The sequence below is a fragment of the Varroa destructor genome, unplaced genomic scaffold, assembly GCF_002443255.2.
Source record: "Varroa destructor unplaced genomic scaffold, Vdes_3.0 BEIS01000007.1, whole genome shotgun sequence".
Lineage (NCBI taxonomy): Eukaryota > Metazoa > Arthropoda > Arachnida > Mesostigmata > Varroidae > Varroa > Varroa destructor.
In genome coordinates, this window is record NW_019211460.1 from 13,148,363 (window position 1) to 13,220,451 (window position 72,089).

General features: G+C 41.4%; 1 protein-coding gene and 2 long non-coding RNA genes across 6 annotated transcripts in view; 1 reads left to right on the top strand and 2 right to left on the bottom strand.

Annotated features, from left to right (window-relative positions):
- The first annotated feature begins 7,720 nt into the window (after positions 1-7,720).
- Positions 7,721-33,075, top strand: LOC111254755 (uncharacterized). 2 transcript variants are annotated; one of them, XR_002675167.2, is made up of 4 exons: positions 7,721-10,174; positions 26,273-27,104; positions 30,692-30,794; positions 32,245-33,075. It is a non-coding gene; the product is annotated as an uncharacterized LOC111254755 (long non-coding RNA). The 2 variants fall into 2 exon arrangements; XR_002675168.2 differs by lacking the exon at positions 7,721-10,174 and having other exon boundaries at positions 26,726-27,441.
- Positions 33,076-37,499: 4,424 nt separating this feature from the next.
- LOC111254147 (uncharacterized) lies at positions 37,500-48,390 on the bottom strand. 2 transcript variants are annotated; one of them, XR_015317322.1, is made up of 6 exons: positions 47,969-48,390; positions 46,449-47,686; positions 45,296-45,518; positions 41,899-44,213; positions 39,568-41,549; positions 37,500-37,710 (listed from the first exon to the last, which is right to left on the bottom strand). It is a non-coding gene; the product is annotated as an uncharacterized LOC111254147 (long non-coding RNA). The 2 variants fall into 2 exon arrangements; XR_002674946.2 differs by lacking the exon at positions 39,568-41,549 and having other exon boundaries at positions 46,449-48,384.
- Positions 48,391-60,398: 12,008 nt separating this feature from the next.
- The window catches only part of LOC111254023 (zeta-sarcoglycan-like), an 18,804-nt gene continuing 7,113 nt past the window's right edge, over positions 60,399-72,089 (bottom strand). Inside the window, exons 2-7 of one of the 2 annotated variants that reach the window (XM_022814448.2) lie at positions 66,608-66,806; positions 63,960-64,919; positions 62,901-63,190; positions 62,038-62,161; positions 61,604-61,709; positions 60,399-61,049 (exon numbers count right to left, since the gene is read on the bottom strand). In XM_022814448.2, coding sequence (XP_022670183.1) covers positions 60,847-61,049; positions 61,604-61,709; positions 62,038-62,161; positions 62,901-63,190; positions 63,960-64,343 — 1,107 coding nt within the window. In that variant the 5' untranslated portion in view covers positions 64,344-64,919; positions 66,608-66,806 and the 3' untranslated portion in view covers positions 60,399-60,846. Of the gene's footprint in view, positions 61,050-61,603; positions 61,726-62,037; positions 62,162-62,900; positions 63,191-63,959; positions 64,920-66,607; positions 66,807-72,089 lie in introns of those variants that run through there. The other variant, XM_086974881.1, reaches the window with a different exon arrangement.

Below are 72,089 nucleotides of genomic sequence, written 5' to 3' on the forward strand. Positions count from 1 at the left end.
TAGTAACATCGTACATTTATCGATCCATTGTAGGTAGACTATGGCAAGCCTGGATAAAGTGAATATTAGAACAAAAACGGCGCCGGTAACTTAAGAATAATAACTAATTCAGTTTGCTCATTTTCTCGACGTGTAACGATAGAATGTTTGGCAACAAAGGATATTTCGTGTTTTATTAGCTATTTAGTTAATTCTAGGCAGCTTTTACTGTGTGGACATACAAAACGTCAGCGAGATGACCGTGGAATATTTAATTATCACTATGATCTCGTTTGAAGTTTGTTGTGATCAAAGACAATCAAGATCAGCGTATAAATATTTTGTTGGTATGGGACCATAGACACTGTAGAAAGATCGTTGTTAGCAAATCTGCATAAAAGTCCATGGAAAATTGATATCACTCGTATGAACTGGCGGTTTGTCCTGCAGGCGCACATAAAATAAGCCGCAGCTTAATACGATTTACATATGGAGGGTTATAAAAACCTGCAGACTTTTACTAACATCGTTAACTCAATAGATTAAGCTCAAAATATGGATTAGTAAAACGATGTAAACTAAAGTCGTTTGACGATCAGAACAGCCTATTCCTACAGTTTCATTTAATACGTCAATGGTTTTGCTACCTTGATTACGTCGCGGTTAGTTAGCTCGTGTTGAGCAAAATGTAATGAACTCTAAACCTCTATTTGCAAAATAAGCATTTAAAATATGATCGTATAATTAGGATTAAGGTCCGTTTTAGCTCAGTGAATATTTAAGAAGACGACGTAAGAATAACAAGCTGTTTAGTCGCCGTAGGTGCCCCCCATCAAACGAAACCCTATTTAAGCCAGTATTACATAACGTCTTCCACAATTCTATCAAACCGTAAAAGTTAATTATTACTATCAGCTTCCAGCCAAAAATGTTAATTACCCGACATATCTTAGTAGTAGGCAGGGATTAGCTTTCCATCTTTCATGTGTGAATTTTCCACGAAGAGCTTTGAAAATAGTAGTACGAACTCGAAACACAATGTACATACATAGCAAGGGATGTGCCCAGACATGTTGGCTAGCCACAGCTTACCCATTATATTAGTTTCCGTCGCTAGGTCCTGCAATTTGGAGAGCCCCTTCCCCCGGCCGAACGGCTGCCATCCTCAGAACAACTCTCGTCTAGTCAAATCTACTCATGTAACAGCGGCTGAGGTAGTGAGAATGTGTTATTACTAGTCATCCTCGTTGTCGCAGTATCAGTGCTAACTCGTAGTGTACAGCAGAGTTCTAATTTCTCAGCAGGCGGCTCGTACAGCTCGTTCGAGGTCTAAGCCCGTCAGCGGCCGTAACCCAGCGGTAACGAAGAGAGCGCCAGAGGGAAACGCCGAAGGGAAGCTGCCACAGCAAGGGAGATCGAAACGAAGGGGGAACAACAAACTTTAAACCCTTCTTCCTGCTCCCCATGTCGTTTCTCGTCGTCAAACCTACGACCCTCTCACCGTTAAACCTTTTCATGATCAACGTCGTAGTCAGCTCTATCATCATAAGCATCATCATCATGAGCAGTGCGTAAGCGTCTTCTTTTCGCCGCCTTCGGTCGCAGTTCGGTCGGACGAGGAACGGACGAATGGAGACCCCGAAATAAACCCGTGCCCCTCAAATCCTTGAGTGTGCCCGTATTTGCTTCCCTTTAAAACGCATTTCCGCTCCATATGACAGTTACCCTGAGTTCCCCAAAAGTTCCTTATTTTCATCCCTTCCTCCTTTTTCGCTACCCCTTCTTCTACCCCTCTTTTAAGGTTCTTCTAACTCTACTACCACGGCTATTTCTATTGCCCATACTACTTATCCCCGTTTGGCTGCTGCCCATCATATCGCTGACATATCGTCTCTCGCTCTCTCACTTTCTCTTACCCCACGCTGCTCACCCCAGTCACTCCAGCCAGCCTCCGCGATAGGCTCCTAAGCCTGCACCTTACGACTCCATACTTGACTACCCATCACTGAGTTCGTATTTGCTTCGCCTATTCGTCTGTGCTCCTAGTCCTCAACTACCTTGTCTCCTTCTAGGCCTAGGCTTCCAGCGCCTATCCTTACTGACACCGTAGTTTAGACCTATCTGAACACGCTAGCTGTCCAAAACTCATCCCCACCACTCAGTTCCGTTTACCCCTTTACCTCATCGCTTCCTCATCATCTGCGTCTCTAGGAAGGACGACAGGGGCAAAGCGGCAAAAAAGGGGTGACGGTGGGAACGAGAAAGAACGACATTCGCTTGTGGGACCCATTTTGCTATGGACGCGCACCCTCCGATGGGTGTCTCGCACTCCGATCCATCATCTGGTTCACTCGCATGTATGAAACGGACGCGAAAGTTGGGAGATCCAGAGGGGATACCAAGACATACTCGTATCATTACGGGAGTAGAGAATAACACTGAAAGGATCGAGCGCACTTACATCATGTGAGCCACAGAGACCGACATAGGCACTCATCGATCGCACAGAGACACGGCGCGGCTCTGAAAAAAATCACGTCTTGCAATTACTATTCTTTTAAGCTCTATCAATGTAAAAGTAAAGGTACTTTCTTTTTTATTTCTGCTTTGGTTCACTGTCTCGCTCGACCTGCCACTGCTAACGCAGGGTATTATACTTCCGCAAAGTCCTCTCTCCAGTTCGGGATTCGCCTACCTCATCAGAACCGCTGTTTTTAGCCGTCAGCCAAGCCGAGGCGTGAAGGGGTGGCTTGCACATCCTTTATCCTCGCTATCAACCAGTTCCCCCCGTCCTGACTGTCGGTTGTCCACTGCCGTTGATTTTATTATGGTACAGATGCTTGCCGTGGGTATAGTCACCTCGGGATGCATCGATCACTTCGAGGTAAATATCATATTATAATATACAATGATGGCAGACGTTCGTAGCAAAGACGGCAGTATCGTTAGGAGCGCCTTATTCGACCGTCTTACGCGGTAGCCTAACCATTAACTAATATAGTGAAGTCGATACAGCCAGAAGTGCGTCCCACCGGATCTGTGCAGTGTTCATATTCGTAAATGGCCAGCGATCTTTGGCCGATTCATATCTACATAGTAAAAGCATTTGAATATTTGCCAACTGGATTAAGATCACAGGTATGGCTGCACGAATATTGAAGTCTACTCATCTTCAGCTTCTTCAGAGCGCGTAACGTTGTTCACGTAAAAAGTGCATTTAGACGCACGTTCTACCACAGAGACGATTTAAGTGCTACAAATATCTAGAAATATTCAGTTTGACATATCGTAATAATGGTCTAGGAATACATTAGAGGGAAATATGAATGAATGGCTTCAGCGAGAGCCAGATCATTTGCTAATGATTAGCAGAATCAATATTTGGGACACTCTAGATGGTAGCAGATCTTCGAAGCACCGTGCTCGTGATGGGTATGCGTATTCCGTCTCGAAAAGAATTACTGGATAGGTTTTTTTGACTGAAGACCCTTTTAGATGTGTGTGCTGGTCCACAGATGCACTAGAGGTCTATCCACAGAATGAATCGGAAACCTAGATGACAGAGCTTTTGGTATGTACATACATTTAGTTACTCTGATACGCTCGTTTCAACGCGAGCACAGGGCGTCAAGCATCTTCGATCGGTCCTGTCGCAAAAAAGGCCTCCACACGTTACGATGCTTGTTGGCGCAAGTCCTTCGTAAGTTAGTTGGCTAATATTCGATTCACCGAGTCAGCTAGGTAGGAGTAATTTTAGCTGATTCAACCCGATCTAGCGTAGAGCTACCTTCGTCTACTTCTAAGCTAAATTCAGATTTTCTGGCGAATATCAGAGGCAAGGTTCCAACAGTGTCTGACTTTCCATTTAATTGTGATGTCTTTTGGTGAATCGAGCTCGATTGCGCTATCATGACACATATTACTATCGACACGCACCAGCATCAATTACGGCTCGAGGCAAATATGCACTATATAAAGTCCAATTCGTGTTGTCTATACAAGATTGTACAAGCCGTCATATACCGCACGCCGCGCCTGACAAACATTATCATCTACAAGGTCGCTCTAATTATTTTGATGATCCGAACCTCTTCGATGTTGTGGAAACTGTGGGTACGTAGCGGCATATTGCAAATAACTCCTATCAAAATGGCGGCCACAGAACAAACTGGCCTAGTAGCGTACATTATCAGATCGATCCTTGGAAGCTTTGGGGCGCTGAACAGCTAACGGGCACACAATGAAATTTCAGTTAGAACTTCTTTATACTTTATTACCAAGTGTCGCTTCCAGTTCAAATTCAAAAGTGAAAAAAAATCCTTTCTATGTACGTTTCTCCTATAGTCATAATTAAAAAAAGATCGAAAATGTTTTCCCTCTGCGAATGACAAAGCCGTATCTGGCCTTCTTCTTTTCATACAATAATACTAATAGTGATATTTGTACGGTAATTACGTCGTCATAAATAGAGACCTAATGACTATTTTCTCGGATTTAGATTGAGTCGTATATATTAGTATGCATTAAACGGCGTACACGTACATGTGAAGAACCGAAAAACGACGTCATATCAGTAGGCAGTCGGACCTTAATGAACGGTTCATGCTTTAATAATATCCCCGCATGTTTCTTTTATACCCTGTGTTTTTATATTTTCCAAATGGTAACATCGTAATTTTGCAGTCGTTTGAGATGCACGATGTTCTATTGGCTTTATCGTAAAAGCATGAGTTAACCTCTTCTGCTTTAGCACATCTATTCAATGTATAGTAAAATAGGCAATGTTGCCATTGTAACTTGAGGTAGCGGTTGGTAAACTTCATACGTCCATTTGATACGGGCCCATACAGTTGCAGCGTTAAATTAATGAAGAAAAATCTTTATTTTTTTTGGAGGCCAAAGTTTTTGGCGAGGGCATGCTAAGATAAAACGATTACGACGAAGTCACCGAGTTTCTGGTTTCATTTTAAACTTCAGCGGCGGTAAGCGTTTCGAAATTCGAGCAGCCTTCGTCGAAAGGCTAGACTAATTGAACTATATATTAAAAGTAGATGAAAACTTCCTAAGCAATTAGCACTCGCTGGCGAATCGGGTTGGAAGCACAAGCTAAGATTTCATCGTAGCCTAGTGATAGGACGGAATCGATTTATATTCTTCTAAATCGTCATAGTTGCACAGAGTTGATATGAAGCTGGACTTTTGTTTTTTGCTAGAAGCTCTACTGTTTACATTATACAAACATAAAACGTTCTTATTATAGCATTATAATAACGGGCCTTCTAAAGGTTCTGAAAAAAGATCCCGGGTCGTGTTAAGAAATGCCGGGATCGTACAAGGTCGAAAGAATCTGTTTTTTTTTTAAAGAACATATGTTTCAAAGCACACGCAGAGTTATTAATGTGGGACTCACTTTCAGCTACAGTTAAGTTTCAAGTACGACTTCTTTTTGTCACTAAATCGTATTGACCCGTTCTGGTGTTACTTCGAGCTATCTGGTGCTGGTACGCTCATAAGCACCAATGCAAACAGAACCTGTCCCATAATGGCGTGGTAATCGTGTGTTTGCCCACCAAAAGTAGGGACATGTGAGGTGGTCTAGGTTTCGAACGGAATATGGGAACCGGCCGTTTGAAACGATGCTGAACGGTAGTAGCACAATATGTAAAATTACAAACTTAATTAAACAAAGATACGCTGAGCCTATCTTAACTTCACCAATGGCGTTATGGGACGATACAATAGCGGCAAAATTTCCGGCAGCAGCAGATGTACAAGCAAAACAACGATAGTCACATGGGATATTCCGTCGCATCTGTGTGTTTACAATTCTTGTGATACGTATTTCTGTCTGTAAATTGATTTGGGCGTTACATAAGCGTTTCTATTACGTTTGTTTTAGCTAAATGTTTTAGGTTCTAGTGATTAGCAGTTTCCAAAATTAGTAATATAATCTTACTTCAGCGGCTTGGCAGGACGTTGTATAAGGTAGGCCCAGGTATATACGCTAAGGTAGGTCCAGACAGGTCAGCTCAGTTCACCTCATTAGCTTAATAGCTTCGAGTTGAGCAAGAAAAACTGGAACTTAAACAGCTCGTTGAGGTAAGACCGCGGAGATAAAATGACAACAATTTCGCCACTTTCTATAGAGGAGTTCTGCTTGCGGAAGTCGTTGTTTCTAGCTTTTTTCTTGCTCAAAAAAAGTCTCGTAGCGATGTAGCTCTTATGTATACAATTAGAGGTATATAGTACATGGACAAAAGTAGTGAATTCGATGCGTATACAGCAAAAGTGACATTTAATTATATCTTATATATAGTTAATGGTTTACCATTCCTTTCTATGTTTGGAAGATGGTGTAGCTTACCTGTGGCTAATTTAAACATTGTCATCCGACTAGACGGTTTCAACATCATTTTCACATAGTCATTTACAAAAAACAAACTTTGACAGCTTGTTGTTGCGATCATTTGAAACGTGATTGAACATAAACGTCGAAGATGAATAACAGTGAAGATCGTACGTTGTAAAACTACGGTAGATTACCGAGGATAAGAAGAGGTCGTATAAGGTGTAACTGATGAAACTCTATAAATTGGCCGATGACGTTAAGAAGATATTGTTGAGGGCGTTAGTTTTTCGGTTGCACGCACGTAGGGCATTCGCTTTAGAAAAACATTGCTTCTACGTCATTCGTCACTGGAGGTGCTATTGCTCAGAGTGTTCTTGTGCAGGAGCCTCGAAGTTAATATGTTAAGTTCGGTCGTAATTTTTTATTTGGACATTTGTAGGGGAGAAAGCGAGGAACTATTTTCGATTACGGCTTACTTGAATCAGTTAACGTTCCCTAGACAATTTTGTGGTTTGAATGCGTGCTTGACACCTAATTATCCAAACACACTCAGATTCAACAAAAGATAATTTCTTGCCCATTGACAATTTACATTATTATTATGTCTCTGCCCCACTGATGCACCCTTCTAGCTAAATCTATTCTATCTTTCACACAGTACGACTGTACAGGCTGTGCGACATAAGTGCTTCACTCTTGCGTTGCGGCGGCAGCAGCACCTATGTTCGATAAAGAAGTTCTAGGTTCATGATCAATTACCAGCCGCTAACCGGCATTGCCGTGCGTAGACAAACATAAGCCATGACTGCGTTGTTCTACCACTCAGAAATCCATTGGAAGCATGCAAAGTATGCCTCCTCTGGAGCCATTCGTTCATCCAGTGAAGGCAGAGCGTGACCAAAACAATTGCGCTCGTTCAAGGAAGCTGTCCATCTCTTTTCACAGATGATCTCTCTGTGGAGAGACGAAGCACAAAACGAATAGGCGAGTGAGATAAACGCCAACAAATTTGTTCCTTATTGGCCGTTCGTGCGTTTCGGGACGACGCGCTTCCCAGTAATTGTTTGAGTAAATGACTTGTTTTGTAACTAATCTAAATTTATTCTTCCATTATAAGTTCTATCTGAACTTTCAAATGATCATCTAGCAATCGGCTCCAGGCCACTTCTAGTCCTTTCTTAACACGTGTAAGTAACATCAGACATTAGCTCCATCTAACAGAATATTCATACTAGTGAAGCAGACGCTGTGCCATATCTGTTACAGAACGGCCACCTGAGCCGTGTTTTGTCATCTATTTTACTGACGCATGAGACCTTCATAAATGGTTCTAGTACATGTGGAAAAGTCTGTATGTACTATAATATAACTATAACAATTATTCTAGTTTAAATCGAATCTAGGTTTACTTTCTTCTGTAGTATCTCTCAACGCTACAACACCACTTACTAGAGAAAGGCACCTCTAGTGGATTCCGAGTATTGCTGTTTTTTTAACCTAACTACTGCATAAGACTGTCCGCATTGTAAATTCATTCCCAAAGCGGAGCTCTGAGCTAGATAAACATGATTTTTTATCGTTAACCTTTTCCATCTTTCGTTGACTATGTGCCCCTCGTTTCATCAACAGAATGCGTATTTCTATGAACGTCAAACGCTGCGGCTGTCATTTGAGCAGAATTTAAATTTGTGCGCGTTTCGTCAGTTCTGACACCGGGTAAGATATCTGCTAGACCGTTACAATCAGCTTTATTTTCCGTCAGCGCTAGAGAGGCAATCGGGTGTCTCGCAAAACAGCTACCCCATGTTGTCTTACTGCTGTCACTTTTACTTGGGGTGCTTATCTCTGTCTGTCTGTTTGTAGTCAGTTTTGAGGGTTCCTCCTGTTTTTGCGCAAAGGCGTGAAAGAAAGGAACGACTAGAGTCCCTCCTATTTTCCATAACTTAATCGACGCTTTCCATGGCGTCAACGTCGTTGCTTGTTTTTCGACAAATATTGAGCCCAATCCGTCCTAGCCGTTCGCTGACGGCAAAGGATTTTGGTGTCACCCAAAGCATAGCTGGGTTCCACACGGCCCTAGCTCTTCAGATTTGCCGTGGCTCGCAGACACTCGCGGCACTCCGCGGTGCTGGCTAGCTAACGGAAGCAATTCTCAAACCTTGCCTGCCGTACCCATTTCCCCCGTATCCCCGCCGACAGCCCTGAAGCTCTTTGACCATCCTAACCCTCCTTACTCTGAAAGCCCTCAAGACTTTCTTGACTTTCATTTTACTGGCTCTCTCACTTTTGTCACCCGTTCTCGCCCTCATCTTAGCCGCTGCCTGTCCCCTCTCCGCCTTGCCTTCATCCAGCAACCCTTCAAAGATAAAGAGAGCTTTAAGGTGAGAGTACGTAGAAAAGGCAACGTGATGCATTCAACAAAAAAGACCGACTCACATAGCAAGGCAATGTGAGTGATAGCTGCGACAAGGAGGAAGTTACTACTGAGCCTCAAAACTGAAACGACCTTCTTGCGTCAGTAACCGCCGGCCCCGCTTCAGGGACCACTACCGATAGTGGTGGTTATGCGCTAGGTCCACTGACCCCAGCTAGTTCCCTTGACAGTGGTTTGCCTCCTTCGTGAGTAGGGAGTCCCATTTCGCCCTCAACTTCTCCCTAACCCTCTTTTTCTCCTCTTACTTGGGGTTGCCGCGCTAATCATCAGCAGTCTCATCATTCTTTCACTCTGTTCCTTCGTTCTGCTGGGCAAGAGCCCTTCGTTTCGTTTTGCAAAAGCCGACGTGAAGCAAGCAAACGGGCGGGCCGATGAGCTTTGCCGATCCCTCGCTTTCATTGCTTTCGTGCTGTTTCTCTCTTCGGTGCCCTTCTAACTTTCTAGTGAACCGTGGTTTGGATTTGCAAAAGTAAGGAGCCCTATATAACTCCGCATGTGCGTTAGGATGATTAATTCTTGCAGTCCTGACGGAGCAAATGCTGCCGACAAGCTTCTCTGCAGCAGCTTATCAGGGGGCCATCCTTTCTTTCTGCCGATTCCGTGTGATTCGGTGTGGGCGCCTGTGATCTGTGGTTTGCCCATATATGTACGACGGAAGACACACGCTGAGGACCTGCTTCCGTTTGCTAAGAAGTCCGTTGTCACTAGAGTTCGTCGAGTCCCAATGGAATTGCAATGAATCGCAGCTTTAGATGGGTGTGTATGTTTGTGGCTGGATGACTCTCTTACTAAGTGTGCGTAACGTCGCAGTATTACAATGGCAAACAGGAAAGTTGCTACTCCGGCCCCTTTTACTTTGCACCTATTGCCAGCGAAAATCAGCGTTGGACTAACCCCCCAGTCGAGGGGTGACGACAAGTGAATCAGAAGACGCCATCACACAGATAGACCACTTCGGACTCCTTTCTTCCTGTCAGAGCGCGCTATCCATACAAAGGTCAATTGCATGGAGAGAATGAACACGATAGGATCTCTACGTGACTAATGGTCTCTTCCTGTGTTAATATTATAGTAGGGCCTACTGCTGAAACCCCCTAGCGTCGCAGTTGCTGCGACTGTGAGGACTACTGAGAGTGGTTTGTTACTGAGAGCCGTTCTAACGCAGAAATAAACGGAAGCCTGCCCACTAAAGGGGGTACAAGTACGGAACGATGGGGTGAAACCGGATGTGATAATGGCAGTAGTGTTAGAGCTGCAAATGTCAAAATCGAGTGACGCCCTGGTACCGCCGCAAACTATCCCACGCGCTGACCGGCTGACTCGAGGGAAGAAAGAATTCGTTGTTAACTGAGACAATGATTCAACAGGACCAAGGATCTGCTCGTTGTGTCCATTACTTCTGTGATATACAGGTATGGTTTACTACTTTGACTTTATGTAGTAAGTGATTTGTAGAACAAAATAACCCAATTACCTGGAAAGAAGTATGAATGTACCCATGTGTTTCCATTTCCCATTTATGATATTCTGTATAATACCGCAAGACTGAACACTTCGTATTAGCTAGTTGCAATTCTGTTTGACAAACTGGCCTTTAGCTTTCTGCGAATAATTATTGACAAGATTGCCTTTTGGTTGACTTGGTGGGAATGTGAACCTATTTCTTAGGCGAACTGGTGGCATAGAATTTTTGCCCCGGTGAATACCTCGGTGAGGACTTTGGTGTTTTTTTTTTTTATTTTCAAAGGGATCATTGTACATAATTAGAGCGTTTTTACATGTACAAAGTAATACATGGCATATCGTATCAGTCCCTGTCGTGAATAACAAACATACTTCAATGTGAGCTCCAAACAGATATCACACAGACGCAAGCTTATTTTTTCTATGGTTTACGCAAGAAACGGAAATAAACAAATGTTTTAATATTACCTGGTAGTCTAAACTCGAACCCGGACTTGGACGTACTTAATTTTGTAGGAACTAAGGGGTAACTAGACGTAACTTAAAGACATTTGTTTAGATACAGGCGTGTCGAAAGGACATTGTATGCCATACCAGAGACGAATACGGATTTTATAAACAAACACGGGGAATTATCATCCAACAATTAAACAGAAGTAAATAACAACGTTGCTAAAAATTATTGTGGCGAACGTCGTATGATAAACTCAGATACTAAAAGGCTAACGTTTAATTAAAGCTCACCATGAAAAGAATAACTAAGTTCAAAGAGTTTCAATAGGTTCGAGGTACTTTTTAGCAAAAGAAATTCGAATGACGCAGATTTTTCTTTGTGCCAGCGGCTCCGGCCAAGATACGCTCTTTGCAAGTGATAATTTTTTATTTTAAATTGGAAAAATTTACAAGATTAACACAGCGGCGAGGCTAGCGTATTGGTGTATCTGCGTCACTTTACATCTTCCGTTCGTAACATAATTTAATTTTTTCTAAGTTATATCTCACAACGGTACCTGGAGCATCTAGATCAGGTTTTATTGGATTAAATAGGCAAATTAATATGTCAAACATTTGTCTGTAAATTTATTCAGCTTTGCCGTGACGTTCTTCTTTCAGAGATCGTAAATTGACTGGTAGTTATCTTCCAGCTTGCGAACGCTCACCACTAATATCCATTGTGCTGAGACAGCCAGTGAGACTTGGGCCGGGGTTCAAGATCTTATTGGAAGCTTGAATCTTGTCTGTGAAGAATATTCCAGTTTTAAGTCAAACAGAGTCAGCATCTTTCCTACGTAGCTCTTGGCATCGCCCCGAGCTAACAAACCTTCGCGCAAGTGGGCCACTTCATTGTTAATCAGGAGTCAAGGAGGACTCTTCATATAAGGGCTTTCCGCAGGCCCTTTGATTATAAGAAGCACAAAAGAGAACCTGGATTGCGTCGCGAGTAATTCAACCTTTCCAACAAACCCCCAAAGCTAAGATAAGCTTTGTAAACCTCTTTGGACAAATTAAACTTACTTTAAGAATAGGCACGTCTACGAACTTTAAAATCTGTGTATATTATCGCTTCCCTCATTCGTGCACGTATGTTTCTCTGAAAAAGTGTTCAGTATTTTAGGTTACCCGTAGGTTTATTTTAATTCTGGGTATAATAAGGACACTAACTATAAAATAGAATTCAAAATCTAAATACTGATGTGATTTGACTGAGCTTCTTTTTAACGATAGGTACATTTGCTGTGTGAAGAATTCAAACAATATGGCAATGTGTCTTTTAGACGGTTTTACTCGATAGTATCATAATGCCTATATGCAATCCTCTGTAGATGCTCTTGGAAGAATTTACTATCCGTAAGGGCTTGCAAAACATGGTAGGTTAACCCGCCGAAGTTCCTCTAGTAACGCTCTTTGATTTCCGCTATCAAATTCCTACCTCAGATAATGATCCTTGTTATGCTTGATTGGTTCTGTTGCAATATTCTGACAACAATGTTTCTGATATTGTCTAATATAAACCTATGATCTTGAGACATATGAGAGCATCCCGTTGGTTGACTGCAACGTCCTACGGCGTCGCCCCGCTTCATACGATAACGGCAGTGATAAGAGTTTTTGTATGGTCTACATTTTCGGAGTACGAGCTCTCCATTTGCCTTTCTCAGTTCAGTAATCGGTTACATTTTTTCCCCTCAGATAGGAGCATCGGTCGAAAGCTATCGAGTCTGTTACCGAAGCGAATAGTCTTCCCTTTCTATTACACGAATTCTAACATCAGCCTTCTAGTGCTTTGTGCTGTCATAGCTACCTTCGTAACTGCTTACATTGTGAAGTTCCAGTCAGATTTTGGTCAAGCCTCATTCCCAAATACCTAACAATTTTATTGCGCCGAACTCGGTCTCCTATTTGGTGAACGATAAGTTTCCGCCACTTCCTTTTGCCAATGCAGTATGCTTTCAACTATTTTAGGCGCTAGCTCTAGCCAGCGAATAATAATCCAATCAGCCATATACCTTCAGTGTTGTGTGCGAAGTAACTTTCTCTCAAAGGTTTGAAGGTCATTTGTCGTTAAATTTTCGAGTCAATAATACAAGACCTTGCCTAGACTTTTATTCCTCTGGTCGCTATCTTTCAGTTGACTTCCTGCCGCATAACTCGGTCAGTATCTTAGACCCCGATCATTTCCTGATCACTTCTTGCCTGGCGCTTCAGAAACAGTATTCGAGTGAAATATTTGTGGCATAACATGTCTAAAGCGATTCTGTGCGTCTGAGCTCTAGTTTCCCGTTTGAAATGCTATAGGCTGAACCACATAATCTTTTTTCGAAGGGGGCAAAGTGTCTTATAGAAAATGTGGCGAATCTGATCCTATAGCAATCAGCTGCACAAAAACACCTAAATGATTTAACTTTGATAAGATTTAACATCTTTTCCACTCTGAACTCGAGAAACTGGACATCTAGATGAGTTGGCAATTTTTTAGCATTACAAGTATCTAAACACCACCCCCGTTGAAATGATCAATACGTCTTTATAAATACACTAGGCTGCTGCCATTGATCCGGATGACTTATCAGCAGCTCATATGCTGGGATAATGAGAACTTCCGCATAGGAATTAGGAATAAATCTTCCTTGAAGCTGTAGTAGTACAGAAAAAGGGGAAGATCATTAGACGTTTTAATGGGACCTACTACACGTTATACTACTGTAAAACCTTAATGATGGTAAATAGCTTGATTGCTTACAATGATTGGAGATTGTGTATAATAAAGTATTCGCCAAATAAGTAATAATTTATTTGTCTAGGTGGAGAGACACCTTACGAGCTTTGTTGGGGATGAAGGCCTTAAAGTTGCGAGACAGGGTTTAAATGCGATCAGGTGTTAGCTCTTTCGCATGTGTTCGTAAGTTAGAAAGGCGCTACTACGGCCGCTGCAACATTGAGATCTTCAAATGTTCAGGCTAAAAAATATTTTCAACTGTTACAAACGACACTAGGTAAAAGCACCGTTCAGATGGTCCAATTTTGGGTGAAAAAGGTTCGGACTTTGTGAGCTGCGTCGCCCGTGTTACCTCTAATCGCTCTGCTCAGAGAAGTGCTTTGTTCAATGATATGGACGAAGCCATTTTTGCTACTTCAATTGGCTCTCTTGAATTACGACTTGAAAGTAAATTGTTACTAGGTTTCCCTTTAAAATATATTGACGTTCTTCTCTTTTGTAATTAACAAAGAAAAAAAAACTTGCCATCCTCGAAAACCTGAATGGGTCGCATCGTTGTGGCAAATTGCGCCCCATTTCTTTGCATGAGGTTTACGGACAATTAGTATTTAATCTTATTACTGCTAATAATTTGAGAACGGGTCCAATGTCGTCGCGTGAATCATAGGGGGTTGTTGAAGTGAAGGACTCAATTTTTGTTGCATTATACGACATTGGAGCTCTGTGTTTCGAGTTTTACGTCCGCTATCGCCGTCAAGCATTCTCTCAGACGGCTGGCTCTAAGCACAAAACAAAGTCTATGTATACTCAGGTTCGAACCCAGACCATAACGTTGCAATTCCGATGTATACATAGTTTAAAACAAATAGGAGGTAACTTTGTTTACACTACAAGCGCCATACTGTTTTAACAATATGTTCACAAAACTTGAACATTATCATAACTGTAGTTTCGTTAATAAACCAAAGTGCTGTTATCTTATAGGAACCGTCGCTCTTGTAAGTAACCGTAGAAGTTTGATCTTCGAGGCATAGTATCGTATTGTCTTGTAGAGTTTTTCGTATGAATACTTTTTCGCTCCTTCGATGCGCTTTTCTCGTGTGTTACCTAACTCTCATTGAGCTCCTTGCACCGATTGATTTGGGTTTTCATCGACCACATATTTAGGTATTTTTTTTTATTCAGCTTCCTGGTGTTCAGGTTGGATTGTCTCTCGGTTTCCCGTTAGACTGGTAGGTTTTGACCGCCGATTAGTTCTACCTCTGTCACATGTAGTCGCCTTCTGTGATAATGGAAACTCTACAGCTCATCTGTGACTTGTTGTCTTATAATTATATCAATCAGTTAGTTCGCGGTCAATGCAAGACTTGTTTTGCAGGCAGTGAGCATATGTCCGTCATTGATTACGTGGAGATTTCTTCTACCCAGCGACCTGAGGGAGACTGCCCCCTGAGTGAAGTAGTTCTATTCAACCGACCGATAATAGCCGTCTAAAACCCTTGTTTAATCTTAACCGGGAGTAATCTGTATTGCACTTGACTCCCAACAAAAAATACATGCAGGTTTCGTTTTCAACATATTAATCAGTTCTTCAAAGCTTCTAAGAAAAACAATGATAAATTGCAGCGCTAACCGTGACCTCACTTGCTGTACCAAGATAATTAATTTTTTTTTCTATCAGGAAGCATCGATTCAGTATGATTATTTGTTCTCTTTTATCTGCGAGTGTTGAGTGTTGGCCAATTTTGAATCAAAATCTAAAAAAGGTGACAAAAGGTTCTGGATGTACGCTAGTCTACATTTCACATATGGAACAAACAAAAAATTGTGATTTATATTACACAGGAGAGCACGGCCTAGGTCTCAAAGTACTGAAGCTTAAGGGATCTGTAACTTCTCAGGCTTTCTTTGCCCATTGTCCATTCGATTTACATGCCGAACTACTAGCTCAAGTGTGCAGTCGCTTTTCGTCTAACTCGTTATCTCGTAGCGGGCAAACGAACGTGAGGGCCCACTCCGAGCCCTTTCTCAGAACCCTTTTTTACCGGTCAGGAAAGCTAGAACGAAATCCCCTTTCGCTTTTCTGGGAAGCGTTATTAGATCGTTCCGCGTCGGTAATTTGCTTTGCTAGAGCCAAAAAGGTCCCGTTACGTCGGTTTCGTCACGGATATATCGTCGTCTAACAGAGAAGAAAAGGAAGGAGCTGTACGAGTGTGGTGGCAGTGGTGGAGATAGCAAGGAGGCTTTGCCCTATGCCCGCCCAAGCTACTGAACATCAATTTATCTCCTTGTCTAGATTCTGTTTCTGCTTCGTCTTCGGCCGTGGTCACTGTACTGCAACTGGCGCAACTGCCGCCCCGTCGTTGCCTGGGTGCTAGTGCCCAGCCGGTTTCGGCCGCTGCTACTGCCTGTCGCGCCGTGTTCTGCTGCTCCAGTTTCTCCATGTTCGCCCGGCCGAGTGTTTCCATGATGCTTCGCTGTTCTTCGCACCAACCGACGACCAAGCATGGATGGTCGCTATTTCTGTTAGCATTCTGTCAGGTCTTCCCGTTGCCCCTTCGTTTCGCCTTCTCCTCTTCCCTGCCTTTAGCTAGCTATACACCGTATGCAGTACACAGTACAGTCGCTTGCTTGCCTGGAAGTCCGCTCTCACCAACGACAACGACATTTGACAGATGTTCCGCCGTTATGTTGCTCACAAATGACAAATGTATTTGCCGTCTGCTTCACTCCTGCGGACCTTTCGATGGTAATATTATGATAATTCACTTCGTAGTTGCCCCTGAGCACCCATCTCGGCCAGTGTTTTCCCTTAAGCGAGGGGTGCCTTCTTCAGCAGCAGCGCTTCTGCTCTCTCTCTCTCTCTCTCTCGAGAGAGAGAGAGAGAAAGAGAAAGAGGCAGACACTTTGGCACACTGCCGTTTATGCCTAAGTCTAGGACCCAGCTTTTCGTCTTCTTGGTCAAGAAAATAAGAGACCAACGACGAAGAGTCATTGTGAAAGGGAGCTACCACTGACGTTTCCTTGTGTTGCTGGGCCATCCCCTGGGGAAAGCGTCAGATGATAAGCTAATAGATAGCGACAGAAAGCGACGCAGCGGATCTTGGTCGACGAAAGACACGCAACGAGCTATCTGACAGAGGCTATTTGCATATGCGCAAGGCACACAGCAAGGGTCTCCCAGGCGATGAGTGATCTTCAAGAGACGTCATCAAAACTCTTAAAGGAACACTCTCGCCCTTTCGATTTTGGCCTGGTTGACGTTGAGTCATGGCCTGCAGCACGTGCGGGGGCTGAACATCCTAACGGTATTCGGGCCGTCGCACCAGGAAGCTAAGTGGGCCCACAAGAAGACCGGGATGAGCTACTAGTCAGTCCATCTATCGATAAGACCATGGTCAGGGTTGCGAACCTCTATCCTTTTTCAGTATCTGGCCGCTTCGATGCAGTAGTCACTGCTGCTGCTGCTACTGCATATTATCCAATATATATATATATATATATATATATATATATATATATATATATATATATATATCCGATTCGATATGCATACTTAGCTATCCAGGCTCCACCTCTCGCGCTTTCTTTATTTTTCGGCCACCAATGCGGCTCAGTCCTTCATAACCTTCTAATCGAAAGTGGGAAAAATTGCCTTCTCAGTTATCAACGACGTACAATACTAGCTAAACTAAGCGTCTGTCGAATAATTCCGCCGATAGGACTGACAAAAATAATTATCATCAACTTATCTTTGCTGTTACCGTGAATCGCCTTAACCAATTGTAGCCGCCACGACCAATAGTACAACTATCTCAAGTAGTACCGTTACCGCATAATCACAAAAACATTTATATTGAAAGTCCTAGAAGCAATACTCCTTACTTTTGTTGTACGTCCTTTGTGCTCGTGGTCTGCGTCAGTAGATCGCGCAAACGATGGTAGATGCGATACAGATCTAGAAACTTTATCTTCTGCACCTTAAATAGAGCAGTAATATATCCGTCGTGCCTTTGATGCAGTACGCCCTTATGGGATCACTTCATTTGGGTTAGATTTTTCAAGTTATATTTTATATTTTTGATCTTTTTTTATAAAGTAGACAGCTTTTAGGCGACCACCCGGAAACGAAAGCTCACCAGTACGAATGTACGGAATGCATAATCGAGTTGAGTTTGCATGCACACACGCTATCATTGTTCTTCTAGTCATATTCTACCCCGTCGTACTGTCATAATACAGGCGAAACACTTTCAGTCATATTTGCGCTGCTCAGACGTACCCCGGACAGAACATTTGGTTCATTCGTGCTATCTACGACGGTTAGCCGGGTTGGGGCTATGCGTTTGCATAAGTCAGCCGCTCATCGACGGATTGCCGCCCACCAATAGGCATCGTTCCATACTCACCACTCTCGTTCGAAGCACGGCCAGAATCGTCGCGGAAAATTGCATCACTTCGATATAGTTCATCGCAGCCGCCGTTACTCTGGACAATAGAACAGCTAGCGGATAAGGGAAACCGAGTGGGAGGCAGATCAGGATCTGTCGGTGGGATCGCGACATCGAGGATCGGAAATCGCCCGTTTGACTCGTGGCCGCTGGCGGTGGTCGATGATTTAAGGGCCATCGATGCAGCCATCTGTCGTCGCCTGGCTCCGGCCTAGACTCCGAAGCTGATCCGAGCTCAACCTCATCGTCAAATATTGCACGAGAACGGCGCCAGCAATGCCAATACATTTACACTATTTGACTACTAGCCAGAGGAAGAGCACAGAAAATGGGGACAGGAACAGTGCCGCTCCTCTTCCTCTTTCGCCACTTGTGGTCCTGCATACTAAAATATTTCATTTTCGAAAATGTCTAACCTAACCATCGGCTTGGAAGCGGCAGGGCAATACTTACTGTAACTTTCGTCGCCACTGTCGACATCCTCACCGACATCATAGATTTGGTTAGAGGGGCATGCTAACGGGGCCGTTAAAGGCAGCCAGGGGCTAACCATAATATTCTGTGCTGGTCTATGGGCCGAAGGAGACCTTGTAGGCGGGAGGGCCAGCTGCTGCTTCCCTAAAGGCGAAAGAATAAAGGAGAGAGACAGTGGGTTCCAAGGCCCTGTTAAGCCAACTTTTGGGTTCCAAACATCGTCTGACGATCCATCTCAGTTTCTTTAACTGCCTAATGCGTCTAATAGGGCCTCGATTGTAGTTTGAGGGCAATGTTTGGCGGATCGCGTTTGCATAGCAAGCTTTTTAGTGGTATAACTAGATGAAAACAAAAGTTACTTATTGTGTATACAATGATCACCACGTATCCTGATGCAGCCGTAAGATTAAAATCGTTTGCAAAAAGAAAATTCATTGCATTACAAACGTATATAGAACAAGTGTTCCTGGCAGATGATGTTTAGATGGCATCTATCTCAATAGTCCTTTTTCGTATTTCTTATTTTTTTTATCTAATGAGGCGCATTTTTATAGTAGATATTTGTGATACAAAATAAGGTAACACAAAAAGTTTTTATGACTTTTCTACAACTCGAAGCAAAAATATCCTCAACAATATAGAGACCATTACGAACGTTTTGGTTGTAAATCTAAAATAAGTTGGTTTGGAACAGTAGTTATGTACAGCTTTCAGATCTGTCTATCGGTCGGGGAGGGCTGCCTTTGATTTTCGAGGACTGCCGAGGTCGTCAAATCGGCCGAAAGGTGCCCTGCCGATCTGGCGGGGGTCCGGGCAAAAGAGTACAGTCCGTGATAGTTCGAATCGTAATGACGATGTCGCACTTTGTAAGAACACGAGGGGTTGAGTCCTATCAATGAAGAGGGCTTTCGATGCCCGATGTGAAGTGAGTGTTCTACGCGCGAATCGTTCTGATCACACGGTCTTTACCCACAGCGATGAACCGGTGAGACGAGCGGTTTTTTCCTTGTGTTTCCGCTGCAGACATGTGCCTGTCACATTATGAGGACAAGTCACGCCTGCGAGTGATAATATGATTCTCCTACAGTGTATGTGTCATGCGTATATAGCACGCATGTATGCATATGGTATGTATGTAGTATTCTTCAATGGTAAGTATAACCGAAAACTCGTTTGTTTTTTTTGGACCTTTTGGAAAAGGAGAACTTCACCCGATCTAGCGCTCGTTTTGTCTTTGGCTAGATGATGTCTGAGATTAGATTTTCGATCAGCAAGTCGAACCTTCGTTTAGCTGATCATCAGCCCAAATTTATTGATAACTATTCTTTAGAACATCTACTGCGGAGTAATATTGAGAGAGATAAAAAGTGGCCAGCTGCTAGACGGAGCTGAATCAATGATAACAAATTTCCGGGAAAATTGACCGACTTATAGTGGGCCTACGTTTGTTGTGACCCCGTTTTTGGAACTCGTACCTTATTAATTGCCGTAGAATTCCCCGTTATATGGTGCTCGTTGTATCTAAATTATGTGCATAGAGCTAGTTGAAACGTGTGCTTTTTTCCATGTTATACCATTAGAGTTAGCCGAGAATCTACGGCGAGTGCTGAATGCTATAGCTCGATATAGCGCAATACATGGTCAGTATATAGGGGAAGATGCGCTCGAGTCAGCTGAGCGTTGAAGAAAGTTAAAGTACAATATACTGTGAATTGTTTCTTTTACAATTTAGTTAGACTACAAGTTAGTAGCACGAAAGCTCAACTGACATGAGACAGTTTGTTTTGTTGGAAATATCCTTTTTAAGCTTCATATTAGGCGAGCGATTCTTAAATCTTAGCATTTTTGCCAGGAAGTTTATGTTTCGATTAGTCCAGCTCGTATCTTTGAAAAAGTTGAGATATGTTTCAAAGATGGACGGTTTGGGGGTATATTAACTCACTTTAAAAGGAATGAGTCGACATACTCGTGAGTAAGTATTTATTACTTAATCAAATACGTTGATTGATGGCATTTACTGGGTACCGCGAAAGGAATACGTCACGTCATCTCACTAACGTATTACCACTGTTGACGCCTTCGGTCTTAGCAATATTGCCGAACTTAATCAGATTAGCAAAGCGCGGAGAGTATAACCGAGGAAAGTTGAGCTGGAATGCTAACGACAGATCGCAGATGTCAGTCCAAAGCTATCCGTGTCACGGATTGTAATGGCAAAAATACCGTACTAAGTAAGTCTAGCGTCTGAACGTTTACGATGCGGACTAGCACAGTGAGTAATATAACTAGTATAGGGTAAAAGCAGTCGCGCGACTGTCGTGATATTCGTGACGCGTCACACGAGGCTAGCTACAGCGTTTATCCCGAATGTCACGGATGCCTCAACTCAGCCAATTTAGAGTGTCTTAAGTTACCCCACCGGCGTCTTTTAAACATTTTTCAATTAAAAAAATATATGTATATTATACTAGAGGAGTACGCGGCTCGACCACACATCGAAATCACGATATTCTACCGTATGACAAATAGATAACAATCAAAATGTTACTTAAAGTGAACAGAAAAAACACGTTTGCGTATCAGCCGATAATTCGACCTCGGTTTTACTCTACGATATAGAGTTCTTTTCACGATATAGAGTGGCCATACAGCCACAATTAAACCTAAAAATATATATTAGTAGCCTCTCAACATAAACGTGCCTCATTTCAGCCAGTCTTACCACACCTGTAATTCTTTATTAAGCTTTTGTTTTCAAAGTGCGCTATGGCTCCGCATCGTTCATTGTTGAACCGACAGGCAGCACATCTTCATCCGTAGAGGATCTGAGACGAAGATTCAAGATTTTTATTATCTTTGCTTATTCGGACCTCATCAGCACATAGGGGATAAAGGTGGCTGAAATCGATCCTGACCTTTGTCATACCGGAACTATAACTATAGATTCCATCAAATCACACATTTGTCAAAGGGTGCGTGCGTCTATAAAAGGCGTATTACAATGTGCTCCAGGTGTCACGTGGCGCCATAATTGATAGAGCGCACAGGCCCTGAAATGATCAAATTTTCAATTGATACGTCCATGCAGTACAATTGTATTTTTCTAAACATAACTAAACAACGCTAGAATATAAAATTATAAAAAAAAAATATAAAAAAACGCTTCGTCAGCATAGTCCAACGTTTACGAAGCAGCTAAGTAACGTCTAAATACTGATCACCTATAATCCTTTATAACTCTAGCTAGCTTACCGAAAACAAAAAGCTAACAAGTCGATCAATATAATAACAGTTATGATAACAAAATATGGCGCCTCAACCCTTTTGCATCCAGGTTTAAAGGAAGCACTTGGTCAATACAGTTGTCATATAACAAGAACGAGAAGGGTTGATCTGTGCACGTCACAGGCGAGGTCACTCGAACATGACCGCACTTGCTACCCCATGTGAGGATCCGGTGTAAGGATGTTCTGAGTACTCATATAGCCAAGTTCGTAGAAACGCTGCTCACCAATGACCGCAGCATCGTATCATTATAGGATTGCCAACTGACGCAATTTTACTACGACGGTTAAAAGCTACTGCAGAGTGGAGCATGGTAAATTCCGAATGCACGACCGTTTCTCGTTCCTGCAAAATTTAGTCAATACATGAGTCGTCCAGACCCGATGGGTCTTAACGAAGCTCTTACGGAGCTAAAGATAACGGGCCACCGAGACTGTTTAGTATCGGGCCGATAGCGTCACCGACACCGTACGAAATAAGCTTTTTTTCGGATTCGGCCGACTTACGGGAAAATCTACCGAGAGAAATAATATCGACGAAGCCGAAGTGATAGCCTGAAGCCAGTGCGTCTATGACGGTAAGTGAGCAAGCAAGCAAGCACGCGATTAGGCAGCTTTTCTAAAAGTAAATCACACAAAACATTGAAAAAAATAGTGAATTTTAATGCGAAATACCCTGAGCGGAATAAATTTTCCAGACAGACTAATCTCAAACTGTCTATGGAGTTACACAGTGCGTCATATGCGTTGTATGTTGCACTAGGGTAGCAATTTGATTTTTCGCGTAATGAGATGCTAGCAAAATCATGGAATCTCCGCCTCTACACAAACCAACCGCGTAATGCGTAGCGCCTTCTAAAGGTTAGCTTGGGCAATCTTTTTTAGCATCTCACCCACGTTCACATGCATATACTTTATAGGTATCTACAATTTACCACATGATGTTGAAGGATATGTTAGACAGCCAAGCATTGCCCAGTTTTTCAAAGGTCAGAGGTCCGAAGTCTTAGCCAGGAGAAAAATTAAATTCAAATTAAAAACACACTCTAATAGAGTGTGTTTTTATTTTCCTTCATATGCTGAATTCACTAATGTGAACGTGGTTTAGATGGCTACCAAACATAACATATATAATAATATGTATAATGTGTCGGTAGGCCGAAATTTGTACTATGAGTCTGCATTGTTCAAGTCCAATAGCAAATAGCGTTTTATTCGCATACACCGGTAGGAACGAATTCGATGCTAAACCCTGATATAATAACAAAATTAATAACAAATGATTCAAATATCATGTGTATATTTAAAAAAGAATTATGTCAGTGCGTGTTCTATTAAGTATTTATATGTGCTGGCCACCGCGATGTCGAGCGGGGATTTTTCAGCGAGATCTCAGCCGCCCAGGGTGTACGCGGCCGATCGCGACGTAAAATATCCGAATATCGTAATTGGTTCATAGGTGTTCCAAAAGCACCCCTATGATGGAGGCCACCTTTCGTTGGACGATTGGTATGCGGGCAACGAGCGTGGTAAATTTCCCTAAAACCTCGAAAAAAGGAGACTATAAGGACATTAGGCGGACTACTGCCACAGATCTCTCTAAAAGTAGCCACTTAGCTGAGGGAAAGGAACGACACTGGCGACGTATTTAATGTTTCCTGGTCGATTCGAATAAGCGCCAAATCAATAGGTATGTGTGCGTGTGTGCTTGAACTATGTGCGATTGTGATCCCCTGACAACAGGGGCTGGATAAAGGGGGGGGGGGGGGAACTCTCGTGCCCTTCTTATGAAGACTTGCCCCCAGCTTGCGTTAGGCGTGACCGTGCATTCTAATTAGTCAAACGAGAAACGAGCCTCGAATGGGTGGAGCCGTCTGCGGAAGCTATGGCACCGGCGCGAGTATCAGCTCCATTATACTAAATTACGATTCAAATCACAAGCTATGGCTTGCTTTATCAAAGCAGACATAGCAATCGAAGGATGAAATGAATAAATCGATTATGACTTTAGTGACTATATATTTACGGAAAGTATTCTCGTGATAGTGCCATCTGGTCACGTGGATAACGTTCTTGTGAGACGCTCAGCCCACTGTGTTGTTGTTTACTGCGACTTGTACAGTTAAAACTGTGCAGATGTACAGCATTAGTCGGATAGAAAAAAAAGTGAGCATTTTCGGATTAACTGAGTTCAGCGTGTTTACGGTAGGGATTTTTGTCTCTCTCAATCCTCTGAATAGTCTGAAATTAGAGCACGACAGAACGAATTAAAACCTATCAATTCTAAAACACAATCACCTTTACTGTTTGTTTCGCTGCACCTTATAACGCTCTTTATCGAAATATATCCTATATGTTATGCTGCAGTATACAAAACAATACATTATAGATATAAGCTGCGTTGACGATCAACCGTGTTTCTCTAATTGTATTTCGATGAATACCCGTAATGAACTTACGCTTACCATTAGCGCACGATAAACCGTAACGGACAAATAAAATAGCTGGTAGATAATAAATGCCGTACTGACACAGAGGATCACAGCGCACCCAACACGCGTCTAGGCGTATAGTGGTTGTTTGGTAGAAGGCTCGTGCCGATATTACCGTTGACAGTAATGACAAATCATCTTTACCTTCCACCTATTCGTTATCTTAATGGAAGCAAACAATTAATGAATATCCAATAAACACCTTTCTGGTTTTAGTTGTCGCTGCTGTTATTGATTTTGCTGTCAACCCCAATCCGGCGAATCCCTCCCTTGAATGTCGACACAGCCGACCTGAGCAATAGACAACAGGTGTGGGAGTACAGCGTCCACAACATTCTCAAGAACGGACAGAGCTACGGGCCGAGAGAACAGGGATGTTCTACATTAGAAAGCGGACGTTCGTTACGATATAAAGATAATCACTTTAGAAGATAATGAGCCGCGCCGATTTGGTTTTAGTTATTTATTAGTGATGATTGGTGATTTATTAGCAATGATGCAGATTTTGAAGTGGCAAACACGTAATACAGAGATCGCTGGTTCGCGTTCTATAGGTGAACGAGCCTAACAGTTACCTTACGCAGCAGTTTCCTCACAGCAGCAGCACGAAGCGCTACGAACATGATCATTGTACAAGAGGCGGTCTATCGCACAGTTAGTGTGAAGAACGGTTGCCAGGAGGTGAGCAAGTGTCCAAACGAGGATTTAAACCTTGTGGCAAGTCACTAAAAGGCAGGGATGCGATCGCTTCGTCGCTAACTTTTCAGTAAAGTGCACGATAGATAAGCCTAGAACCATCATCTCATTGATGTTCACTATAGACATGCTTTTCCTTGTTCGGCTACCGTTTTGGCCTGCTTTTTATTCGGGCCGTTGCCACAGAGCTGTACACATCCAGAAGCCTTATTCATCTGCTTTGCACCGACGTATTATCACATTAAACGCACACTAGCTCGTACGTCCACATTCGTACTCATACAGGCTCATTCGTGAAAAAAGCAACTAATTCCATCTTTCAAAGAGGCACGCTAAAAAAAAGAAGGCGTATAGTTTATAGCTGTGAAAATAAAAGCGAATGTGACTGCAAATAGTCAATAAATAAGGGGAAACATAAGTTTTGAATATGAAGTTGGGGGCAAATGAAACGGATCCCACTATTAGTTCGTTTTCTTTTTGTCTAAGTTTCTCGATTTTGTCAAGCCCAAACTCGCTCTTAGCTTGGCCAAACAGCTGTAACATTATTCAATTGGATATCGTATTCTTTACACCATGTAGGAAAACGTATTGCCGATTCGAAGAGGCCCGCCGCTGCTATCGGCGTAAAGCACTGCTCTTATGCCGATAGCAGCACTTGCCTTGATCAAGTATCATTCACCTTTATCACCTACAAGCAGCTTACTTCAATACGGTAATGGAGCTCGCATCGCCATAAGTCGTCATGTGAACGTTAACGAGCGTGTGGCCTCAAAGAGAATTTGTTCTAATTCCAGTGGCTGAAGTCTTTGCGATATACTTACATAGCAGGAAAAGCTAGATAAGATAGCTAACGACATTCTAGGGTTGCGTCGAAAGAAGATATCAATGTTTGAGGACCAAATCTTCCAGCTAACGAGAGCTTGCTTGACAGTCAGCTTGCAGAATGGTGAGGAAATATCGTGATTATGAAAGTTATGTGACAAATATCTACTTAAAAGTAAGTACATCAGTACATACGAAATCGTTGACCTTCAACTCCGAGATTGGAGGTGGTTGAAGTTGTTTTAGCTAGTGGTTTGCATCGAGAAAATCCTCCTCTTTTTTTTTTTTTGGTTCCCACAAAAGCTCGTATATACATTTGCCTAAACTGATATTAACTATACTTTAGTTCAAGAAAAGATAGAATACTAGGAACTCCGTAATAAAGAAATAAATAGATTTGTAAATCACTTAGTCGGGTGATATCTACGCAAGCACAAACGTATCGTTGCCGCTCTGCTGACATTTTCTTTGTAATATATTTTTCTAATACTTAGCGGATAGTTTCACTAGTTGTGAGTATCCCTGGTACTGACATTCGACAGAAGTCAAATTGTGAAAGGCTAGCGGTTTATTGTAATGAGCCTAACTCCTATTGCGGTTTCCCTTTCAGACGGTGCCATTATCACGAACGTCCGCTACCTTTTGCATCTTCTCTACGCATAGCTATCACAAGCCATCCAACTTCTCAGAACATGTTTCTCACGTCAGAACAGCATTTGCTCCAACCCCGCAGCCTGCTGACGCTATTTCGAAAACCAGTTCCTGCGGCTGCTATGAAGTTAGTGGTTTCCCCGTCGCTCGCTCGCTCCTCGTTGCTTCGCAACGGCCTTCACCTTGGGGCGAACCACATCCTCATTGGATGAGGCTCGAAGCCCAAAGAATTGATTTCCCACGTGAGAACAAACCATTGCGCTTCAACCGCTAACGCTGTGGGAGCCTTCACTGCATTCCGTAGGTCGATAACAGCTTCTCTGGTGACCTGACCAACTTGGCGAGCACATTCCTCGTTTGACCGTGTCCTGCTGTTTCATTAACCCGCAGTGCCCACTTTTGGCCGCATGCCATCATTGCTTCAAATATCGCCACTTCCAATGGCTCAGAGGAAACACACGCTGGAAATAACTGCTGTACTAGAAAAATGTTTTACGGGGAAATAGTGTATATAGGAAAAACCAGTTCGAAAAGAGCGCCTAAGATCAAAAAGAGATGTGTGGAGTTATATTAGGTTAGGTAATCTGGTGACGAATATCACTATATATATATATATATATATATAGAAGCGCTGAGAGGTGCAGCACTGTGCTATAAAATCTTTAGTTCGTGTTTTTCTATCGGTAGCTTAAAATGACGATATTCGGGAAAATTGTGGACCTCGATAGAGTAGCGATGTAGAGGCGGTAAGACGCGCGAAGGGGAATAACAGCCCAGGTGTCCCAGTTTCCGTGAGTAAAACCGTTCATTTCACAATAGATTATCATATGAGTTTGAACAAGGCATGAAACATACAATGCATAATTGTCGTCTGAATGCCTCGCGACTATTTACAACTGTCTCAAAATAAAACAAAAGGTCTGAATAGATAATAGAAACGAAAACGGAAATAATAGGGCAGATCTAAATGTTTACTTTTAAACGAATTAGCGGACGACTACTTCGTTCTATTGCATTTCGTCTGCTTAGTGACAAACAATAGCGAACAGTTTGCTACTACGAAATGTTGGCTGGATGGAAAAAGGCTTGTCGTACCCTACGACCATAACAATCAGTTACGCGAGAGAGGTAAATTAATAGGAAACAAAAGACCGCCAATTGAGAGTTGTAGAACGGTAGAATCATGCTATATATAGGACAGTTGTACGATACCAATACTATTTCATTCGAGAATGTTCTAGTAAATTCTATAAACATTGCTAAGCAGATCGCGAGAATTCGGCGGCTCGTTAGTCGAGAGTAGATCAATAGCGCCTTCATATTATTCGAATTACTTCGATGTGTCGATTGGCGCGCCTGGTAATCCCAAAACACGTGGGGAGGTACATTGATCTGACACTGAAACAGTCAGGATTTGTGAGCTGTACAAATAGCAATCTCACTCCAGGCGGAGCTAATGGCAGGAAACGTCCTGAGAGAAACAGCTTTCCAGCAAAGACTAGGTCCAGCCGTATCGAACCGATTAAGCGTATGCCTTAACAATTTTATTGGGACGAAGTTATTCGTCATTAGAACAGTGGCCACAGGTTTAGAATAAACCTAGACTAGAATAGTCACAAAACTCAATTAAAAGGTCGCTAATTTTGTTGTAATGATGCTAGATTTTAGAAGTTGCGTTGCACCATATAGGACTTTTTTATAAAAGAAAAACACATAGTAGTCAATAATGGAGACAGCCAATCAATGGGGTGGACGTCCTACGGGACTTACGTCTTCAGCGACACTATAAGGACAACAAATCCCGCTCTCCAGCTGGCGTTCTTTCTTCTGTGCAGGTCAAAGCACAATTTACGGTGTTTCTTCTTAGTACAGTTGAGGTATCCTTAATCTTCGTACGATTACTTTATAAAACAATGTGTGAAGTGCCTTGTTTCGAACGCCACGGCCTTTTCGAACTTCGCTGGTAGACGCTTGATTTCTAACGAAAAATTGACCTAATTTTTATACTAATTCTTTAGATCCTCGTTCTCCGATTCGCTCGAAGGTATATGTGAATCGTGGCGTACTGCTTTGATTACGAACCAGACGAAACATAATTAATTGAAACTAGGTCGGGCAAGTAAACCTGTAGCAGGATAATTTGTTAGGCAAACTCGTTTTTTCGTTAAGTTCATGTCGATAATCTAACAACGCTAATGGTTGCGTTGACAGAAATAGTTCCACTTTAGCTTTTTGACAATTTCGTGCAGTTAATGGAACCTTTGCATGGCTTGTTGTCGATGACGGTTAATGGTGACTATCTCTTTAAATTTGAATGCCTATTAAGGATGAATTTCTCCATATGCCAAGTGCACTATGGCGGCAGCGGCCAGTCTGGATTCCTCTAGCTCTCGATCAACTCTCTTATTCAATACATTAGCGTTAAATTTTTTTGGTGGCCATTTACCCTAACGGCTGCTAGATCGGAGTCTTCGGAACTATGGTTCTATACCTGCACATTTCTGAATAGACGGTATTTGAAGGCAACTTAGTGGTTGCAACAGCACTTTCCTTTAAATTTTCACTCGATTGGTTCGACTACACATTTCGATCCGACAATGGCTCTTTAAACGCTTCTACATTAGTAATAAATGAAGGTAATTTACGTCGTAAAAAGACGAGAATTTTGTCGATGGACGCCTTCGGTACCGGGTCGTATCACATATTCAGAGATCTTCCTGCACATACATGAGTGGCAAAATTGATCTAACAAATTCGTATTTCTAAGTAGAAAATAAAACCAGCTTGAATTTGCTTCGTGTCAATTTATATAAATTGAAACGACTTTACGTAATTTGCCCCGCTATCCAAAAATTTATATTCTTCTGTGTATCTGGATGCTTCTACATGAAGAGGAGAACCTGCGGAGGCCTTCTCATCAGTCACGTGTACACAACTGTAGGGGCAGGTTGACAATGCGTTTCCCCTTCGAGCGCTATATTGGCGCTATTGTTGCGGCCGTTGTCGGTGAGGTTCGGCCCAGTGGAACGTCGTCCGCTTGCTTGGCACCATCGCTAAGAGGTGACAGGGCATCTTTCAGTCAGATGCTCCTGATTCGCAGGACGTTTTTTCGTCCTGCTCCTGCTGACAGCAACGATGATAACGCGTCCAGAGGTAGTAGCAGGTCTCGCCTTAAGCGCTTTGATTCTTCAGAGTGACCTTCCTTCCTGTTGGCATCTGGCCAGACGCTCTCTAAACAACAGCGAAGGAAATATTTTGCTGAAGTAGCATTAGAGAACTCTGCCAAATAGTTTGTTCCTTCTCAGAGAGGGTTCGTGTGTACGGATCATGGATTATGAAATTTAAAAATGTTTTGTTTACCCTTAATGAACACACAACACACATATAGGAGCAGAAACGTTTCGGCCGATAATATGCCAGGCGAACGATCTATTGCGGTGTACCTAAATAGACGATGACATATACCAATGACTTAAACCCGAAAACATCGTGCTACCGAGCCAGCGTTGGTGTACCTGCATACGTGATATATTAAGCAGGCACAGAGTATGTTGGCTCAATCTGTGTTTGTAAGACAAAATTTCGATTATTGATTGGGAACAGAGACTGTTAAATTTACTTAAAGCGATAAGTGAGAATAACCGTTGCCTCTGTAAAGAAGTGTTCTCTGAACATTTCACTAAACAAGAACGTAACAGGTATCCATGTATTTTGGCTTTTGAATGAATTTGTTGCGTCAACATTTGCCGAATTGTTTTGGTTAAGGAAACGACTGTCATGGTTGGAAAGCGGACTGTTTATAGAGTATCTGCCTTCTAAGTTTCGTCCTTTATATTTTTCGTAGCCAGCATATGTATCGGGTATATGATAGCTATTGAATTTAACTTTTTCGCTGAATCTGACGAAGCTAGGTTTTTTTTTTATTATAATGTGAAATCTATTAGTGGTCTGTTCTTCATCCCGTTAATTGTGATAAGGTAATTAAGCTTTACCCCTGGGGTGAGTGTTTAATTTTACATGAGTATCATTTGACCTCATCGTCTAAAAGGCTATTTAAGATCTATAGGTTTGAATAATTTTAGTCTATTTAGACTATACTAGATATTTACTAAACTAACATCATGTAACATTCTTGATGCAAAGAAGTGCGAGACTTCGATGTGCTTCTTGTGCTTATAATCCAGTATCATCTCAGCAGCGTGAAGAAAACGTGTTGTTATGGTAATTTCAAAACAGAAAATTCTATTATTTTGAGTTAGGCATAAATCAACAAAAAATTTTCTATATTTTAAAATAATGTTACTACAATAAAAATGTACCATTTTGATCGATGGCCTTTTGTCATTTTTCTAGTAACACCACAATCCCATCTCTGTAGGACGTTTCAGATTTTTGGGCGAAGAATTGGACCAAGCAATTTTTGCATCTCTTCATGGAAGTCACATAACACCACTAGGGCGGTCCTGCAAAGACCGAAACAGGTAATGGTCTAATCGTCCAACTACGGGCTGGGTGGCGAATGCATTAACATTTTCCATCTAACATCTCTCGATTTTCTCCGGGTGTCTAAGGGTGTATGTGGTCCGGCAACGTGCTAGCGGAAGATGCCGCCTTTCCTGTTCCTATTTTTTTCAAGGTTTGCTATAACTTTACGGGTCGTTAACATCAGACGAAACGGTCGAATCGATCATTTTTTCAGACAGCAGCGATTAACAGGGGACAATTTTTTCCGACCTCGTGTCAGTTCGAGCTTTGCCAGAGATAGTGGAGCATATTTTTTGATACTTTTGTATTTGCACATTATCGACGTATGTGATCCAATTTTCACCAGCTCTCAAATCGCTTGACTTTGTTACGGTTTCATCGGTAGTGTTTTCTCAATGAAAATACGAACGAGTATGCTTGTATGGTATCCAAGCGAACTTTTTGAGATTTTCGTGGCTAGCTTTCTTCAAATTAGTCAATTTGCGATATTAAGGCCACTTTTTTTGCTGCCGGTTTGGTTCAAGTCTCGCAATAATTTCCTCTATCCCTAATTAGTCGATCAGAATTATCTTTGGCCTGTTTCATCGAATAACGCGGCCTATCTTGCCTATGTCTAACACAAATTTTTCATGAGTTCGGGCAGCATTTGTGACTTTATCGTAAAAAAAAATGGTGAAATATAGCCAAACTGTCAGAAACTTCGTTCGTCTTTAAACCGCTTTATCATGTCCAAGTGAACATACCTCATTGAACAGTACCTTAAATGATATAAACGACAGCCTGCTGCGATCCATGTTGTGTAAAATACGAAACTTTGAATAGATGAATCCTCATATAAAGAACTACAAATATTATAGCCGACAGTGCTGCATCTCCATCGGTGGGTTCCAGTCCCAAGCGAAAGTATACTAAGTGTTCCGAGCAATGCATCTTGCACGCCTGCGACAACCCATTAATGTAAATGTAAACTTTGACAGATATGGCTATGAGACTTCACATTTAATTGGTGAACTTTTCTATAGAATATGTGTCAAATTCTGGGTCTATGATTGCGCCGATTATCATACGATAGGAAAAGTGCGAAAAGAATGCTGAAGAACGGGACTTCATTTAAAAAGGGCAGAGCTTCATACTTTTAGTTTCGGAGTCATACTTGCAAACTGCCCGATACCGTATTGTTGGGCGTTTTTGGGAAACGTCGTAACGTTTTCATCTATAGTTGTAGTCAAAATCGATTTGGTTTAGGTTATTAGAATATAATTATATTTCTAGGGTGTTATTGGTTCATACGATCTATGCATGTTATATTTACATATCCCATAATCTCCTTAGTTTTAATAGGCTAAAGCAATTGCTCTGCTAACTTACGCTGAATATGACCTTGCTTTTGTTTCTCATCTACTTAATTGTGGGAAATCCGTTACGGTTGTTTACCCATATAATTAGGCTGTAGGTGGCGGTGTTGCTAATGGGCGTAACAGACGCCGATGGCGACAGCAAAGAAAAGTCGCGGCCGTAAATTATAATGCACGAGGGACCGCTTACGAATCGGAAGTCGTTACTTCAGGAAGACTGCACAACCTGACCGGATAGGCCGTCAGCCCGAACTCAGCGTATCATATACAAGGGCGTCTACGTACGTTTCTACGTACTTGTTGGAACAATGCTCGTACTGTGCCGAGCAGCATAGCTTTCCTCAATATACACCGATACATATGAAATAGCTAAGACGTGAACAAAATAAATGTTCTGTTCGTGTTACGGGTATCATGTAATGGTTCGCGGCCTCGCACATATCAACCCAACAAAGCTGATAGTTAAAGAGATACGAAGGCATATGCATTAACATTTATAATCAAATACGGAGAAAGATAGAAAAAAAAACACGGATATCAATGAAAAAAGCTCTGTTCTAGAAGTGTCATTACTGACATATCCTTAGATGAAACGACTAACTCGACGGCGACAGATGGAAAAATACCGAGTCGTAAGGCTTTTAGTTGCTATGTAATCTGTTTGTTTCAAGTAAATCGCATACATCATAAAGAAAAAAAAAAAAGTAAAAATGATGGGTGTGTTTACGGTGAGCTAAGGAAATGCAAGATTGACCTAATATTTGTTCCAAGTAGCCAGCCTTGAATAAGACGTGTGTAAAGATGCCCCAGAATTAAGCATAGGTTTCCTCCACAGGGCACAAATCTGCAGCGAAGTATTTATAGCAGAAAGTTTTGAAAACATGACGTAATTTGACTACCTTATAAAAAGCCACCATAGAAATAAAACAAAGCTTTCAGAAGCGAAAGAGATTTTTCAATTATATTTTTTCAAATTTTATTTAACATTCTTAGTCGACTTCTCTATGTGAATAGCTCTCGGAATCACCCCTTTTAGGTGCAACATCATAGACTTGCCCCCTAGTAGAAGTTTAAGCCAGATAGGCCTTGCTAGACTTATCTGAGCAGCAGACCTATGATATGGGATGCTAACATGACAAGCGCCTATTAACCTTGGTAATAATAATAATTCCCTACATTCGTAATTTTTTTAATTCTTACTTACCTACTTGTTCGTTAAAGTCACGATACTTCGATAGACACACATCTAGGTTATGGCGTTCCTGAAAAGCGAACTCTATTTAATATCTTCACCCTGTAGTCTAACGTACAATCTAATCAAATGTCCCGCTCCCCATCGTTGCCTTATTTTTCACTCTGGTAACAGACAATGGCCTGCATTACGCAACGCTTTTAAGAATGAATTTACATAATGACGATTGGAGCACGATATTCTGTTGTAATTGAAAAAGTAAACTAACGATTAAAAAAAACTAAGTAATAATAAACACTTGTACTTTATTACATTTTTTTAATAAACGAACTTACTATTTCATTTTATGCCCATATGCCTAAATGGTCTCTCTCGTCGATTCGAAGAGCTCCATTCGATCTGCAGCATCTCTCTATCTTTTTATTGATATTACACTTGGCAGCTGGTTAAAGCACTTACTTAACCCATTAAAGATGTAGACTTCATTCATACTTTTACTATGTCCTGCTTCAAATGAAATATTCAGATTATCAGTGCCAAACCTACGTAAAATTGTAATTAGCCAATAACGTATTTTAGAGTTCTTAGTAATCAAGCTTGGCATCGGCGGTTTGGTAAGTGAGGGTCTGTCAACTAAGTAAGTACCATATGAATACTTTAAAAGTCTAATAAAGTAATGGTCTATACAACGCATTAATCTTTAAACAAGTAATTGAGCAAATCGTAAATTTACAAGTATTAAGACAGAGCTATCTTATAGTGCTCCGTGGGTAACAAAGTTGACAGGACGCCTTGCCGGCTTCGAATTCTACATAGGCATGCTCTGTGTTTGTGTTTAGAGAATTTTAAAAAACGCGCGCCTATCTATATGTACGCTTACATTTTGCCGGCGCCTGGAACGAAGTTCACTATTCATTCCTGCGTATTTCGAGAAGCGACACCAAACTCTGTTTCTAGGAGAAGTGCCATTGATTGGACTTAGCCAGCGCACCTAAACTGGTTTAAGTTGTGTTGTTTTTTATTCTGTCCTAACAGAAATAAATCTCCAGTGTTAATAATTTCTAAGATACGGTTTCTTTCACACTTCAGCACATTATCATATTTACAAAACTGAATAGCAATATCCGGTTTACTAAATTTGTAGATGATGTCTATTTCAGTGCGAAAACATCGAATACCACTTTTTCATTCATGTTAGCTTATTCGCCAAGTTACTGAGTAAGTTATAGGAATAAGCGCGAAAACAACTTTCTACATGGCCTGTTAGTGCCTATTTCATCTCATAGACCCTATTCTGCAATTTTCCAAAAGTCTTCCTTCCTTCTTCAAAGCTTAGCTCTTATACATATTATTTTACCTGCCCATGTTTTATTTTCTGGGCTCTTTTTTCCGTATTTTATGGAGTAACGGCAACGAGCTTGTGGATATGACGTACGATGATTTTCAGGCTAACTTTCAAGCTGAAGAATCGTTATGGTAAAACTGTACTTTTTTTTATTTAATAAGGTTATTAATCTATATTGTGTTTTTGATGGTAAAAAAATCGTTGCATGATGTCGCCATTTTTCGCTTTAGATGACTAACAAGAAAAATTTCGCGTGTCCAAGAAAAACGGTCTCCGTTGACTTTCTATTGATGTCAGTTAGGCGGTAGACGCTTCGCCTATTTTAGCGCACTGTCTTAGCAGAAGAAAGGTAAAGAAGTTTCTTCAACAGTTGTATGCCTCCGATCCTCTTTGCACCTTCTTTTCTCTAATTTCTAATGGTTCGTTAAAACATCGTTTTGGTAACACTTTTGATCTGTTGTGAATAGACCCGATAACCCTTTTACAAGAGGTTTTGTTCATCATGAAATATTCGAGGACATGTTTTAAATACCGCCGCGTTGATATGATTCATGTATGTGCAATGACATCCTTGTTCGTTCAGCTGCGTATCAAGAGCCGTAGTGGTACCTTGTTATCCCGCCTCTAAAACCTTTCTATCGGGTTATTAACGGATCCTCCTTTGACTGCATTTAAATTCAGCCTATTCTCACCTTAATACACGAAGTCCTTTAACTCCGAAAATTTTCCAAAGATCCAGTGACGTTGTAAATTCATTATTTGCCGATGTCTAAATTGTTTTTTTGTAGAACTAGAACTTTGAATTGATTGTTTTAAAAATTCAGCGCTCGCCTAATATCGATACTGTTTCATCTGCTTCCGTCTACTGGCTGTTCAGCTTAAAACAAACTAATTAACGCTATGATTTATTCAGGGCACAAAAAGCAGGTTTTCTAGATATCTGCACACAGTTTTGACTAGTTTAGAGCAAGCTGAATACGTAATGGTTCACAGTGTAGATTAAACAATAGAAATATCAGCTGAAAATGAAGGCCCCATTGTATGTATTCTATTTTTTTTATTTGCATAAAAGGTTTAAGTGGTAAAATTATGTTTGTCCAACGTGTGTCCAGTGGCAGGCTTAGTCTTAATGGTTGGACCTAATCTCATCGAAACTGCTACTCACTAGTTCTTAATTCTTGTTTCAAAACTTACTACGCAGCGACCCAGATCTTCATTTATCAGCACTACAGGCATCAGATAGTAGCGTTATCATAGAGAATAGTACTTGTTGATTGACAAGTCCGAAAACGATTTAAATATTACTATATATCAGTTCTGGAGTGATGAACATACGAATTACGTTAATATTAATATGTTTTGAATTTTTCTCTTTATTTTTAGCTTAGGAAGATCCTCATTTAATTTCCTCAAAACCTATAATGACGAAGGTTTCACCCTATCGTGACCGGAAGCATTGAAAAATTTCGATAAAAACTTTTTCCAAAATGAAGTATGGACAGATTGAGATCAACCACGTTGATCAAGTTCAACTACACATTATCTTCCGGATAAGTCTAGTTATATTTAGTTATGGCATATTGTGTTAATATAACTATAGCTGCTTCATCCTCGTTCATGGTCCACCACAGCAAGCTATGCTAAATTATTCTAATCAGTATTCCCTCTGGTCAGTGACAGGTTGACTCGTTGCATGCATTTTGATCTTCTCTGCGTAGTCGTTGGGTTTGAAATTCTATGTAAACGAAAATCTAATGTAAAGAGAGTCATAAAGATGTCGTGGAACTAATATTGAACCGCCGGCTGTTTTGTATTGTTGCATTGAACAGCTTTTTGGAACAGGAGACTGCCTTTTGAAAAATAATCATTAGATACTATAGAAATTTCAACCTACATGAGCTGAATAGGTGAACTGCTAAACGAACTGGCGTGCCACTTTCGAGACGTTTATTTATTAGTTTTTTTTTCTTCGTAAATCGATCCATGTTATTCTGCTATGGCTTCACGAAGTTGATTACCTCGATGATTTTCCTAAACTCGTACAGCCGTAGTCTTTGGAGAATAAATACGACCTTCGCATAGCCCGAGTTGTACGAAGGTGTCTCATGGGTAACATGTTTTAAAATTTCTTGATCTCTGCCTGATAGAGATGTAGAGGTTATGTAATATATAGCAAATGAGTTAGAGTTTAGCCCCTTACGCATCCCGTTTGAGTAATAGGCCTTATTACCTTTAGTGAACATTTTGAAACTTGCGCTTCAGAACTCTTGCCACGTGAATTAACTACTTGGCTAAACTCTTCAATATCTGTTATACTTGATGATGCTCAATAGAGAGTCCACTCAGCCAGAATGGGAAACAATTACCTCACCGCTGCGCTGCTATATGATCACACTTTCGTATCAGTATGTGAGTCACTCATTAATAGCTCTCACTGGCAGCATTATTCTTTCACGAAATAATTCTTGATTGTATTACGTGCTTCACCATACTTCATTCATATATGCTTCACTATTCTTATTCCATATAGACATGCTCTTTAGCGTAATAACTTTAGACCGAATTTATTTGGTCACTTTTTGGTTGTTTTTGTGCAAATTTGACCCTGATCATCTGTCGTCAATCGAGAAAAATGCTCCGTTGAAAACACAAGATGGATGAGAACAAATAGAAGATTACCAAGTTGGGTCCTTTTCCATTCAGTTTACTTTCTTAGATTACATATTTCACCGCTTTCTTGTTTTCTTTTCTAAATAGGTAAATGCCAGATAGAAATAGGGAAGCGGCAAAAAAAAAAAACAGTTGCGGGAGTTATTGGAGAGGTTCCGTTAGAATAAATTTATTTTTGAAAGTGTTTCCAACATTGAGGTATAAGATTTGAAATGACCGCCTCTTTGCTGCACAGCGCCACATCGTATAATAAAAAGCATCAAATGAGCGATACTACAGTACAGTCGGTCCGTATTGAAGCAGAATTCGACATCGCGCCTCGTACCATGGCCAAGCTCCACCAATCACAGCTGCAAATTGGTCCCTTTTAGTCGTGGATTAAGATGAATGTTTCTATACAGGGCTATCGTTCAATCAAAGGCTAAAGTTCAAAATGAAAGCGTCGCTTTAGGCGACCGACAACAGGTTGCGAACTTTAACTAATTCACTAGTACAGTCATTGTTGTATCAACGTTTATATTATGTTTCTTTTATATAATGTAGGTATTGTGCATAATAGCAATATGTTCAAAACAGGCTTTGTATCAATATGAGTATAATCTCTGCAATATGTCTTCTGTTAGTGACAGTTATGAGATATCACACTGCTATGAGTGATTATCGTTGTCTAGAACGCGATCTTTTCTATCTCGACACTGTTAACTATGGTTTTCCCAATTTCCCCTCTATAGTTACCTTCGCAGGTGAACGCACCATTCAAAATGATTTTAGGCTGTAAATTATTTGGAAGTCTTTCTTCCAAATAGCAAGAGCCTTAATAGGTACTTGATAAACCTAAACTTGGGCCAATGGACGTTGTTATGTGAATGAATTATTAGAAATAATAATAATAAAGACGTCCAATGTGTTATGGAATAGTTCTATAAGAAGCATTTTATCGAAAGTTATTTATACCAAGTTTAAGTTCAAGGTTGTTGAACAATTTTTCACATTAAAAGGTGTTTTCTATAAAGCGTTCAAGCCGCGGCATGCAGCGTAGGCAAGAAAGAATAATTTCCATATTCAAGTAAATATAAAGCAATGTTAAAACAAATAAATCATGAAGTATATAATCTTTGATCTACTAGACCTTTAACACCTCTACAGTGACGTGGTGGAAGCTATGTTCCGTCATGATCTAAACGCACCAGCTGCCTAGATAAACACAGTAACTGAACATATACATTTAAGGTACACGAGAAGAGTTTATTTTCCGACCTCATTTTACGAAATTTAGTTATTTTTACATGAGGCCACATTTTCATGAAGGATCACGGCAGACTGTACCTTGATTAGAATAAAATACCAAACAAATCAAGAGGCTTGAAAAGATCGAAACATCTGCCAGTTTTCTTCTATATATATATATATATATATATATATATATATATATATATATATATATATAACAAAGATACTAAGAGAATGTAATGAGTATCTATGTGATAGCGCTAAGCTCATGCGACTGAGTGATCCACTGAATAACAACGTATAAACGTTATATTACTGAAGATATTATAAAGTAATTAAGCGACCTCACAATCGGAAAACCGAAGCAATATCCTTTAATGCCGCTTCCGGAAAATCAAAACCTTACGCGCCACTCGGGCTTCATTTTAGGTAACAACGACTCAAATGCTGATGATGATAGTTCTATTGTAGGGACTGAGCTCATACAATAGCCCAAACTCATTCTTTCTATTACAGCTTATGATTTAATCAATTCCGTCTGCGACTTGTCATACACTATTTAATAAGAAAGACAACTAGGACAGAATATCCACATCATTAATTTACCAAAATCACGAAAATTCATTAGCCAATCTTAGCCAACTAAAAGGCACAAAAAGTATTGCTAAGTCCCTGAAATATAAACACACATCTATTTTCTATTAAAAAAACAATATTTTATGTTGATCGTGTGTTGTTTTTCACTTCTCGACCTCGTTCTATTATACCTACGTCGTTACTACGTAGCTCCCTATGTATTTCTCAATGTATCTGATTCCCGCGAACTCTTTTTCTTCATCCACAAGGAAGAATGAAGATGCTGCAGAGTAAAAAAAGCAAAAATCGATTTTCCCACAAGCCAATTCGTGAGATAGGGACGAATGTGCGACAGAACTCGGCTTCGTATCGATTTTCCCCTACTATGGAGCAACTCAAACCTGATTTGGTTCTATGCGCTTGTGTCGGCCGTGATTCAAGCGAGACATCTGCAAGGCCTTGGTGTCGACACTGGAGCTCTACTTGACGACTGGATACTCATGAGCCTAGTAAGCCGATTCTTGGTTTATGTATGGCTTTTAGCTGTCCTCGTCTTTCTAACCCGAAGCAGCGCGCTTCGTGCCTGGCTCACTGGTCAAAGTGGAGGACGGTGCCGCTCTTCGTGCCGCCGACGAGTTTATCTAGATTAACGCCATTTGGAGAAGGGGCCGAGGGACAACGAAGAGACCCAAGTAATGCCTGTGAAATTGAGTCTTCTTCCGCGTGCGACCTCTAACAACCAGCGTCGAGATTTCAAAGAAAAAAATCGACCTTTAGCAACACCACACGAACCGCTCGGAACGGCACTAGTATTCTTCGTAAGATTCATGCAGAGAACAGCAGGTGATCTCGGTATGCGGGCGTTATACTAGGCTGTTACAAGAAGATGTAGAATAGATACGAGAGCAGCTACTGCTACAAGCTAATACTCTTCATTATGAACAATCGATGGATAAAGCGCACTAAAACCTCAAAAAGTCTCTGACGGAAAAATTTCTCCATGGCAGAAAAATACGAATTCTATTCGTATTGGCTTGCTCGTTACTGCGTTGTGTATGAGCGAAACTCAAGCAGTCTTTACGTAACAGCAGCAACTCAAAGCCTTGCCCCTGCTCTCGAAATAAGCGGATTTTGTTGTTTTTTTGCAGTCTGCCTATTCTATCGTATTATCACTAATCTATTAGAGGAAATCGTAACTACAAACAGGAATCAAGGAAATCCTCCAATGAAACTAAATAAGCGGAAAAACGGGAAGCACTGACCCGCAAATGGAGATTAGTGCGGCCTTTTCTTCCTCACACATGGACAATTGTGTGTATTGCTGCATGGGTTTCATGATATTTTTCGACTGCATACTCAGTTAGGTGTCAGTTAGGTCTTCTTGGACAATTAAAGATTTTTCGTATCCCATGCAAGCTTTCCCCTAATCTAACATGTAACTTGAAAAAATTTCGAACTTAGCGGCGTAAATATTCATTGAGCAAAAGAGATTGACATATAGAAATCCAATATAAAAACGATACATATTTCAGTTTCAGATCACCTAGTAAGTTACGAATTGTACCAATACATAGCTACTTCGAATACTAAACGCTCGTTACGCCCGATCACGAACCCAGAACGCTTCGTCTTCTACGCCTATTTCGAGAACGGATTAATAGAAGCTGTCATAGACGGATCGAAATATTTGTCCTTTGACATGTATAATGAGCGTGTGTCAGGTCTCGCATACGGTTACACCACTAAAAAGGAGATTTTTAAATATTTATTCTATCATAGTGATTATTAAAGCAGCGATTCATGGAATATTTATGGCCGTATCCTGTCATCCTCTCTATCCTTTAGATAAAACCAAATCTGCAAACGATATTATGCTCGAGACGCCATCTAAATCCTTCTCCGTTAAGTATTTCAACCAAAAGCAAGCTCTAAATTGCTTTTCGTTTCGTAATATTTCTGCATGAGTTTTCATCAAAATTTCAGACAATACGAATGGCTAGTAACTTTTGTTAGGTTGAACCTACTTCTCAAAATATGGTTCTGTTTACCAGTATGGAATTATATGATAAGTTAGAGATATTTCACTTGATCTCTAACTCTGAATCCTTAGTATTCTGTTACCATTAGCTCTGTTTGGCTATCCAGTCTACAGTTCGCTCAGTTCAGCTGATATCTATAGTAATGATTTATATTACTATAGTTTTAGTCGGCATAAAACAAGCGTGCTTCATAACGTATAATCATTGACTTTGTTTACAAATTTGCAGGTCTGAGATAGCGCCAAGATGCAGCTGGCCAACCGTTGGTATGCTCTGTCAGGATTCCTCTGCAATTTCTAATGGCAGGTCCCAACACCTCGATAGCCTTAGTAGATTTCCTCTATCTAAAATAACCAAAGTGCATTCAGTACAATTAACGATACAAATCCTAGAAGTAGCAATTTCTCTAAGCTCAGCGGTGGTTTTCGATAAACTTCTGAAACATCTAGTAACGAGCAAAGTCCAACCTGCATAACGGAGCCACGTCAAGGCTTCGAGTTTTAAGGAGAATAGGTGTTTTTCTAGGCTAAAAATATACATCTTCAAAATAGGCTAAAAATATCATATATTGCATTACGCACTTTTTGTCAAATTATTTCATTGCCATATATTTAATCTAGCTTACGGCAGTATGGATCGGATTTTTCCCATCATTTCCTTTGCCTTACGATTTGGCTTAGCATGGTAGCGTACCCCTCTCGAAATGAGTCGTTTCCGGCGTCGTCGAGATGACCGGAGGTGGTCATTACTTTTCACATCCACTCCTTAAGGCTCCGCCGTAATGTGTGTGTGTGGGGGGGGGGGGGTCACCGCTAAGGGGCTAACTTGCACTGTGTGGGTTCCTATTACAGAAGAGAAAGCAGACAATTGAGCTCAATGTTTTAGTTATTCTACATTAGCACAGGACGTTGTTTATCACATGCTTTCACATATGCGAGTCTTTATTTGAAGTAAAACTATTAATGCACAGACCTTGTAACCGAAAGAGTATAGGAAATACATATCATAAAAACCTAGAAAAGTCAATGATTGATTGCTTGTGTATGTCTACTGTAACCATCGTTGAAAAACTTGGTTACAATATATGGAACGGCTTAGATACATTAATGTCTCCCATTTCTCTTATTATACTTATATATTTGTCCATTTCGCTCTGTTCTAATAGTGATTCGATGTTATTGTACTATCCTATCCACAGCATAGGTTGGATTACATATGTAATAAAATAAAAAAAAATTTTAAACGTACCAAATTCTCTTACAACAGGACAGATCTGCAAATACAGGCTTGCCCGTATTATAGGACATAGGGAGTACCAATCTGAACAAACTCCAGGCATAAGCATGTACAATTCGTAGCTATTAATCCGTGGCAAAGTTGAGACTGATACTTGTTGCTTTTTCCTACACTTTACAATTTATGGCAAAAGTCACGACTAAAAGTAATTTTAGCTTTTACTTAACAAAACAGCAGCAAATTCTGGCGATACATTTAATTACAATATAGTTGTTGTCGCTCCCTATGACCTGCTCCCACTTATCAATCAATTCTTTCGAGTGATCTTTCAACTAGACATTGAGATTCTCCGATATATTGAATGTACGGTTACCAATTTAACTTTCCAGTGAACGGAAAATGTAACAGTTTGCCACAGATTGTCCGCGGAATATAATGGATATAAAACGAGCTTCTACTCAAGCTCTTGCAGGACAGCTTTGCGGCGTGGAATTGTCAGGAAATAGGATGGCTTTGCCTTGTCCATCGGGTGTCTTCTGCTGTTTTGGCTCGTTTATTCAATGACACTGAGCCATCTACAGATCCTCGTTGAGCGTCTTATTCTCCTCAAGTATTTCCTAAAGCACAAGATCCTTCCGGTTCCCTTCAACGCAAATTGTCGCTTTTTTGTATTTGGGGCTGAGCATTTATATCTAAGCTAGTCATCCTTTTCTCTGATTTATATCGACTACTTTTTGCCACTAGTGACAATTCTGTATAGATTTTCTCGCTGCATGTAATTCGGTGCCGCATAAGACATTAGAAGCTGACAAGAAGCACCATTTCTACGTGACGTTCCGTCTGTTCAGCGTTATCCAACCTTCTAGTTTATCGAACAAATACCATAGATCTAATCTACAGCCTGCTTGAAATTGTCTTCCTGTAATCGATCCTCAGATGGCCGGTTGAGGCGTAGAGCACCCCCAACTATAAAATGCCATTCTTCAGTCAGTTCTAAGCAATCCTTCCAATTATCAAGTCGTCGTTGTACACGACGCAAATCTTCCACGCTGCCTCGACAAAACGCAAGCAGAGTAGTTAAATAGAATAGGTTTGTTTCACTTGAGATCTGTACGCTGGACATGAAATTCTGTGTACTACGCAATGAAACCACAGTGAACTTTTAGAAAAAAGAAAGCACGCTCGAATGGCGTATAAAAAAAAAAACAATAAATAATGAGGCGGTTAAAGAGAAAGGGAACATTAATGGGGAGCCGAAAGAACCTATAATAAGTTTGATAGGAAACTGGTGTTATGGTGATGAAGCGGATTGGACTGGCCTTATGTGGATCGCGTGTGTAAGAACGATAGATCAGGCTACATAGGCAACGTAACCTGATACACAAAAAAGGCCATTATACTAGATTTGTCATAAGAGAGGCAACTTTCGCATAGAGATTCACATTCATGTATTAATAGGAGAGCAAATACGACTTTATTTTGTCATGGAAATCCGACCCAATGTTATCATTTTACATTTGCCACAACCCATCCATTACAAGGCTAGTCTCCAAAAGGTTTTGTCTTCAATTTGAAGGAAGGTATGACTGTTCCTGCCAACTAACTTCAGTGCTACGTGTCACTTAATAAGTTCACCGATTAAAGCACGTCTTTACAGGAAACCACTTAATGCTGAAGGTCCGCCAGAAAGTTCATTATCTGTGACATCGAAATGGCAGTTTATAAAGCGGTTGGGTAGGACTTTCCGCCAGTCTGCAACGTCATGAAGATACCTATAAAACACCGAAAGACGCGTATTTTTAGACAGAATATCATGCGTAGAATTACGTCGAGAATTACGTCCGGTTTATCATAATTTCAACACTGTTTATTTTAAAAAAAACGAAACTAAAAGAGATCCTATCGATAAAATCGGCCTTCCCAGCAACGGGCTTGAACATTCCCAGGTGCGGTTAGTACATCCTCATCTCGTATGTTCATTTTCATGCAAGCAAACATTGCGGCAATGAAAGCTTGCGATGTCATGTCCCGTCACGCATCTTCAGTAATGACCCTGCTTGACGGCTAACAACGGTCCGTTACTAGATAGTAATTCAATTTTCCTAGATCAACATATAATTGCGCTCGTTCTTCCGATTCATTCGTAGACGCGTTTACGTGAAACGAAGTAGGTGCTCTTGTTCTGAGTGAATATATGGTATATTAGCATTATGTGATAGGTCATCGTTTATACCCTTATACGACGAGTAAATTGTACCTAAAACTCCAAGTATGATGAACAAGGTTTCATTACGAAAAAAAAAAAGGTTCCAATATTATTATTCATTTCAAGGTATAGCATTTCTAGCAGGTATATCGATAGCAACAAAACACGATATCGAATCATACCACTCTACAAAAAAGATCTTCCTTCAAACTTTGTCCCATCTAATGGTTCGGTAGTTTGGTCTATATTAGCTTCTACAGTTTCCAGTTATAGAGACGGAGGGCAAAGCTACGTTTTATTTCTTCTGCCTACCCAACATCGGTTTGAAAAGAGACGGCGTGAGGGATGTTACGAATAAATTCGCTTTGAGCTTCCATCGTAACTACGGCACCCACCGGGCATCTCGCCCCTACGTTGAAAGCAACTGAACGAACTAACGAACGACCAGCATTTCAGGTGCTGACGAGGCGGCGGAGCTAACATCTTTTAATACCGCTCCTATGCAACAACTCCTGACCGTTTACCCATGCGACCTCTTGACTTATTGCCGTGGACCTGGCTGGTTATGTGACACGATGTTGGTCCTTGCTAGCGCCAGGGTGAGGCGACGATGGCAAAAACCAACAACATGTCGCCCCCCATACTTACCCTCTTACTCATTTGCTTTCCTTCTATTCGATGAAAAGCCCCACTCGCCGGTAATTCGTCCCCGACCGATCCCCTTCACGCAGCGACCACTGCAGGGTCACACCGAACGGAAATGCTCAGCAGCTGTTGCGTATTCTGCTAGGCAAGCAGGGACAGCATAAACAGGTGCTGCTTCTTTAGCCAGGAACAGCAGAGGAAAGACAGCGGCGATCCTGAAATCCCACTGAGAGCGGGCAGCATGGCCCTATTAAAACGTATCAGGAGAAACGAACGATATGGCGCGTGGGAAGGTATCGCAGTGTTGGGGCCTAAAACGGTGGCATATGACTAAATGAACGGGACATCTATCGTAACGGACATGGCGGTTTCCTAATGAACTTATGGGACTCAGTGGTTCAGAACTCAAAGGAATGTTATTGGCTATTTCAGTAAAGATCACTCTGGGTTGAAAAGGCTACCGAGCTGTGGTCAGAGTTAAGTGAGAATAATCATTAATAATATTAGTAAATGGTCGAGAATACTTTATTGCACAATAGTCTAAGACAAAGTAAACATCTGTGAGAATATTAGAGAAATGTTGTAACAAAAACTATTAAATGTTCGTTATCTGGAGTGAGACGGAATACGAAACGAGCGTCGAGTTCGGACGTTGTTTTCTCAGTTCAGGTAGAATTCCTCGTTCTTGTTTCTTGCAAATAAGTACGTAATTTGGCTCTGCTTTATATATAAAAAAATATTTAATGCGATCTTCCTATCTAGCCGAAGCCTAAAGTCAACGAATGTTTAAAGAACCAATGTTTAATGTAACCACATAGAGCTCAGTTTAGAACATTAAGTGGCTTATTACTGACGTTATGCTGTACCGTACATGAACTAGCAAACGTAAAAAAATATCGCTGATCGCCGCCATCTTTACTTTTATGGAATCAATTTATATTGAATCTTTTGAGCCTCCATTTCCAGCTTCTGAACCTCTGTGTATTACCAAGATAGTACATCTATACTCTAAAAGAACGCAAAATCGTTTGAGGACTATGTGAATAGTTGCAGTCATTTCAAGTCAAATAAAAAAAAAACAGTGCTTAGACCTATCTACAATAGATTCGAGTTCCTGATCCAGACTTTCTCGAAACCTTCCAGTTCTTCCACTGACCTTTGTTCGGCTAACCCGCGTTAGCGAACGAAGATCAACGCTTGAGTTCCGTAAAGGAATCGTTCGCACTGCATACCGCGTCGTGGTCTGGCAGTCGAGATGTCCTCGGAGTCGACACGATGTTCTGAGGGGAACTGGTTTCGGGTGGGGTTTGCGAAGGACCTCGAAACATTTGCATGGATTAAGGGCTCAGCGAAGCGGGACAACGCGAGGCGGCCGAATCAACCCTGAGAATAAACGCTCAAAGCTGCGAGGAGACTTGGACAAGGGAGACAAGCGGAAAGGTCGGCGTGACTAAGCAAAGTAAGATTGAAAAATATTCTTCTAGCAAGCCAGGGTGGCTTGGCGACTCATAGCGGGCCGAGAACGGTGACCGAGCAGAATGTCTGCTTAGGATTGTAGAGGGAGGTGAAAGGCGGTGGATTTGGAAATAATCAAGAACCTATCCCGGCATAGGACCTTTGTGAAGGAGCTTTGAGTAAGGGGAAATGTCGCTAGTACCGTTGAAGGAACACATATTCTGAACCGTCACGGTTCTTGCCTTTCAAGGACTTGTGTCGGTTATGTCGTATTGTATCGCTAGTCGACGATACAAACAAGCTAATTGTGGAATTTATTAATGTGGGTCTAGGTGTGGTTCTGCTTGTATGCATGGTTATGTAAATTTGTGAATTTGTAAAAAGGATCAAATAATGCTTAAGCGACACGTAACTTGCCCAATAGCGTATGGTACAAAAATATCAAACCTGTAAATCAAATAAGGTTAACCTATGATCTAAAAAGTGTTATGAGAAATTAGGAAGAAAAGCGGCACAAAAATCTGATGGTTGTAGTGAGCAATGAAAACTCGATGTCGTCTCGCAGGCAAGTTAGCTTCCCGTGAATCAAAAAAAGAGTCATGAACCGAGCGATAAATTAAGGCCTAACGAATTTTTGGTACTTGCCGTTACCTAGAGCTCTTATTAATGTACGCCATCCAATTCCACGTTGACTAAAGTAAATACTTTTACACAATACATGGGCACAGCCGGACACAATCTAGCACAATGACATAAGACTGGTCGATTTTTCCGCTGTCGTCCAATCACATTTACCTGTTGCGAGGTGCAGCACGTCGAGCTTTGCTCTTCCTTTCATATACACAAAGACGAGATATTTCGCCGGCGTCTATCTAGTGTATCTGTAGAGGGTCGATCGCTGGCGATCTGGTCTGCTTGTTGATTATACGAAACGATCATCTGGTTGACGACGCGTCCCAAGGGGATCACCACGAGCAGGAATAGTGGAAGTGGAACGTTAGGTAACTGTAGTAGCCAAGAGAAGCTGAAGGGGCGATCTGAGTCAGCTGGATCTATGAAGCTCTCGGGGCTTCGGGTTTGGGCAAAGGGGATGGGCGGAAGCACCCAGGGAAAACGGTCTACGAAAAAGGGCGCCAGGAAATGTAAGAGAGCCGCTCAACGATCGAGTGAAAGTGAGAGGGTCAGAGAGGGGGAGTTACTTTAGGCGAAGATGATATGAACCTGCTAGTGTCGACGAAAAAAGCTAGGATTCGCGGGAGGCAGCTGAAGATAGCTCGTGCTCAACCGACTCATTCCAGCGCCTAAAGACTGCAGCTCGCGTTCGGGAAGACCGGAGTATGTAAGGACGAAAAGAACGTCGATGGTTCTCTAGGCTGGGAACTGACGACTGGCAGCCAGCGCTTCTAAGAGTGGGACTAGCAAAGCTGTCCTGATTGAATAGCCCTGTTCCGTTCATCTCTGGCATTCACGAACAACGCAAGCAACGGAGCTCCTGCCACCCTGCTGCCACTTTATATGGCTACCTATAGCTATATATAGACTGAGAGTGGAACAGTGGAGCGAAAGGGAGTTATACAGCACCACCACGTTATACAATATGTCTTTTCGTAGCGACACCGTACGCTTTTATAGGAGTCGTCGAGTAGACGGGACGGACAGTCTAGCTTATATGACGGCTATCTTTTTACATCCAAACGAGCTTTATATCGTCAAGCCAGCTTGACCATATTGCATGATTTAGATGCGGAAAAGTCAATAATAAGCTTCCAAAGTATAATAATTAATATAAATAGCTATTTGGTAATCTATATTCGAGTCGGTGCGGATGATATCAATAAGACACGGAGTTAGAGTAGAAATAGGATTATTAGAAAAAAATAAGATTATTTTTGAAAGTGTTTTTTGTTTTAGATCGCCAAATTTGTTTTGTTCATGTGATTGTGCTCGCTTTCCGATTTGTGTTTTTATTTTGATGGTACTTTTTGAGTGGTCTATCTATAGCAATATATTGATTTATTCCGCAGAGAATTTATAAAACACATTCATTTTTTTTTGATTGGCTTTTAATTTTCCTTAAATTAACAGTATGATCGTGTTAATAAAGTTCACAACGCCGTATTCTGTGACAAAACATTCGGTAAACCTTAGAGGATTACTGTGCGTCGTCTTTTAGCAAACTTTTCTTCTTTCAAAGCGCGTCAAACTTTTCATTGAATAATATTGCCATAAATATCGACTTCGCTTAAATTTCAGTTTTGCCTTTGATTTCACAAGTTGATCAACAATTCACTTTTCTAATTGGCTTATCTGTCATAGCCATGCATACCATAACTGCAGTCTTTTTGCCGAAGGTTTAACTTGTTCCACATAGCACGTCCAGTGCCACTGATCCACCATCTCTTCGAATGTCCCGCAGCATCCGGCCGTTTCAGGAAGGATTCCCAACTTTCTTTAGGTGACTCGTCATCAGCACTTCCTTTTTACTCCTGCTCAATCTGATCTCCTCTCGAATCTTCTACGGGGCCCCGTCGCGTCGCGTCGCAAATACCGAAAGTCAGATCTCCAAGAGTACGAAGTGCCTGCAATAGCGGCTGTGGAAATTCGACAGGGCTGCAAAAGAAGCTAGCAGATGCCGAGAATTGAAGACCTGAACCCTGAAGGTTTCGGCTTGCCTCACCGTGCCCTATGTTTCGCACATCCGGTATCATTCGCCTCATGATGACCGGACATCGTTTCGACTCTAGCAGGCAGAAAACCATCTCGTGGTTTACAACGACTGTGGAGTCCAATAAGAAAATGGCACCCGCAATCCTAAAAAGCTGATCTCTGTAGGAATATATTATATGGAGACCACTTTTATCGTGGACATAATATGTCTGTCGTTAAATAGCGTAAGACCAAAGCATGTATGGTTCGTCGACAGTTTTGACGTTACGCGTTTCTTTTTCTCTATAATTGCAACAGTTATTATTTTTCTTTCATAAGCTAGATTTAAAATGAATATAGTAGAAACCACATTAAATACCTGTTCCTAATATTGAGAGTACGATATCGCGAAGCACTTATGGATATTTATTGCAGTCATTTTCAATGCAGGCGCAATAGTGTTCCTTGGGTTATGTATTCAAAAAATACATCTTATTTATTATAAGGTGAAGGTTAGTAATTTTTTTGGGTAGCAGTTTGTTAAGTTTTCTGTTATAACTTCTTTTGGGCTCTGCAAGTCAATCCATTTGAGAATAACTTGGCGCAGTTTTATCTACACGTCCTAAACCAGGCCCCATAACTTGTTCCCTCCTCCTACCTGCTAATAGCCCAAGATATCTTCCTTGAGGAGTGCAGTATTCTAGACCACTCTCAGTAGATATATTTTGAAATCGGTGTCTTATCTAACTAATAGGCCACAATGTATCTGTAAGTCTAAGTGCCGACAAAGGTAGAGGATAAATCGAGTTATTTACGAATCTTGCTCTGCAATTTTGCTTCCGAACCGCTCGTACTCAGTCCATATTGACCTCACATAGAGACGTAGCTTATAAGATTTTTCCTCTATCTCCATTTGTTTTCGTTGTTTTTGTATGACGCAATCCGTTTTCGTCTTTGGATAAGTCGCAGTCAATTGTAGCCTCTGTCAGAGAGGTGTTCGGTGATGGATTACGTCTCAGTGGGACCAATGCGACGAGAGGTCGGCTGACTTGACACCAGTTGAATCATCCGAAAGGGCAAGAGACAACAACATCATATAGGGACAGAAGGGCGTAAATCTGATGGAAAATAAAGTGACAAAAAGAGGGACGAGCTACAGATTGAAGATTCATCGTCTGACAACAGTTTGAGCCCTCTAGTGGTACGTAGGCTGGGCCTGCAGCGTTCCTCCGCCTTTAACTCAACTCCATCTTGAGGGATTTCGACGGATTTATCCCGTTTTGCCTTCGATACGCACGCAAACAGAGCATCTAACTCTTAGCGCCATCACTGCCAAATAGGGAGTGTTATATACTGTGAAATAAATCAGAAAGCCTCCAAGCAAATCGACTATGTTCGGTCAACAAAATTATCGTCAGGACATAATCGACAAAACCCCACGCCAATTCAGCGTTACAGCTTTTTTTTTGGTAGGAACTATATGAAAAAGATGCGAAGATGTAAATGGTGTTATCGCGAACGTCCAAGAATTTTCTTAATGGAGGACCCAAATATGTTGGCCGCGTAAAAAGGAAGAACACAGTTGAATTAGGTGAGGAACTGTGCTTTGAAATCACATTCTAACAGCTTAACAGATGAAGATCAGAGACGAACGTACTGAAACTGTTAATAGAATGCTTCTTTTTATCAGAGGGTCTGAATTTGACCGTCAATAAGCGAACAATTGAAAGAAAATTTTGTTACGCTCTGTTGTCTCGCTACCGTTTCGATTTCTTGTTGCGCTTTATTTATAAATTGATTCAGCCCCGTCAAATCCAAGTGGGGCATGTGAGGGACATTTATTAATAACGACATATTTCTCTTTGCAAGGCAAGACTCTAGAATACATCTCGTGCCTGCAGCCGTGGCTATATCGACGCCGAAAAAGCTAACTGCAAAGGAGGAGACACAAAGTAACAATGGTAATGACAATAATAGAAGTACTATCGAAATATCGGAAGCCCAAAGTTAGCGGCCTCCTTGACCAGTTCACTCGCGTCTAGGAGCTAACGATATCGACCCAAAATAACGGGGTAGCTTGGATCACCGTTCATGTAGAACCGAAGGACCCCCCAGCGGCCCAGGCCAACAGAGACAAGCCACTGCCAATAATGGAAGCAATAGATGCCTGCCGCAATTAATACGGGCTAACTGTGTAGCCGTTAACGCGCTGTATCGAGACTTGCCCACAAACATTGATATCGTTCTCCTTTATATCTCAAAGACAGCGACTAACAATTTTTTCGCTCCGATTCTAGTTAAGCAAGATTAAACGAGACGCTAAAACATCTGTGAGCTATAATAGGGCAAATAAACTAGATAGATCAAGAACAACGTGATATAAGGTCGCCGCTTATTCGTGTGTCGAAAGCAGTGCACAGAGACACTGTGCAAGAATCTATTGCAAGCACTTTGAGATTTCTCGGCTTTGCCCGTGTGTCTCACACGGTGACGCGTTAAGTATCGTCAAACTAAATAGACAGCAAAAGCCTTTTGCGTCGCTCGTGCATGAATGTTATCTCAAATGTGTAAAAAAACAGCAGCAGCAACAACAACAACAAAAACAACAACGTACATTTCAAAGAAAAGGACATCTTGAACCTGGCTCGTACGAGACTAATCTATAGTTAGTGGGAAGTGGGGCTCATCTTTAATAGGAAAGTCACGGCATGTCCAAGAAGAACTGGGTTACGAGACGAAGTGGCAGGGAGTTGCAGATGAGTGAACTAGGCTCTTGTAAAACTCTGTTCCTCAAGACGGATCACCCGTTCTGTACGAGGCAGGGAGGCTGAACGTCGTTTTCGAACGAAACACAATCCATCCAAAAACGAAATTAGCTGACGGTACGATGCTCGGATGACGCGCAGATGACAGCATACCATGTGCTCGTAAGCAACTTTGCTTAAGTTCAAGCTATTGAAACAATGAGTTACCATCTGTGAATAGTATCGGGGCTGTCTGAACATAAGCTATGGAGTATGTGTTTTCAAATAAATATAGCAATGGCTACCAACGTTAAAAATTTCGATTTTTTCAGGCCTTAGCAGATTATTTCAAAACCAGACATAGCACATAAGTATGATACCGGACATGCAGGCTCGGCGGTATGAATTAAAAACTAGGTAGATATCAGCTCAGTGTGTCATATACACCCAGGTGATTCGACGACAGCGGAGTAGCTAAAGCGAACAGGAAAAATTGAAGTGTTCCTGAACGATCAACAGTGACTAGATAACGAATTCACTTCAGATGGGATGTTCAGTTCTTGTGATAACGTGTATACCTATCAGGCTTGAAGACACACAGTGACTGAATATGGGTATACACATACTTCGTATCGTAATGGGGGCTAGCCATCTGAAGCAATGTCTAATAGCTGACGTGTCAAATATAACGCTCAAAGCATTTTTATTGAGGTGCCATACCTGTACCCACTTCTGTAGTGTAGTCTGTTGGAAGCGAACTCGGACTTCAAAAAAAAATATACCGTTGTTGCATACTCTTCAACAATTTACAAATATAATTAGGATGGTACCACATTGTGTAGGGTTCGTAATACTACTTCTTACAAACAATCTCACGTTATCCTACTATATTTTCACAGGAGGAGGATTGCTCTAAGATAGTAACTAGTATTTAGACGACCTGCATCTGTCGAATGAAACCAACGAAATGTTTTTGGTTTGATCGCCTTTGATTTATACTACCGGTATGTAGAAATTACGTACATATAAAGAAAAGACGAGAAATTTCTACTATTAAAAAAGTTTACCCTCTACTAAGAGGGCCTGCAAAGGACATGTTTAATGATTTAATGTCCTTAAGTTTAAATGCATGACGTTCATGAGATACTTTTACAAGTCAAACATGTGGAAGCCCATTTGAGTATGTAAAGGGTAATGCGTTTACGAAAAGTGGTATATATATATATATATATATATATATATATATATATATATATATATATATATATAGTGTAATTCCATAAGTAACGTAAACCTAAGACGAAGATTGATCTTTTGCATGCAGTTTGCGACGTGCAAGGTATACAAAACAAAAAAAGGACCCAATAAATACATACATCTCAAGTTGCGCCTAGCTTTATCATCACACGCTCGCCATCGGGCGCTCTCGAAGATAACCGTCGTCGATTTTTCTTACACTATTGACACGAGCATGATATTCATGTTTCCCCCGCTGTCTTATTGGCTACCTTATCTTATCTGTCTGCCTACGTTTCATCGCGGAAGGGGGGGGGGGGGGTGCAAACCCACATAGCCACAGAAGCCCTGCGGAGCTTCATCGAAGCGGCTCACAAAGCTCGCAGTCAACGCAACCCGGCCAATGAGTGGCGTGTCGGAAGCAAGGCGTGCTTGTGTCACAGCCCCTCTGAATACAGTTCGTTGTCCTCCTCACGAGAACGGCCACATGACGGCCTAACTCGGGCCCGGCGTTCCGCGGGTGATTTGTGTCGATCGCCGAACAATGTATGATGACAGGAATATGAAAAGGCAGGGCAAAAACGAACGATGAGAAAGAATTATTGGGAAATTGGAAGAGTGTCGAGATAGAAGGAAAACGAGAACAAAGTGGGGTTGAATACAGTAGAAAGGAAAAATCTAGGATAGAAGATAGTTGGGTCTATACAATAAATGTGGTTGACGAAGAGATCATCGTTTGAGAAATTGAATACGTGAATGTGTGAGCACTGCTAATAATGTGACCAATCACAATATTAGAAAGAGTCATTGTTATAAGTTGGAAGATTACGTAATTTAGGTGGATAAGTTCGTCTGGCAAGTTCGGCACGTACGTGGACAATTCGATTCGATAAAAGAAATTGATTTTACAATTATGTGCTTTCGTCTGGGTTTCCGCAAACGTTTTCACTTATCTCGACGAACGTGACTATCAAAATAGGAATTCGCTGTTATAATTAAGGTTTTAGTAATTAAGATAATTATTATAATTATAACAACAGCCAAATCGGGAACTACAGCATGTCATGTTATAGGCGACTGTCGACTAAAACGTTGGTGTGTCCGAAAAACGAGTGATGCACCGATAACGAGTTGCCAACTCTGCTGTATACCACTAACGAGCAGTTGGTTAGCGAGCCCATGGGGGGGGGGGGGTTGTTGTTATTGCGCGATTTTCGTCTCCGGTATACGGCAGTATGTATTGTGCCGTCTTGGAACGACGTGGGCACGATTGTAACATCTCTCAAGACCTCTTTTTTTTATACTATAGCCAAATATTCACATTTGGAGTACCGCTTTTGTACTGCTAACTTAAACTGGATACGATTGTGTATGAATGACAAATGGCTGGGTGAAAATCTTACACGCGAGTTGCAGAAGTGCGTACCCGAAGAACAGATGCTAATGTCTGAGGTCTATGTAATTACCGAGGCCCATTGCTTCGATTCACGTTGACGACACCTAAACACCACGGGATATACGTGAGTAAGGAAAATTATTAAATATACTTAGGTTTGTAGTACGCCAAGTGGTCTGGATGCCTCTCTAATTATGAATCAGGTATTGCTGGAAATACGTTGGCGCATGGATCCACTCCACAGTCACAGAATGTTTTTGTTATTTGACTAAAGTAATTGAACTGTTTTTACTCCACAACATTCAGCATTTCCATCTTTAATATTCAGCTTCAGCTAGTTACTAGGAGAGACGCGTTTCAATGCTTCCAGCACAAATGTTTGCCCAATAATGCTACACGCCATGAATCAGCCGAATACCGCAGATACGAGTGAATACGCTCGTTGGTACAAGGCATACTAATTTCGGAACTGCTAAGAGCCCACGAGGGCGAATAGCTGCTATATTGCAACACAGACCGGCTAGGCAGGACCGTACTGAGCTATCCAAAGTAAGCATTGGCTTGTCAAGCGTATGTCTTATATTGCGGTTTCTTCCCATCTCCAGATTGGGGTTCGTGAGGAAGATCTCGCAGTAGCCCCAGCAGCAGTAGCAGAAGCAATAGAGACAAGAAGAGCCACAGCAAAAATGACTATGACATGGCATCTATGTTTGGGGCCTTGTTCTGTCCTATAATATACTTGGTCGCAACCTTCTTCGTGTCTCGCATATAGTGTATATTGTGTCCTTCGTGGGCAGCAATGGTCGACCGATAACGTGACCCACCGGTTATTGCTAGATGGATAGGAAAGAGATGCGAATCGCGTGATGGATGCGCAGACGCCGCCTGGCGAACAAAACGACGGCACAAAAACTGTCCAATGATCTACAGAGCATTCAATAATGTGGAATGAAATGCTTTGACTTTTTTTATATAATGAGCGGGGAAAAAAGTCTCTTAACGGCTGAACATAAAGTCAGTTTTGAGTTTGAGAGTTCTCATCTCACATCTTTGACTCTCGTTCGTACTACACATTGGCTGTTTGTTGCGTTAACGAACGTACAATAAAGACTCTCAAATTGTCCACATGTTTGCCACTACCATGTTCCTAGATAGGTCGTTCGCAACGGCAAGGGTTTCTATATTTGCTAGTGTCTGTACTGTATATCATTTCACAGCCTTCTCGTCAACTCAGGCCACATGAACGAGGTAGGACTTCTCATCACATTAGTTACGTCTTCAGACACAAATGAGCCCTAGCCACATACACCTTTCATACATCTGTTTATACATTTAGCAAACACCGAATGCAGTGTTGAGTTAATTGTCAGCTTACATTAGCTAGAGAAACAGACTGTAAAAAGTGAAGAAGTCGAAAATTCGTTCCATTACGAGCCATAGTAAGGTGCAAAACTTTTTTTTTTTTTTTTTTTTTCTGTGCTGCTGGCATATTCCAATGCTTATACCAAAAGTGAATTTTTAAATTGAAAAACGTTTTCATAGAACTAAAAGTTCGTCAGCGAATAAACACAAAAATAATAAAAACTAAAACGACTGACGAATTGTCGTCGAAATAACTAGAAAAGCCACTTCGGATCTGTTGGGTTTTCGTCTGCCTAAAATTTTTCTCCTACACTGTAAATTGACCACGACGCAGGACTAGTGCTTCTTTGTGACAGATGCTTCTTTGTGCCTAAAGTAAGGCAAGTGATGGAACAAAGATATGTTCGCAATGAGAATACCTATTTTGCAATAATGCGTTATAATAATGGACCACCGATAGGAATGATAACTGTATTGATGGTGCTAAATAAGTTCGACATCGAATTCAGAGAACTAGGGACTAGGTTCTGCCTTAACATTCGGGCTATTCGAGTTGAGCGGTAACTTCAAAGGAACAGACCTAAATCTGCTATGGCTATTAAAGCAAATGGGAGAAACGTCGAGTGAACCGGATCTAGATTTTCTCGCCAGCCATGTCATCAGGGCAAAGTCAGAAAGGGAGAGCAACACAACTTCGGAGCAGCGTTTGATAAAAGAATAAAAGAAAATTGAGCGCAAATAACCTGTTTGAATCAAAGCATTGAAACTGCGTCTTAAAATCGATCTAACATAGTATTTTAAGGACGTTAATGTGACGTCCTTGAACTATTCTGCATTCGAACTAGAAATCATTTCTATGTCTGCTCGGCCGTTTCTTCTTCCCTATAACTAAGTTAGACAACTACATAGCATGGCAGACAACAGAAATGGGAGTGGCGTTGTGTACGAATTCCGTAGAAAAAAGCATTATCATCATTCAGGTGCTTCCACGAAGCGCGTATCACTTCGTCATGTGTGTGCCTACATGGATTACACGCAGTGCCTGAACTGCTACAGGATCGCCTAGAGAATCATCCGTACAAGCAGGGAGCATAAAAATGCAAAGCGGTTTCGTGAATGGGCTATATTGAGGCGTTGGCGAGGGTTCGGGCCGGTTTCGCCAGGATCCCCCAACTCCTTCTGTGAACCATGCTTCACCCAGCGCCCCATAAGACCACTTGAGCAGTGCGCGCGTCGCGCACAATCCATCCGCAAATTCACAGAGTAACGGATACTTCCTCTGGCTGAGCTGGGCCATAAGCTGCGGTTCTCTTGAGCTTAAATCGTCGCAAGCAGGACCCCATGTTCGTCTAACGGTGCAAAATTCATGCCCAAAAGCGGCAGCAATACAAGCTTTAACAACTGCGCTACTACAGAGAGGATTCGGTCGCGCTGCCTATTTTGTATCTTTCAGTCCATGCTCATCCCTCAACTCAGTAAGTAGGAGGCCATTTCTTGCCAGTTTAGAGACTGTAAGCAATATTGTACTACGAATATGTATGATAATATGACGAGCTTTAAGGAGACGTCAGTTTTTTAGAGTGTAAAGTGGACGGTATGTCCGTCAGCATTACGGAGACGTCAGCTTCTTAGAGTGTAAAGTGGACGGCATGTCCGTCAGCATTACGGAGGAAGTGCGCCCGTCCACAAACAGACACGTGGCTGGCAATAGTGCGGACGAAGTGAATTTTGCCGGAACAAATTTCCTTACATGTCATTGAGAAGATTGACTTTTGTTATCATCAGCTCAGAAATACACACGTTCTAAATATAGATACTGATCGTAATGATTCGCGCCAGGCTCTCTATTTAAGATGCTCGATTGGATAGGTTAAGATGTGTAGGTATATAAAGTTATCAATGTTTATGCATTTTATAGTGATCATATCGACTGAAAATGAGTACTTCTGAACTCATTCTAACGTTATAGTGTTGCAGAGTTTTAAAGTATAGGGTGTTCGGAAAGTCGTGCAGTCCTATGGCGCTTATGAACGATGCATAATTTGTTATAGAGACGTCGAGCGGCGTGCTCAAAGGTAAACACAGCTGCATAAATCTGCGTTTTTTAGCGCGTTTAACAAGTCACGTACTTTATTGGGTTGCATAAGCTCAACCTATTCGAAGGAATTACAAAACCCAATAAAGACTCGAATGTTTTCTAGTATTTTTTGGCCAGTTTGCATGCGTTCAAAGAGAGACGCAATTCGCTGAAGTAAAACTCAAATGAGGTTGCGTTCCTTTTCCCTGAACATTTTATGCGGTAACTTTATGTTATACTGCACGCCTCTCCAAGCATCTTGCACGCAGTCGAATATAGGTATGATATAGCTATCTGCGCGCGTAGCGAACATTTTTATAGACATAAGATGTAGGACAAAGCAGGTGCATACGGCCTATGCTATTCAGGTAAACATTTATCGCCAGCATTCACATCTTCATAGACGATTGCCCAGTTCTATCAGGCCACAGATAGTTCTAGCCTGGCGAGCGAAGAGTTTTGATATATTCCATCAGTACTAAATGCTAAAGCTTTACTTCCCCATTTCCAGCCTAAGCTTTTATGCGGGCCGAGTGCCAGGTACTTTTCTAAGAAAGAAAACCCCCCGGTCACGTACAGGAAGTCTGCGTTGGAACCTTGTGCGCGCGCCTAATATTTGCCTGAAATCATGAATATTCTTTCCACACGTGGGAAAGAGCTCGGAGCAAAGGAACAAAGACGCAGATGGATAGAGCCGCGCGCCATTCTGCTGTTTCCAGTGTAACAGGTTCCGCGGTGATAAAATAGCGGATTCAGCAGGAACCGCGGATGAAAACTTGGCCGTTCCCGGTGAATCGTATACGAACACGGATCGACCGTGTCAAGTCAGGATAAAAGCTTCTATGTCAGGTAAGTCGTCTCTCGTACGAAAATTCGATGAGCAAACGAATTAGCATTCGTCTGCAGCTCCTAGGCGGTCGACGCCCAAGTGGAGTCGAAAAGAGACGCACATGGCGAAGGTGCACGGAATAAGCTGCTATGGCGTAACGGAACGGCAATGAGAGTACGGAGAGGAGAACACGGCCAAGAGGAAAGTGGAATCAGAGACAGGATGAATCAGCAGATCTTTTCATGACATGGCTCCTAAATATGCAATCAACCATAAAGATCGGCCTTTGAGTGTAAAATAAATTAGGTCACTGCACTAACTAATTTTCCCTAGCTAAAGAATGACGTGCTCAATACCAAACGAATGGGATCTTTATGTAGTTGAGGTTAACGACAGGAAGAAGGTTAAGTTAACATTGAAAAATAGCCAGGTAATTTCATATGTAAAGGCTGTTTGACAGATCTGACCTGATTTATCGCCTACACTGCTTACTTTGTGCTGATCTCTGCATGCAACACAAATCATATGGTTTCTGTGAAACGGAGATCGTAGCCAAAACTTAAGATTTTCTATAACTGATGCGCTTGCATACAAGCTACAAGTTTAACTGCTGTAGAGGCCAGCTAAACTGCTGTCAGTTATCTTGTTTGCTCGTGTACGATAAGAACAAGACGCCTATATTTTAGGCAGAAGTTATCAGCACGGCCTGACAACTAACGTCCTGGTCGGAGGTTTAATCTGGCGGTATTTCCTGGTCGTTCCCAAACAAAACCGGATCCAATTAAAGGGGAAAAGTCACATTTATAATCAGCGATTTATCATCATAATGCTATTATATGGATTGACGCATCAGATTCGTTAAGGCGTATATACATGGAATACGTTTGCCAATAAAGCCAATCATATTAATTTATATAACTAAATTTTCCTTTGTTCGGGAAATATTCTTGTCACGTAGCGTTTCCATACGAAACGTTTTTGCTTGTACATATTTTTGACAGAGCTAAGAATAGGTATTTGTAAGTCCTTTAATCAACTGGTCCGTTAGCTGCATCCTGAAGCAACTCGTACGGGCACGTGATGCCTAGCGGATCAGCTTGCTCGGATCCTATCACCGTCTATCCTATCAAAATATTTATGTATATAAAAAATTATTGTGCTACACGGAAGATCTTATAAAGGCACCGAAATAGCTAACATCGATCTACTCAATAGAATCCTGCTTTTACTATTCGAGCACTCCCTTTCGGGCAACACTGCCGGGAGCATTGCGTTGAAAACCCGTTTAATTTTGTATCAAACTTCGCATCATTTTGTTCAAGTTAGCATAGAGTAACTTACTTTACTAATAAACTACACAATTCTATGAAACAGTGACTATATTTTATTACGTTGCTTCCTACATCGTGGCCGACAATCGTTGCAAGGGGTAGCGTTGGATAAAATCCGTCCTTGTTTCAGATACCTGTCACTTATACACTAACGATTTAATAGAGTTAGCTCCATCTTGCCGTACGAAACAAATTTGTAATTTTTAATTTATTATTTCCATTTAATAGTGTAGACAAGCACAGAACACAAGCGTAAACACACCCTTGTCAGAAAAGTTGGCCCAAAAACATATAGTAGAATAAAATTGTACTATCAAATTATCCAGACATCCTGCAATGACCCTAGAACGACACGCAGGTATCTAAAGTTGCATTCTTCCTAACACGTATCAAAGTACCAAGAAGGAGCATGCTTAACATCCGCTTTCATCCCAATAATCTTAGCAGAAAGCGATTCTAATACATAGTTACAAAAGAATCATTCATTATTGCTGGGTTCATTACAGAACGTTAGGCTAGCCCGGCAGTTATCGTCAGGATCAACCGCGAACAGTTTTCCATTTTTGCAGGTGCACAGCGCGTAGGTACCGTCATCTTGTTCCCCAGACCGTTGCCCATTTGCTGTGCCCTCTTGGTCTTCGAAACTACCAACAGCCACTTCGGTACCTCCATCAGCTCCGTCTGTTATTGAAATTTAGTTTCAAGAAAAACGTCAGCTCAATGTGGAAAGCAATGCTGAAATTAGCTTCTCTAACAAAAATCTTTCAATCGGAATTTAGTTAACTTCTACTAACTAGTAATATATCTAACCCAGTGGGTCGTATCTGATAATTTAGTCAACAGCTAATGGTGATCTGTGGAGAGTTTTCGGTCAGTCGTATTTGTTGTGGCTCAGAAAGGGATTGTAATAACCGAAACACTACAAATAGGGAATAGAGTACAAACCAGATGAGCGCCGCTCCTAGTTCATTTCTAGCAAGGTTTTTCCACTGGTTAACAATAGGTGATTTAGGTTTTTATAGGGTGAAAACATGCAGGTATGATTTCATTGATAGGCGCAAATTAGAGGCGATGTCGTGAAACGATCCCTTGTCAAATGATTCACTCGCTAAGATGCCCTCCCCTAAGCACCGTGCCGAGGGACATTTACCGAAAGGCACTCAGTCAGTTATTTTAGCTAAGGAACTCAAAATAGAGTGCTCAAAATAGAGAGATCGAACTAGTGCAATGTTTACCTTCTGCTAATTCAACTGGATCTTCAATATATCGTTTGACACGCACGCTCCTTACAGCGACAATAGGAAGATCCTTGATTTCTAATTTGTGACTGTTCAATACAATCTGAAAAAAGGTATTTCTACATAATTTCTTCAATATGTAAGATCGCTGTAATGGCAAAACGAATCAAATCAAGGTAGACACCTAAGTGAAAATAGTCCGACGTATACCTAATAACACAATGAGGTGGCTGTTTCTGTCCGGCAATCGTCTTAGCCATTGCAATCTATCTGTGGCGTTGTGTGGCCGAAAACTGAGGCGTATATCATATAGATGGCTTCATCCGAAATGGGTGACTGTTGAGATATACCCTTCCCTATGTTGATGGTCATAAGTCGTGCATTGCACGGATACTCCTAAACACTAAATCATCTGTTATCACTCAACTTACCGTCCCGTCCTGTGACTGGATATTGACAGTGTCAACAGATCTCATGCTGATATGTTCCGCTTTGGATTCAATCAAAAGCTCTCCACCACTCCGAATATTGACTTCGTTTAACGGCGATTCCAGTCTAAATAGAAATTGGTATATTACCATTGTGGATAAGTGGCCTACTTGTATACATTAATTCAGATCAGCCATCTTTTTCTTCATATGTAATTTCAGTCATATTAGTCATCCGCTATTACTGTTCAAATACTGCGCTCATTATCCTTCATTCGAAACTATGTCCCGCGTTTCTATCAGCAGGTGTCCTGGAAAAGACGTGTACGTATTTCTTTCTCTAGCTGCAGGCCTCTCAACTAAATATGCAGTCTCAGCAATCGTTTGTAGCTTTATCCTCACAGGGGTAACATTATTTGTCTTAATTATTGTTAGACTAGACTGCGAAGCCGCTTCCATGTAAAACAATAGTAGCACTAAATGCCTCGCTTACCAGCAAAATATTCTGGAAACAAACGAAAAATTTCAAAAAAAAACAGAACTTACTTCAGTTTTCCCGAAGTTCGACATCTTCGTCTTAACAGAATTACAAGGAGCGACAACAGGCTACAAATTGGTCCTAATCAAGTTCTAATTTTTTCTAGAACTCTTCGCTTACAGGTAATATACATGGCAATAGACGAGTCCGTATATGCCAACTAGCTAACTGCTGACGAGGGCGGCGATAAACCTATTTCAAGGATTAACATTAAACGAGTTATGTTTAGGACCGATGGGTTAGCGTTTATGGGGACCAGGTTATAGCTAATAATTACCTTTCAAACCATACATTTTGTCTCACGGTAAATCGCAGCCAAATATGGTACCTTAGATCGTAGTGGGGACTTCCACGCACGGTTTTAGCTTGCAATGATCCCTGAAGATTGAACCCGTTCGGAGCGGTGCCTGGTACTCTGTCTGCGGCTACTATCAACTGGTCTTGATCCGCTCTGAACAGTACACCTCGGTCAGAACTAGCTAGAACTTCGAACGCTTCTCCACGGGCCTCTAACCGTCCATTTGACAAGGACAAGGAATTGACTTGACCCGCCCGATTGTTTGACTCTAGGTGTATGTCCTTCCCCGACGACATCAAGAGACCTACGTTCGGCTGTTCCTGTTATCAGAAATGGCAACCAGTGCCGAAGGGATTAAGTTCAACGCACGTACAAGGCAACTTTACATCTCTTAGCCAGTACCTACCTTAGAACTAGGTCCTCTGACCTATGTCCTTCATGCATCGAGTGATGACTTAACTCAGCAAAGCAGACATATTATACAGCTTGTTCAAGGCACTGTCCAATGCTTCCTATAAAACCCCGTTCCGTACAAGTGTATATATGAACGCACCATAGAAACGTGTTCGGTCCTAAATAGTTTATCGTGCACCATTTCTAGGCCTGCAGTCTACGCTCTTGCTCTGAACGACACCTGCATATGCTTAACTATTTTTGTAGTATATCTGGCGACATCATAAACAAATAAGTAGAAATAGTTGACAAAAAAAAAGCGTATGTTGTATCCGATTCGACAAGTAGCCCCGTTAATGTTTCCCGTCTGTGTAAATATCTACACGTCTATTTATACACGGGAGGCATATTTAATTGTGAGAGATTTCGGCGCAACATGCTACCACATCAGAGCACACTATAATTAGTATAATCCAATATAGACACCTCGGACGGTGCATCAGCGCATTCAGCTTAATACTAGCTCTCTTCATTCGAATGGCGCGAGCTTCTTTTCCAATCGTTTCCATGCTTTATATAACGCTATGACATCTTACGGTGGAAGTGAATGCTGCACTACGCGATTAGAACGAAAAGTTGATAATGCCAGAGATACTTAACGATCCTATTCAGCTTCAAAAAAATCTAAAATATTACCTTGTTACCGGCAACGTGTGACAACCGCGTAGTTCGTAACAGGTCGGCAAACACGGCGTAATCTCTTAGCCAGATACCGGACGACGCCGAGAACTTCATTGAGCTCATTCCAGCTCGGGTTAGCTGCAGTACCCGAATGAGGAAAATATTCATCGCTAAATTGACACATACGACCGTGATGGTAAGTGCTACCAACAGGTGAAATGCCACTGTGGTCGTCGATTTAGCGCTCGCGCATGCTGTTGGCGACACCCGGCAGTTATTAACACAGTTGCTTGCTGTGATCATGATGCCACAGCTGTCTCTGGTGGCCTCTTCTTTGTCTATGATAATTGATCCGTTGGTTTCCAGCTGAACCACTTGCTGGCCTACCGGCGACATCATGACAGTCTTCGAATTAAGCCGACAGGATCTTTAGCTAAATAATTTACGGTAATGTTTCCTTTGTCTAGTTGACTTCCTAGACATGTTGTCGGCTACGTTTCGGCGGATTTCAGCGGCGTCTCACGATAACTGCCTAGCACATTCGAGCGATAACTTGAAGTAGGGCGACTTGGCAGACATGCAACTTCAGGCCACGATTTCAATGGTTGCGCCAACTTCTGATTTTGAAGTTATTGAACAAAGCGTTTTTGCTATGTAACAGCAAACTACGTCGGTCACACCGCAACGGCCAGTGCTAGTGGCTACTCTATAGATTACTTTGGCCGACCGTGTCGTGCGGCCCAGGGTTCACAAACACAGTTTACATAGGAATCGAGAACTGTATGCTTTCGGCGGTAGCCAACGACTGTTGGAGTGCGAGCGTCAGAGCTCCTCCCACGGCGATCGCAGCGCCCTCTGACCGGTTTGAGCGCTTTTGACAAAGAGGGCTTGCGTCGTACAACAGGATTTTGCAGGTCGAACTTCAAAATAGAGCACGTGGGTATCGTCTAATTATCGCCAATAATAAGCACAGAGCTGTAAAATACCCCCACAAGCAATTGCTTTTGTAACTATCGCTCAGCTGACATTTGTTTAGGAATTTTTAAAGGAGACAGTACATTCGATTAACGTGCACCTTAACGAAGATAGCCACCTTAATAGAGATAATTTTTAGCCAAAGCCAGCCGGTCCTTAAACGAATGCTATATAGAAGAACGATCTCAGTCTGTTTCTTCCATGACATTTCGCGTAGGGATATTTAGTCAATCCATTTTACAAATAATAAACGTATTTAGTTTTCAAATTCTATTGGCTTCCCCTCTAAAATGTAGAATTCATGATTCATTTTCTACATTTTTTAGAGAACTCAAAGTGTCCTCCATTTTTCGTTTCATCTACAGTATTCAAATATCCTTTCTTACACGTTTTTTTGTGAATACAGAAAAGATCTTACAAGAAACACAAATCTTATAGAGACGGGGATTTACGTAGGGAAGCCATCGAATTTCTAGCAAAATGTTCGATATTATATGTGGACAAGCACTTCGTCTATAATAATTGTACAGTTAGACATAGTAAAAGTCTGCTACTGGCAATATTTTGTGACACTTCACAGGCTAGAGCTGTCGGAGTTTGTTTAAGTGATCAGGGGGGGGGGGTGCGGGTGCGGGTGCGGGGGGTGACTTCGGTATTCCTTAAGCTGTCCCGAAAGTAACTATACTTTTGAAAACAAATTTGCTCTGCAGGAATCACTAAAAGTTAACTAAAGGAAAATGCACTAAAAGCTAAGTTACCTATCAGATTTCGCGTTTGTCAGCAATAGTTGTTCATAAATTTACTCACTTCTAAAAAAAGTTAACCAATAAGCTTGTCGATGGTATGAAGTAGTTCATCACTATTTGAAATAAAATTTCATCTGCTATTTATCATAGTATTTCTATTAATTTTATGTCAAATAGTCAAAGTTTGCCGTGTATTGAGGTTGTTTTTTGTACGTGAAGACCGTGTTTTCTCGACTATGATAAATATAAACGTGCAGTCAACCATAATTCCATCTCATATATTTCTGTATTAACGAGTATGTAGAAATGCATTAACGGGACGTCATCATCCGTAACTGAATTGTTGTGTGATCACAAACACGTTCTGAAATGACTCCAACATATCTAGCTGGTACTTAAAGCTCGCATATTGTGATAACAAAAATAGACACGCAAATAGGGCTCAAAAGGGTTTCTATAATAGCCAGTATTCAGCATTTCCGAAACAGGGTGTACGTGACATTTTATGCTGAAAATTTGATAGCATCACTTGTGCTTTAGATTAAAAAAAAATACTGCCTATGTAACGCAATGCAGTTATTAACTCGATTCTAAACGATGATATAAATTATTTTAATTAGTAGCTTTTTACTAGACAATGTAAGATACAAAGAGTTATGGAGGCTCGCCTTTAAGCGGTATTAAACGACTTAGAAATAATCTTTTAGCTACCGAGCGATGATAATTTTCTCACCTCTGAAAACAACCGGGAAAAATTCTAAGGCCAAACTGTGACGTCAGTTTGGCCTTTTCGATGATCCAGCACATAATTTTCTATGATTTCATCATTGTAGGGTTTCGAACAGCCCTTCCTAATTTTTTTACGCTATGATTAGCATGGTAACAGGCAACAAAAAATGCAACAATACGTAAGTGGTAGAGATATTTTCAACGCGTACAAACCTCACTTTGCAAAGATACACCTCGTATCAACCAAATGCTGATATTCGATAAAAACTCTACGTATTTACAAGAAGCTCTTTTTCTGCGCGATGCAGTGTTTCAGAACTCTCTGACTTAGACTCTGATTAAGGCATTGCCTTGAAGTTACGCTGTCATGTCCCACGGCAACGGTGCAGTTCGCCCGAGAATTGAATTGAGCCTGAAGGCAAAGTAACGAACAACAATGGAAATAATTAATATTGTTAAATTACTTTAGCAAATGATGTGTGGGTAATTATTTCGGTTGTTTTTGTGGACGACGAGAAACAATACGGCCAGTTTATCTATCGCTAAGTGCCTCTCTGTTTTTACCGGTCTATCGCATTAATAGATTCGTATTAACTAAAGCCGGATTTATTTATCTATTTGTTGTTTCTTTTCAAATAGAGGATTTGAGCAATATAGTTTACGAACGATCTCTACCATTGGAGTATAACGTCTGTCTTACATGTGAATCGACTATGAGGCCCAGCTCCGCCAGTTACAGTTAATCCGGTCGAGAGCAATTACTTACTAATTGTCAATTTTTCTCTCAAACTTCGATTCAGTCTAGATATTCATTTTTTCGAATTATCAGCTGTGAGCTGCCCTTAATCCGCGTCCTGCATTGCAGGTACAAACCATCCTGTTCTGTCCGAGAATACGTACTTGGACCTTTATTCCGAACTGTCATTAATGAGAACCTGCCCAGTTAGCCGAGTTCCTTTAACTCATCTTTTAAGAAAAGAAAGAGGTACGGACGGCCATATGAACGGAAGTTTCAGCACAAGAGGCATGCTCTCAAGACACGTGCTACATACGTGTAAAAATTATATAACCAATGGAACACAGTTCAAACGCGGGTCTGATCATCTGCGAACTCTTCTTTGTTCTTCGATTCCTTCAAATGTATGTTTTCGTCGCACAAATTTGCTAAGAGTGATGCTTACTGTGAGGCTTGATATTATAGCGCCTGTTTGATAATGAACATTAAAGATAAGAAGCCGTATTTTTTGCTGCAAGTTTTCTCAAACACGATACTCTGATTGTTTCGGTGTCTATTCGTGGGAGCTTCTTTGTCCCATAAATTGTTCAAAATATATAACTAGTCATTTAGGTGACGCTTGTCACGACATTTGACCAAACGGACGTTTTTCAAGATGGATGCTATATGGTACTTATCGAGAGAGAATCGAAGACCTCTCAGATAAATCTGATTCCCCTTAAAGACCAAGACTCGCTTTTAGTGTAATACAGTGTTCCACGTATCTTGTAGAGTTGACGATCGGATGGATCCATCAGTGACTCTCTCTGAAATGACGATGGACAACGTATAACGTTCAAGCTCGGATTGAACAATGGAACGTTCCGTGAGCGCCACATATATAAGCGATGAACAAATATCCAAAGTGTTTCACCGTTTGCTAGTACTCGAAAAAAGCTGACCTCTCTTAGAGATGCAAAAAATCTCTGTCACCCTTAGATCGGACTCTGAAATGTCCTGGTTGTCATGACGAGGAAAATTTTTTTGCTAGCAAAATGAATCGTGCAATAAGGTCGTAGAACTGGTGGAACCTTTTGTGTGAAAACTCTTTTCCAAAAAGAATTCCCACAGTCATTTTATCAGTAAGGGATATAGATATGACCTGCATAGTCGAAAACCTAACGGCCGCATCAGTAGCACTTCAAGACCTGCTTCCTACAATCTTCCTGCAAGCCAATTACCATGAGTGAATAAACTTCGGTAAGGACCATTTCACGTTTGTAGTTGAACCTTTTGATGACAAGTTCAAAACGATTCAAGCTCTGAACTTCATATTCTGTCCGCGCTCGTTTTCTCAGCCGACCGTGAGGCAGACAACGATGCTGTTGTACGCGCTTTCACTGATACAAATGGCGGCTTGTCGTAAGTGGTCGGAACAAATACAAAAAAGGCGTTACCATGAACAATGCAACAACTCCGATGAAAAGAATATCCTTTTTTTTTTTTTAATTAAAACCCTGCAAATGAGAAGAGACGCAAGCCTAAACGTGACAGACATTTTACTAAGGAAGCCCTTAAACATTCGTGGATCAAAAGCACGACGAACCGGACGCCTCGTGACGACGAGCCCCGACCAACTGGAATAAACTATGCGAAGTCACCGTTCGACCGTGATTAGCACCCACACCCATATCGAAGCCGTCGTAACAAACAGCATTACTACCACGAAACGTTCTGGGGGCAGACGCGGTGTCCAATCTGCGCCTACTTTTCTGCACTGGTACATAGGAACTGGTAAATCTACAGGTTCCAGAGGCGTTTCGCTGCAATAAACTGCGTTTCAGAGGAAGCCACAATCGATTAGATGTGGCCACACAGCAGAGGCCGTAGTCAATGACGTCGAAACAACCAATAGTAGCACACTCAAATCAAGAAGAGAAGCTAGATAAAATATCTTTAGTATAGTCAGACGCAGAGGGAGCCACTTTTGCCTTATTGCTGCTACTACAGTCTGCCTATACTGGAACCGATGTTTTTATGTCCTAAGACCTCAAAGTCAAACATTTCCTACGCCGCCCACTCCGCCACATGTCTATTTGCAAGGCGAAGCCGCCCTAGTGAGAACGTGTCAGTGTGTGCAACTTCCGAACGACCTAAAGAAATCAGTGTCATGCTTGCAGAGGATGCTGAAATAATATCGAGGGGCAGTAGATTTAATATCATGGCCATATACGTTCACTACAGCGAACAGGACAATTCTGATCGACAAGATCACTCGTGCTGTACATACGCTCTGATCACTCCGTTTGCACTTGCTGGTGTCCTAAGCACGAGAATATAGAAACCGCATGACCCTCTCAGATGCTTAAGCTACTAAATCTGCTGGATGACTTCTGGCTGGTGTAACCCACTCGTATAGGAATACGTCAACGTTTGAGGGTTTTACGGGCAAATCGGTAATTGACATCTTCGCATCCAATGGAGTGCCAGAATAGATTGATACATTAAAAGAAATAATTCGCTAAGTGATGGAGCCATACAAATGAGTGCGAAATGAAAAATCACTGCGATACCCTATACAGGCCGTACAGCGGATTTCGTATTTGGGGCACTGCGATACCCTATACAGGCCGTACAGCGGATTTCGTATTTGGGGCACTGCGCTTCCCGGAATAACTCCAGTAAACTAAAACTGAGCCTGACCCGCAATACACACTTGAAAAGTGTACTTAACCTATCAACTTACTGGACGAGCTTATTCAATGCTTACTTACCGACGCTGAAGTGAAGCCTTCCGTATGTCATACGCAAAAAAAAAAAGGCAATCTGCCCGACCCATTCTCATGGAGGGCAATTGCGAAGAAAACATACTGCTATAAGATTCTGCCTTACCTTAGATCACTCCATGAAACTTACTCATATATTTATGGCTAGACAGCATAGCTTATATATGTCACAGTACATGGCTTTGATCACACCATTAGTTAGTGGGTTTTTATTTGCCAAGGGCTACGTGTATCCGGACAAGATTGGGTACAATTTTGGCTAGCGGGATTCGCACTCAATTTTGTTTTAAGGAAACTTAAAAACTGGCAAGTAATAGAGCTTTTTTTTGTTCAATGGGACTACTTTTCTCGTTCACCACATTTTAAATAACTTTTTTTTTTAATAGTAGGAAGTCTTTCTCTCATACAATTTGCGTTGAACCACTGGAAAAATTCATATATATATATATGGCCATTTTATAATAGTTTACTCGATATTTCTGAATAATACGTATGTTTACGTGAGTTGGTTTAACTGTAAAAAGTATCAAAAAAAGGGGTTCGGAACGCGCGCTCTTCGACGATGTTTGGCCACGGTCGCAATGATCACATTAAGAAGGCCAGCTACCGAAGAAACGAGAACGCTGTAAAGGACACAGCTTCTAAAGGGGCCATTGAGTCGATCGCCTTATCGCTAACCCCATAGATTTTGCTTCGGTAGCGAGTTTATCTTAATTAAACGCGAGTGAGTTGTTGTTGTTGTCATTGTTCTCAAATGAAGTCGACTGAATTTAATTATATCGTTTATCTAATACGGTTCTTAACCACTTAAAAATCAGTAAAAGCTTCATGGAACCAAATGAAACATGACGGACTAGGAAGAGTGTTTCAGCTTTACTAGTAGTAGATAGAGTACGCAATATAAAATAGTATGCGGCACGTAAAGTTTGAGCTTACCTCTCATAGATACCCGAACTTGAATCCAATGTTAAAGACAAAATAAATTTTTCGATTCGGGCCGCCCATAGCTCACGTGATTAATCTATCTGAATAGATATTATGCATCAACAAACCGTTTTGCGTAGCCATAATGCAAAGTCCCACTAAGTTCCCATCATGGCTGCATCCATATTGAAAAAAATGACAATTAATTACTGAATAAATACAATGAAGCACTATATGTAAGCATTAGATTTATTATTTTCTTCTATCTTCTAAGTGCAATATCTCTAAGCACAGGGCCTTGCCAGCTATCAAGTATGTGTGTACTAAATGTGGCATGATATGGATGATATACGGTGGATTTGGTAGATCTACAGTGTTGACAATCTTCCATAGAGTAACTTCTATTCGTTCTAATTGAATGCATCTTTGTTTCATATTGTGCGTCGTATTTTCATGGCGGTTGTGGATGTTAGTCTGTACAAAAATGATCTGTGCCAAGTACCTATGTACGAAGTGCTTCGGCCCCTATGTAACATTGGATATCGATAGATCGCTGTTCATATAGAGTACGTTTACCACTGATGAAGAACGATGTCCATCGTTAGATGAAGGCAGTGGTCTCTGGGGAAGCCGGTCTTCGGATAGTTCCTATCAGTGCAGGGGTATAAGGTCGAACGTGCGTGCCACGTTGCTTACTCCCTTGGGATGGCAATTACCTATCTTTGAGACAGGACTTTTGCTTGGACCAGCCCATGAGTGGAGCCAACAATTCTGACGGAAAATACACTCCCGTAATTCTTCAAGTTACTTTGTTCGCAAGAAACTTATTGTCTTAGTGGGGCTGACCGCGAACGGCTGACAACACTTATAAAACGTTAGGCTGCTCAATTGTACGCTATATCGTACAACGTCCAATCTAAGATTTACCTATTTTTAAGGTTTTGTTGGGTTATTAGCACTTTCTAGTCTGTTATGTTTATAATGCTGTAATGTTTGGTCAGCGAAACATCGAAGCGGCTCATCGAACCTGTGCTCACCGCATCCCGAACTATATGTCATTAGCAGAGACAATAACGCTGCGAGATTTCAATTATACCCAGACACAACGTAGTATAATACAACGGCGTCTATATACCAATAATACTGGCTGCAAGACTGTCGGCAGATGTGTGTTCCTATGCCCGAACCAAAGCACCAAAACAGCGGGCCATTGTTAAATCTTTTCGCCGGTAGAATCGCTGGTGTATTTTGGCAGTCAAGAGCCTGTCAC